The sequence below is a fragment of the Lycorma delicatula genome, chromosome 3 (assembly GCF_047948215.1).
Source record: "Lycorma delicatula isolate Av1 chromosome 3, ASM4794821v1, whole genome shotgun sequence".
In the NCBI taxonomy this organism is placed as follows: domain Eukaryota; kingdom Metazoa; phylum Arthropoda; class Insecta; order Hemiptera; family Fulgoridae; genus Lycorma; species Lycorma delicatula.
Window position 1 is genome coordinate 87,212,892 of NC_134457.1, and position 60,948 is coordinate 87,273,839.

The window sequence follows — 60,948 nt, forward strand, 5'->3', positions numbered from 1 at the left end:
AATAATAATTAATAGTGTAATGATTACATATTTTAATAAATGCAACACAAAAAAATATACTATTTTTCTTTTGCTTTTTACCACTCTTAATGGGAAATTTTCTAAATAAAATAAGTGAGAATTGATTGCTTTCTTGTGCTGTGAGTAGATGTCAAAAATGTAAAGTTGGATGGAAGCATTTTTTTTGATTGGTCAACTTTACTTTTTTGACATCCACTCACAGCACAGTCAGTCAAAAATTAACCAGTCAATTCTCACTTTTTTTTCAGAAGCTGTTAGTTTGTGGAACTCAGCCGTAACGCAAATTTTCTTAGTTAGATCTAATCTTCACATTTTCCGTCGACTGGAAATATGGTAGAAATGTAGCTGCAGGGGGTCCACCATAACCAGCAAAATTTTGAAAGTGGTCTATGAGAAAAATAAGTTTGGGAACCTCTGATATAAATATAATGTTTGATTGTCTCACCTTCCTCATTAAAATATATGTAACAGTTTGCCATAGATTGTAATCCTATATTTCTTCCATTTTTATTATGTTGACCATAAAAGTCCTGTTTTATAGTATAGGATACATCAAGACATAGATATTGACAGATAACAATATTAAACAGAAAATTCTAACAGTATTAGAAAATTATTATTATTAATATCACTATCTGAAAACAATCACTATCATTATGAAAACAATAGCATCATCAATGAAGATTGCAAAAATGGCTAAAAGTGTTATGAAAAGTTTTTAATACATTGCAGTTTATTAAATATGACTTGGTTTTAAAAACTGGCTGTCATATATTTTTCATTATTACCCATCATAGACAAAAAACAAAAATCTAAATCTACTAATTTTATTTTACTTCTTGGTATATTAATAATAGGTTAGTATTGAAGGATAAGTTAGAAAAGTATTGATATTCTTTTTAAATCGAATTTTTTTATAATTTATCTAGAAAAGATTTTCTAAAAAAAATATTATGGGACAAAGATCCACAATATTACTTTCTATAAGATTAGGGATCTTAATGCGATTAAAATATTAGTCATTTTTAAAAAAGATTAGATGTGTTGATTAAAATGATAATGAGGCCTGACTTAGCGCCCTTCCGCAAAGTTCAATACTTCTGAATGAAAAACAATACATTAGGAAATTAGCCACTTCAAGACGGGCGCCATTAGCAAAAATGCTACTTACTTTGTAACGACGTAAGAAGTCACATATAAAATCATTTCTTTATGTAGAAAATTATACTTTTATACGGCATATTTTATTTTATTTTACTGTTTTAATAGTGTGCCAGTAGACGATTTATTCATGTACGAATTATATATTTTTTATTTTTACTTACGTATAGTGGGCACAACTGTTCGTGTACCTCCCGCCATTTACCTGTTGTAGGTTAATTTCAGTTGGAAGTGAGAGGTAGATGTGTGTTGTAGAAAATTTTGGTAACGGTAAAACACCAAACATTTATTAGTTTAAGATGCCTACGCCCGCTTTAACTGAAGGGGCCATACAGGTAATTTATCTTACCACCATTATTGTTTTTTGTTTTGCAGTAGATCGGCGTAGTTGTGTCATATGAATCGTAGTATGAAATTGATTTTATATTTGTTTTACTTATATAGAATGATTTCTATAGTATAAAATAAAAACTGAAGTTATTTCTTTCTGTTTCTTGTATGGACTTTTGAATGCCATGTAAGCTTACAGCGACAGGGAATTAATTTTTATGTTGCCCAATAACCCAAGTTTTTGTGATCGGTAACCGCTATGTGTATGTTTAGTAGATCTTAAGCAAGTGATATGTGTCAAATTTAAGTGCCGTGAATACCAATCTGAACGTAAAAATTTTCCCCATGCCACTTGTTACCATGGGTTCTGATTCCGCAAAAAGGTTTGAAATCATTTGTTAAATATCAATTAAAAAAACCAATATGAGATTCTTAATTTGAAAACCATTTTTATTTTTCACCATAATTACCAGTATTGTTACTCTTAACCTCTTCACTTAATCAACAATATTCAACCCAAAAATTGCTACACAAGTAGTAATTGATATTACCCCCTACCATAAAACTACAATGATATTTTCTTTGGAGTGATACAAAATATTTACTGCTTAGATGAGTTTCAGTGGATCAAATAGGAGAGACTTTCATCAAGTACGGCTGTAAAGTTGATGTTTAAGAAATTGTCAAATTTGTCCTGGATCAATGTGTCATGAAAGTCTGACATTTTCATGATTGTGCTGTATTCATCCTCAAATTAAATCACAGTTTGATGCAACATTTACATTAGCACTTATATTCTCTGGAAATGGACTAGCAGCACTCAAAGAATCTCAAATCACTACAAACATAACCTTACCACCTAAGGGCATAATTTTAAATTTCTTGCATGAAGATGATTGTTTGCAGTACATTTGAATCGCACTGTGCTTCAGGCTGGCAGTAGGGCTACTTGTGATTCATCCTCAGTAATAATCTTGATAAGTTTGCCCTTTCCTTTAGTGTTCTAGAGATATTACAAATTTGTGATTCATTTTGTGTTTGTTGAGAAAAGTGCTTAAATAATTATCTTAGCACTTTTTCAGAATTCAGACTGTATTATGCTTTGGACTAAACCACAAGAATACCCTTGAGTTACTATATTATCATTTGACCTTTCAATTCAATTATCTCTCCTTTTACTACAACATTGTTCTGTTGCTTTGCAACATTTGAGTATCTGAAGTTATAAGAACAGTTGTGTACCACAATGCTTTGTATAATAAATGTTTTTTTTTCAGTTTAAAAATAGGAATGTATTGAATGTCCTTTACCAGAAAGCCATTTTGCATGCAGCAAATACAGTATACAACAGCACACTATACTACTTATGCAATACACAACATAGTAATTCTTCAAAAATTTATTCTTATGGCTTAGACCGAATCGTAATGCAGTTTGGATTCTGAAAATATTGCTCATGGTGGATACTCATACAACTAACATAAAATCATTGATCCCTGTTTACATCTCTCAGTACACTAATAAATGAAAGGGCAAATTGCAGTGTGTGTTTGAGATTCTTGTTGCTGCTAGTTCACTTTCAAAGAAGGAAGGTGATTAACATGCGTGCAACAACACACTCCATGAGCATAGTTGAATTTTAAATTGAACTATGCATCTCTATATTTCCCATCTATTAACTGCTAACTGAATGTTAGCAGTGGCTTGTTTGCCCACTTAATGATGTAGAAAATAATTTTCCATTATCAACATAAAATTACCACCTATTTACTGATGTGTTCCCTTTTAAGATTTAATTTTGGTAATTCTGAGCAATTATTCCCCCTACCTCAATTTTTTTCATATTGCAGTATGTTACGTTAGAGGTCAATATGAAGAGAAAAAACTTTCCAGAAAGTTTGTAGATAACATGAATGAGCATGTGGAAAATAATGAAAAGAGCAATGTCCATGTTCGGTGAGATAACGAGAGATGCTGTCATGATGGAGTCATGTTTTGATGTGAAATCTTTCTTCTTACTGGTTGTGAGAACCAGAACAAGAAAGACTATTTTCTTTGTATTGGGTTAGGTTAGGTTGCCAGCCTCCATGGCATGGGTGGTAGTGTCTCAGCCTTTCATCTAGAAATTCCAATCACGCATGGAATTTTCACACACGCTACAAATCATTCATCTCATCCTCTGAAGCAATACTTAACGGTGGTCCCAGAAGTTAAAAAAAAGAAAGAAGTTAGGTTGGGGGAATAATTGCTTAGAATTACCTTAATTTTTATTCCCAATTTAATTGCAATTAAAAAATTAAAATGCAATTGCAAAATTACTTTAAATTGTTGTTTACATTATCTGTAATCTTCTGTAGGTTTTTAGATAACCAATAATGTTTATGATAAAAATCGCAACTTATTTTCTTAATTCCGTGAAATATATTTCAAGAAGATCTTTTTAAGATATCTAGTGTCCTTCATAGTGGTGTTGTTGATACTGTTCAAAGACACAATTTTGTAAAGTTAGGATGAACAAATTATAGTTTTCCGAAGTTTCTCAGGAACCTTATTTGCAGATCTTATTTAGATTATCTGTCAACATAAAGTAATTTAGAGTTTTATATAATTAAAGTGCTGAATTAGTATATAGACTCTACCCATAAAGTATGTAGAATACTGCATTTCAAACCTGAAAAAAAATGGTGTCGTGTATGGTAGTAAAATATAAGTGCAGAATAAAGATTATATATATATTGTTTTTATTATTATTAAATAATATCTCATTGTATTTCAGACCATCATGAGTGGAGGGGAAGTTATGAGTCCTGTCCTTCAGATTTTGGTAAGTGTATTAATTTTGACATATGGATAGATTAGATTATGTTGGAAGAACAGATCTCAGCCAAGTCACTGAAGTATGTAAGGCTTTTTGTGCACCTCCTCCTTCTTTTCTTGTTTCTTCTCCTCTTTTGGGTTCTCTTTTTATCCTTTAGCTCAGATCCCAAAAGGGAGACTGCAAAAATAATTTTTTTTTATTATTGAATGCCTTCACATTGTGAGAAAAGACAGCATTATCATTAGGTAAATTGTCTATGTAATTTAAAAATTATATTCTCTCTATTATGTCTTTATTCTGTGCTATTATACAGTGTTCAGATAGAAAATTATAACTTTCTCAAGATTTGGTATATTCATTTGTATTAACAATCGGAAAGGCCTTTAAAGTTTGTAAACGAGAAACTGGATATCATCATTACAGATTGGATTTACTAAAATTATTTTGCTAATTTAGAAATTAATGTTTTGTCAAGGTTGTGCTTACTCTATAGACAGATTCAAGACAAAAAGTGAAGAATTTGCACCTTTCTTGGTTAAGGAATGACTATTATGCCTTCAATATTTGAGTGCCCTTGCATCCAGTTGATTCAGAATTATTGATGAATTGGAGATCCAACAGTACCTTTAGTCCCAATAGTCCCAGACTGATAAGAACTAAACTAGCCTGAGTTGAGTCTTAGCTACATGAATTTCAAAAATACATGTTTGTAGTTGTTTATACAACATAATTCTAAATGTATGCAGATGCACCTAAACATTGCATTTATCTGTATTGAATTATATTTTCAAAGAAAGGGAAAAATTAGTTTAATCAACCAAACAAGCTTGTAGGATACAACTTTGTAAAATATCAGACAAGTTTCAGTTAATTCCTCATTTACATCAGGTATACATTACGTAGGATGCCACCATCATCTTAGCTAAGAGGAAAAGATTGAATGGAATTTAGCTCAAGAACTTATTGAAATAAACTGCTAGTACTTTTTTAAATGCTCCAAAAACAAAACGTTCTGCTATTTATTATCTGGCAATCACCTGTTAAAGCTTTTTACTGTCAATTAATACCTTTTTTTCATTGGAAGCTTTAGAGTTTAGGATTTGCCATCAGTGCATTTACTGTCCAAAAATAACAATCCAGCCTTTTTACCTATAGGTCATTCTACATAATGTATTTATATATATTTATAAAAGAAGAACTTAAAGACCAAACATATAAGAGAAATAATAAAACTAATAGTCGACTTTCATGGTATCCCGCAACTTTAGCCAATTCACAATTCTACAATCACATCATAAAATAAAAAAGAAAAAAGAAATAAAAACTTAAAGATTTAGAAAACATAAATGCTAACAACCACAAAATTTATAACTTCACTGCCATACTGGAATGATGTAAGTAACAAAATATTTATATATTCTCACATGCACACCCAAAATTATTACATTATATTAATATTTGTTTAAAATTAATTTTTGTGCGTAATTATCATTATATTTTTTTAAGTAACTTATATAATGTATACATTTATAAATTCCATGTTGTAAGAATAATAACACGTATCTTAATCAATTAATCCTTAAAATGCAGAGCTTTCAAGCAGTGCTTCACCTCCATAATTGGCTGCTTCTTTGGTTTTGTACATTATTTTATTTCAACTGTTCACGTTTGTTTGGTCATCATTCGTCAAAATTAAAAAAGAAAAAAATATCAGTGTACTTATAAAAAAATCATGTCCATAAAATTTCATAGCAATATTTTAACTTATTTAGCTACCAACAGAATTCAGAAATATAAGATAGCAAAACATTGACTTACTCATACCTTTATTTATTGAATTATCACATATTGATTTGAATAATATTTTGTTTTATATTGTTTATGTATATTGTAATGTATTTATAAAAATTTTTTGCAAAACTGTATTTGGTAACTTTTAATTTGGTTCTAAAATTTATAAAAAGAATTTTAATGTTTTTATGTATGCTTTCTTTTCAACAAAATCTTTATCTTCCAAGAATATATATGTGTATTTATTGTTAATGGACCACTAATATAAAAACTGGATGAAAATATTGTGTTTTTGTAAGTCTTTCTGAAATATGTGTGAAATTATTCAAAAATGAATTCTAATTTTTAAAGAAGGAAACAATTTAAAAGTTTGAATATTGAAAAATTGTTATAAATTTTCACAAAATGATTGGTAAAGTAAAATAATTATAACAAAATTAGTTTTTTATCATTTTATTGTTGATAATGTTATTAATTCTTCACAGTTTTGTCATCATTGCCATCAAAACTCACATAAAGTGATAAATTAAGCTGTTTATAAAGAAAGTTGTTTTTAATTTTTAAACTATTATTTATTAAGCTAACATTGGTTGGTGCTGTATTTCTGATCCACCAGGTAGGCAGATAATTTTTAATTTAATTCTAATTCATTAGATTAAGATGTGATAAATCTTTTTTCTCCTTATATTTGTAACAATATATTTTTATAAATATGAATGTTGCTGAATGAGTTTAGAACTTTTAAAATATGATCTGGTAATTACCCGAACCCTAGGTACTTTAAGAGTTGAGATAATGTCTTATTTTACTGCTCAGTTGTTTTCTGATGCTGCAGGATGCAGGTTTAATCCATGTAAAACTGTACATTTGGATTGTCAGTATAATTTGGTAGTGAAGGTTCAGTTAATAAAGATTTAATTATTGAAGTAGAATATGTTTACTGTTGCGTACACTTCTGAAGAATATTTGTGTTAATGTACTTAATCATTCAGTCAACAGTCAAAATAAAAGTTGTTACGAAATATGTCACAACGTGAGAAATCTTTTAAGAGAACTTCTTACAGCTTTGAAACTCTGCATAACATTGCATATGAATTGAAGACAATTAAAACAGATTGATACACATCAAATATGATGAGTGAATCATCTTATATTGCTTTGTTTGCCATAATTCTCATTATCTATTAGATAATACACTTTTGATGTTATGAGAGCACTGTTCTGAAAATTAAAAATTAAAAATATATGTATAGTATATCCATTGCGAAAACACCTATTTCCTACATTTTTTTTTTTTTTTATAGTTTTAACCATAGATTTGCCTTTATAAAATGTTTCAATGAAAACCTTTCAAGGATTTAATTGATCACGTGGTTCAGAAGTTTGCAATCACCGTGGAAGACTAAACTAATGTGCTGATTAATTATTGCAAAAGTGTGAATGCTTGAAGTGAGAATATTCAAGATTGTGGTATGTGGAGACATACCACACTATTGTTTATAAAAATTAATTAGTTGATATTTAATGTTTTAAGATAATATGAATATCAATAGTACATAGGGGTAACATTGGTTTTTTTATAGGTTATGTTTAATTAAGCAATAATTTAATGTGTGATTTATCCATTTGTTCTGTACAATACACTGTTATAAATATTTTCTTGCTTTTAGGGTAATAAGAAGATCACTGGTTCCGGCCCGTCAGATAGGTACAGATTACTTATATCAGATGGTGTACATTTGAATAGTTTTGCTATGTTAGCAACACAGTTAAATGATAAAGTTGAAAGTGGAGAATTGACAGAATATTCAATTGTCCGCATCAACAGACATATTGTTAGTATGGTGAATAATCAAGGAAGAGGAGAAAAGTAAGTTTTCATTTTTAATTTGTACTTTACTACCTAAGTGTTATTAGTTTTATGTATTTTCTCTTGTTACTATTGTTTTATTAAACAATTGTTTTATATTACTATTGTTTTTGTTTTTTGAGATTATGTATCTGTCCTCAATTTAAAATCATTTTATTATTCGTTGTATTTTATATTATTAAATAAAACATGTGAGACTGAATAAAACATTAGCAGTAAAAATAAACCCATTTTTCTTATACATTTTTTGGAACATTTTTCCTGTAGGATTACATCATATATTATGATTGCAGTTGCTGACATTTTACAAAATTTTTACTGTGGAATAAACTTTACATTTAGGTTACATAAACTAATAATAATAATAGTACGTGTTTATTTATTTTTTTTAATAGGCCATAATGATCATGAAAAAAATTAAATTGCAAGCTCAACATTTAAAATTGGATTTTGCAATCATATTTGCTGTTTGTTATATTTTCCTAATTATTACAATCAGTTTCAGATAAAACACGTTGTCAAGTAAAATACTTAATATTCTTTTTCTGTATTATTTATAGGTTATCAGTCTGATAAGGTATTCAACAGTTTTTGTAAACTTAATATATGTTTCATCGTTTTCTCTTCTTTCAATATTGCAAGTTATCAGTGTTTGTTAATCTGCCCAACATCCATAATAACACTGCACAACTTCTACATTGATTACTAGAACCTTTTCTATTTGCTTAACCACAGTTATTTGACAATTGATCTTAAGCAGCCAAATTTTTTGTCATAATGTTAATGTGTTTCATATCTCTCATAGTAGTTAAAAATAATCCTATTTATAATAAACTAGCAGACCCAGCAATTCTTTGCTATTGCTAGGTGTGTGTATGTGTGTAGATTAAATGAACAGAATTGAAAGTTTGGACATTACAGAACTTCACAAAATTTAACTTTTCACTTTATGAAAGTCAGAATTTAAATAAATCCAATTGGTCAAAACAGCACTACCTATTGCATTTAATTCAAACTACTCTCTAAACACAGTAGTCAGTTCAAAAAACCCCTAACTTTCTTTCTAATGGTCAGACCATGAATTTCAATAGCTTCAAACCTCCGGACAATGCAGACCATTTTGCAAAAACCCAGACATAAATCGGTCCAGTAGTTTTTTAGTCTACAGTGGACTCACATAAGAACATTGCCTTGTGTATATATATATATATATATATATATATAGAAGAAGAAAGTCTGTTAGTATATTTGTTTCGTAAATATCTCGACACTAACACCACCTAGCAAGTCCATTTTTGCAGAGGTATTTCAATGTAAGTAACATATTCTGAATATGAGCCAAGTCAGACCATAAATATAATTTTTCAAAATATCTCGACCCCAGCACCTTCTAACGGGTCCAAACTAATTCAGAAACCTTTGCAGGTGTGCGCATAACACTCCACCAAAGTTTCATTGCAATCAGATGAATGATATAGGAATGCATATGAGACAAACATTCATTTTTATATATATATAGAAGATTGATGGATGTAGGTAAAAAACAGTCATTATTAGCAATGTACTATATATTTTGAATAAACATTGTAAATGGCTATTTATCTTCTGTAGATATTCAATAAATCTTTCAAGAATATGTTTAAGAAATTTTTTTTTATTTTACTGGAGAATCTCAAACTTCTTTCATCTAGAAAGAAATGTGTAAACCAAGCTTTTTTTTTCAAGAAAAGAAAGTTCCTCTCTTGTAGAGGAATGTTGTTGACTAATGCTCAAATGTTGAAAATATTTTAAATCAGAACACTAATAAATAATTAGTTAAAATGTTATAATTTTGAATTGAAACACTAGTAAATAAAAAACCTATTAATATCATAAATTTCCTTCAGAAATTATAGATATTTTCTAGATGTCTGTTTTAACATACTGTCTCAGCTGTATATTTAATGGTTTTCTTAAGTGTTTGTCCAATGATTTAGTTTCATTTAAATGTTCTAGGCGAGTAATGATAATTTTGGATCTGACAGTTCTTCAACGTGGAAATGAAGTAGGTTTGTCTATTGGGAATCCTGTTCCATATGATTCTTCAAATCCTACTCCTGCACCAGCAACAACAAACGTAACTGCTCCACAAGTGAGACCAAATTCCACTCCTGCAAATAGTCCAAGTAAATAAATTATTTTAATGATATTGCTAATATATATTAAGTATCATACAGTTTATTTATTTATTCTTTTTTTTTTTCAGAGAGTTAACAAATATAAATGGATGGCCATATATGTGGCTATCCATTTTTAGTGTGATGCTATTTTTATCAATTCTTCAACTTCTCTTTTCTTTGTGAAAAACTGTGAGATCATTTTTCCATACTCCCAAGTATTATTGTGATAAATTTAACCATCAAAATCAAATTTTATCTATGATATGCATAAATTATAGTTGCACTACATTATATATTATATTTTATTTAGTTTATATAAAATATTTTACTTCATTTAATCAGATTGTAAATCAGCAGTTCCAAAGAATCAAAGTAAAAGTAGCTGAGTAATGTGAAATTATTTATTAAAGAACTATAACTTTGCTTTTTTGTTATATGTTCTTGCTAATCAATTTAATAATTTTTATAAGGGTGTTTTATATACTTTTCATTTAATACAGGGGAATCACAGGAACCTGACAATTTTTAAAGCAAAATAAGTTACTACTCCTGACGTGTAAGCAGGAATTGAAATGCCTATGACCTTGTATACCAGTTGAGATTTCAGTGACCATGGAGAATGGATTGCTGTACACTGTTCAATCATAGTTTTAAGTACTTTAAAAACAGTGATTTGGTTGTGGTTACACAGCAATTACTATGTTGGTATTTCAATATTCCACAACATGGTACCATTCCTAGCAGAGTTTGATAAGTTGTGGATAACAATTTCTGAATTAGTGCTTCTGCAACAAAAATCAAGTTCTAGATTCTGTGCACTTCTTGAGAACTCCAAACATCGACAGTGTCAGGCACACAATGATGAGGAGTCCTCAGTGCTGAACCAGAAAACACACTGCTGCACCAGAAAACACACTGCTGCCCTTTGTTTATCCTACAGCAGTTTCAGAAAAATTCTACACAAGGATTTGAACTTTCATTCATATAAAATGATGGTGGTGCCAGATGTAACTAAGCGTTATAAAGCAAATCTAGCGACATTTTATACAAGTTTTATTAACTTTTATCGATGGAAGTGGTCATGCTGATGAAGCAGATTTTCATTTATTGGGCTCAGTGAACAAATAAAACTTTCATTATTGGTCTGATGTGAATCCTAAGCAGCTTCATATGTGTCCTCTTGTGTAACTTAGTTCATATTGGACTAACTCTTATAACATAGTTCATGTGTAACTTTATGGTATCCTCTGGTAAGTTTTTGAGTCATAGGCCTGTATTTCTTTTATAAGGAAGGGCATATGGTGACAATCAATTTTTATATAATGATACAAAATTTCTTCCTTGCTTTTGAAATGCTTTGACGGAATCAAGTTGAATGTGGTGTGTTTCCAACATAATGGAGCAACATCATCCCACATTGACAGAACATTTCTTGGCAGAGCACAAGAAATTGTTTTAGGCTACATGATTTGCAAAGGAGGTGTGGCATGGCCAGCATGTTCTACAGACCTCTCAGTATGTAACTATTTTCTCTTAGGATATCTATAGACTTTTCTTTTTTCTGTTTAGCCTCCAGTAATTACCATTCAGATAATGCTTCAGAGGATGAATGAGGATTATATGTATGAGTGTAAATAAAGTATAGCCTTGTTCAGTCTCAGTTCGACCACTCCTGAGATGTGAGGTTAATTGAAACCCAACCACCAAAGAACACCGGTATCCACAATTTAGTATTCAAATCTGTGTAAAAATAACTGACTTTACTGGAACTCTCGACTACCAAATCAGCTGATTTGGGAAGACGCGTTCACCACTAGATCAACCTGATGGGTTTAGGATTTCTATAATCTAGAGCAGTGATTCTCAACCTTTTTAGCTCCACAATTCCCTAAAAGTAAAAAATGTATATGAATATTTCTCTCGACAACACCAACCCAATGAAATCTGGTTAAAACTATTCAACTGCATTGGTAGCGACGGGTATGAGTATGCATGTATGAAGTGTACAAACATGAGCAATTTACAGGTTCCAACTTGTGTACCTGCTTGTAATTTGGTCTGCTTTCACAATATTCACTGAGAGAGCATCATGCTCAAATACGCTTACATTTGAACACATCGTGCTATCAGCAGTATAAAAGAGATATAAGGGATTGCAGAATGCCAATTTGTTTCAAATATGAAGCATGCGCTTGGTGCCTTTATTTAAGTTTCATTGAAAATAATAATATCTAAGGTTTCAGTTTTTTAATGTACAGTTTACTAGTTTCTTATTTCATTTAAATTCTTATGCAAAATTAATAAATTTATGAAAAACTAAGTGAATCTTCAACATCCAGTGGATCAATTGATAAAAAGACAAGACTGTTCTATGAGAGTTATTTAAATTGTAGTTTTACCTTATTGGATGGAAAGCCACAGTGCGTTGCATGTTTTCAAGTGCTCTCCAAAGGAATCATAAAGCCATTAAAATTAATTAGACACTCTGAAACTAAACATCCGTATCATAAAAGCAAACCCTTGGAATTTTTTGAAAGAAAATTACATACTTTAAGAAATCAACAAGCTTCTATTTGTAAATCCAGCCATTCTGATAAAAGTGCACTTGAAGCATTTTATCTCATAGCATTAAGAGTAGCTAAGATGTCCAAACCCCGTATAATGGCAATTTCAACTTCCCAGCTGAAATTGATATGGTCATTGTGTTTTAGTAAGCATGGAAGAAATAAATAAAAAAAAAGAAAATAAATTCTGCTTTCTAAAGACACAGTATCAAAATGAATCAATGACATGTCTGCCATTGTTCAGATAATTAGCAAGTGAATTTTTGTAGTATTCAAGTTGATGATCAACAGATGTGGCAGATATTTTTCAGTTCTTATGAGATATGAATGCAAAAAGGATAGATCAATAAAAAAAAAATGCTATTTTGCAAATCAATACATGGTCATTCAACAGGACAATGTTTTTTTATGAAACTACTAAAAACCATAACATAGATTGGACAAAACGTATTGTTGCAGTATTTAGTGATTGTGCAAAGACAATAACAGGAAAGAACATTGGATTACTGAAAAAAATGAAAAGATCATCTTTTACATCAAGGACAGAATGGATACACTGCTTCCTTCACAGACATGCCCTTGCCATAAAAAATATGCTGGAAAATCTCAAACAAATTCTATGTAAAGCTGTAAAAGTGTTTAATTTGATTAAAAGTCAATCATTACAGAATAGGCTGTTAGCTAAATTATGCGATGAAAGGGACAAAAAGAAAAATCTTTTCTTTTCTGTACAGAAGTCGGATGGTTATCGCAGGGGAAAGTGTTAACTTGATAATTGTAATTGTGAGATGAATTAACATTTTTCCAGGGTAAACAAATAACATCCTCAATGTTTTTACAGAATAAAGAGTATGTGTTGCTGTTGGCTTATTTAGCTGATGTATTTTTACATTTACAAGTTCATGCTTTCATTAAGAAGCTTGATCTTACGCAAATGCACCTTCATGCTGTTCAAACTGTAGTGAATAATAGTGTCTTCCTCATTAAAATTTTTTTCAATATCGGAAGGGTGGAAATATATCAACATATTTTCTTTGAAGGTGAAAAATCCAGTGCTGAAAATTCATTTGGGAGAGTATTTCTCGGAAGAGAAAAATGATTTCTCGAAGAGATGTTTACTGAATCCATTTAGAAAGTTTACTTTATCTTAGAAAGGGCTCTTTACACCCCTCTCGGACTTTGTTAAATTCTATTTATTATTAGTTAAATTTTTATATTCTAATTGTGATATTAGTTGTATGTTTTTTGTTTTAATTTTTTAGATTAGTTTTTTTTTTTTTTTAATAAAATATTAATTTATTCTGGCCGATCATAACGCGAAAGCGTTTTTTCACCCTCCAAAAAGAAAGTGTCAGAATGCATTATTAAACATTTTTTCTTAGCCTGTGACGACAGTTCAAGATTCTGTCACCAATCTTCATGACAAGAGTGACAGAATTCCTCATTTTGTTTTCTCCACAGAGTCTGAGGCAATTGTGGACAGCCTTTAAAATACATTATTACATGTTTTTAAGATGTATCAAAGAATACCTTTGACAGAAGAATTACATATACCTCATTTAACAGTATGGTATGCTAACAGTAGCATTGGAAATGATGGAATGTTTTCAAATAAATTACTTTCTTTAGAAGTATCTTTCTTTAACCACTAGTCAGATTTATAGACATATTTAATTACTGTAGGTAAATCCCCTTATAATTATAGAAAAAAAAAAATATTTTGAATATATAACTTACATTACAGTTGTTTTAAAGGTGACTGACTCTGTTCATCAGAATAATGGAGCTTATTTAATAAGATTAAAGATGCATATTTTAGTAAAAAATATATAATTTGAACTCGAAAATTCTACTTATTGATTAAAGGATTTTTATTTTGAAAAAAGTGACAGGCTTTAATTTGGTTTGTACATGATTTTTCACAAGTTATTTACAATATTAGTAAACATATGTTTTCTTTAAACTGTGCTTACATGTATGATTAAGTGTTAATTAAGATGGTTAATTAAGATGGTTATTAAGATGGAAGATGGTTATAAATTTGAAAGAATAATGGTTTTTGTTTGTTTTTTTTTTAATGCTATGGGATATTTTATGAAAATTACAATTTTTTTATGGTGTTGTAGCTCCTTTTGGAGGAAAACCAGGAAATAATCCAAGTGTGGGTTCATCACCTTTAAGTTCACAACGTACTCATCCGATCGCATACTTGAGTCCTTATCAGAATAAATGGGTTATTAAAGCCAGAGTAACATCAAAAACTAATATACGTACATGGAGCAATGCTCGAGGTGAAGGAAAGTTATTTAGTGTCGATTTAGTTGATGAAAGCGGAGAGATTCGTTTAACTTTCTTTCGAGATCAAGTCGACCAATTTTATGATATGATAGAGGTAGGTAAATGATTTTAAATTATCCTCTTTGCGTAATCAATTAAAAGATTACAGTGAACTGCTGAAAAATTCATGATTGTTCAAGGTAACTGGCACAAAAGTATGTTCAAGATGATCCTGTATCATCCTTCATGGATATCAAAATGACAGGAACGGTAATTGGTTTTGTGTAGTTGAAAAATTTTACCAGGATTAGATAGCCGAATAGAAATTTTGTCTAATCTGTAAATTTTCCTACCTGTAATAAAGCATCATTGATGTGATAAACTGTTGTATAGTATGCGACACTCTGAGAAAATAGTACACAACAGCTAATAATTTAAATAGAGCTTATTCGTTAGAATTACTTCAAGATATAAGGTCATAAACAAAAAAGTAAATTGAACCTAAGAATGTAGTTCATTACTAAATCCATTGTAATTTATTAGTTATTTTTGTTGTTAAATTTTTCTTTAATATGATACCAGCTGTTTTTAATCTTAACTGTTTGTTAATTGAAATTCATTTTGTTTAGGGTGAGATTTAGTATATATTGTTTTGTATTGAGGCATAAGTGAAAACCCAATTTTTTATTTTATTTTTAATACTGAGATATTTCTATGAAAAAAGATTTTTTTATGGTGTTGAAGTTACTTTTGGAGGAAAACCAGGAAATAGTCCAAGTGTGGGGTGTCTCACACTTTTAACAAGTAATTTACTGTATATGTACTGTACTGTATATTCTGTATATATGTCTTAACTAACAGACATATTTTCTGTATATGTCCTCTAACGTTAATATACAGCAAGAAATAATAACTGTATTGGAACTTTTCTCTTTTTTTTTATACAACCAAAACTCTTTCAGTAAAAAAATCTCCCCAACTTTTGAAATATAATTCAGCTGGTTGAATTATATTTCCACCACTTGAATTACTTCAATCAGCTGATTTCTGGAATGAGTTAAGAATTTATCTACAATCTTAATAAAAACATTTTGTACGCTGGAGTTGTCTGATATTATGCGAGTGGAACACCTCCAAAAAGCCGCTTACAAACATATAAAAGCAATCAAGTCATACTAATTGCTAATTTTTATCAACTTTGTTTTTGAGGATTCTGAATCTGAAGTTTATTTTCATCTGAAATTTAGGGAACATTAGCTAAAGTGGATTTTTAGTCCAAAATTTGAAATAGAAATTATAATGGTTTTTTTTTGCGTTTAACTCACATTATCTTAGCTAAATATCAAAATTTCTCTTTGAAATTTTTATGGTTAATCTTCAACCGATTCTTCAAAGATCAAGATCCGACCAAAATTTTGAAAGCATTTTATTTTCCAGCTGTTATAATTTTTTGAAGATTTTTGGTGCTTTTTCATGAGTATGCACATTCACTTGCAAAAGTTGAATGACAAAGTTTCAAATTAAAATTTTTTATCTGTAAAGTATTAAAATTTGAGATATGAAAACTTTTTCAGAATGTTTCAGCTCTTATTATGTCATAGAAGAAATTACAGAAATCTAAAAAACACTGAACATAACACAAGCAGAAACCGCTTGAACATGCATGAGCTGTTTTTTTGTGCCAGCTATTGGTACAAGTGTACTGGCTCATTAAAAAAAGTATAATACTGATTACTTTGTTTTAAGATTTTTTTAATATATTATTAATGTGTAACATGAACTGAATACTAGTCTATCATTTATAAATACTACCAGGTGATTCAAAAAGGACTTCACAAATTTAAAAGCATATAAAAATTCATTGGGATAACTTACAGATTTGATTGAGGTCTTATTTTATAGAAAAACACAAAGTGAATGTTAGGTCACCTAACATTCACTTTGGTTCAATATGGCTTTCATTTGTAATGCAACATACATCCCATGTCAATGTCATTCCAAATTAGGCATTTCCTTGGCAACTGCATTGTTAATTTGAAGTCTTATGTCAACAATATCGGCAGGTAAAGGTGGTACGTAAACCCAATCTTTAATGAAACTCCACAAGAAAAAATCTGGCAGGGTCAGATCTCAGGAGCGAGATAGTCATGTAATTGGACCTTCACAACCAATCTGCCCACCTGGGAATTGAGTATCAAGAAAATCTCGGGCTTCTAGGCAGTAGTGAGCTGGTGCCATGTCCTGATCATAATGTTGTCCATCGTCATCTAATTGAGGAATTAGAAAATTTTTAAGCATGTCCAGATAAATGATACCATTTACAGTTGCCTCCTGGAAGAAGAGGGCGTATAGTCTTTGCTTAGGACACAAAAAAACATTGACCTTAGTGCTGAATGTGCTGCAAAATGTAATGAGGATTTTCGCTACCCCATATTCGATAGTTATGGGTGTTCACCTTGCCAGTGATGTTAAACTTTGACTCATCACTAAAAATGTATGTCTGCAATTCTGTCCATCGTTTCCACACAAAACAGCAGCCAAACTTCTTTGCCACAATTTTTTATTTTTGAACCATGGTTAGTTTGTATGGCTTCAAGTCCAATCATTTAAGTAAAAACTGCCAAATAGTTGTTTATGGAATGCCAGTATCATGTAATGTACATCAAGTTGATTTCCTCAGACTACATGCAAAGCTTTCTCTAACAACAGCTTTAGGGACACTTGGGCCTTTGGTGATTTTGTATATTTAACAGAATAACCTGTCTCAACAAAGGTTTGGTGCCAAGAGTTAATTGTACGTGTACCAGGAGGCTCCCTATCAAACTCTATATGAAAATTACATTGAACTACAGCTGTTTACTGTAAATTATGAAACCAAAACACAGCAAGCACATTCCACACCAGTTTATGTATCTATTTTTAACAACACTGGTGGCTAATTTTGGTACTAATGAACTATGTGAGTCAAAACTTTATGTATTTTTCTATGAAATGAAACCTCAACCGAATCTGTAAGTTTCAGTTCAATAAATTTTTATTTGCTAAGTCCTCTTTGAATCACTGGGTATAATAGTAATGTACTAACATATATACATATTTATCATATTATATAGCTATTTTTTGCATTTAAAAAAATTATCCATTCAATTCTTCATTTATCTACTTCATTAATGCATGAATCTTGACATGTGCAAATATCATAACATTTTAGGTTTGGTTGTATGCATGGACATAGTTGTAGACACATTTTTGCCATTACAAGAACAAAAATAATTTTGTAAATATAACATTGCCAAGTCCCCATCAAAATAATCAGGTGTCAAAATTCATTTTCAATTTGCCATCCATATTCTTTGACATCTGTATAAATAACTGTTGAAAATTTCACTTGGCTCCATTCATTAATTTACCAAAGGGCCCTCAGTACATGTTTGCGAAATGCAGGCTTTGAAGGTGGTGTTCTTATCTATGCTTGAATTTTTTGTCTATTGCTAAATTGTATCCCAACGAATTTATGTCACTCCAAATGCTTTCAAACTCTTCTTTGGATGATATAAAAATCATATGAAAGTACTGGTCTTATTCAAAGCATCTTCCAAAGGTGTATTATTTAGATTGCTGAGATGAAGTCTTTGTTTGACATGTTTTTTAGTGTCGCATAAATGGAATTGTATTTACATTTTCTCATGTTGCTAAGTTATAAATATTTATTTATCGTCCGATTGCATTATTCTATTCATTTCTTTTATAAGAGTATTTAATTATATACATTGTGTTCCAAAATGAGTATTGAGGTTTTAAAGCTATGTAACGTTTCTCAAGTTTCACGTACATTGATTTATTATATGTGAAATGAAAAAGCAACTCAAAAAGTTTTAGTTGTGTACGAGCTCATGAACTGTTTTCTGTACCTTCCGCTTAAAAGTGCTATTAGCAAATATGGCGACCCCCAAAAGTTGTGTTTCACAGTTTGTAAAATATGAATCTGTAATTACCATTCAATGTGCATGAAAGAGTACAGGATGACTGAGAGTGTCTGAAGACAATGTTGAATGTGTAAGAGAGTATTTTGTACATACTCCTAGGAAATTGTTAGGAAGACTAGCTTAGAATTAGCCATTCCAGTGAAATCTGTGTGGAGGATTTTAAGGAAACGCTTACAACTGCATCAGTATCGTTTACAGCTGTTACAAGCTCTAAAGCTTACAAATTATGGTTTGCTTCGTAATTATGTTAGCTTCACAAATGAAATGAAGCACCATGATGTTGATTTCTTCATCGTGTCGTAGTCAGTGATGAATCAACATTTCATGTTAATAGAAAAGGAAACTCGCAGTGGGCATATCTGAGGATCAGAAAATCCTCACAAAATATTGCAGTTAGAACGAGACTTCCCAAAACTGAATGTTTTTTTTATACCTTTTTCACAGAAAACAAAAATAAATCTCGACATGCTACATCTATAGCTCTTTCCTCAGCTGTAATATGAACGAAAGCACTTTATTCAGCCTTCTCACTAGTATAACGCTGTATGTGATTGGTTGAATGAAATTCTTCCTAACCACTGGATTGGTCAACAGGAACCAGGTGACAGGGCTTGTTTGCAATGGCCTCCACGTTTACCTGATCTGACCCTAAGCAATTTTTTCCTTTGGGAGTTAATAAAGGATCAAGTCTATGCGCCACCATTACCAACTGACCTATTGTTCTCTTTTCACGAGCAGAGATTTGCGTTGTAGAAGGTCTTTTTCAGTGCTATTTTAAAGCTGGTGGTCATGTGTGTGTACCTATCCCAGTTTCACAATCATGCTGTCTGAGAACTGTTACAACGGTTTTACGCCCTTATTGTTAAGACAATTCATACCCCTTTTCAAGTGGATTCAGAGATTTTGGCACAGGATTTGTTGAAGCACCTGCCTCATCGAGGCAAAAAGAGTGGCAACGACTCCGGGTCGCAAGTTCCTGTTACAAGCAAAGGGGCCTTTACCCTTAATCCTGCTTGCACTCTTTTAGAGCAAGGGCCGTAATCTGTAACTGTGTGTTGATCTTTGATTTCACACATTTGATCCAGTAGTGGTGAAGAGGTGTAAAGAGTGACAGAATACAGAAGGTCTCCAGCTGCCCATGGCAGTCATCATACTTTTGGGCTTGTGCCCAATATCAGAAATAGAAAGAATATAGCGAGCATTTTGTTCATATACTATTAGGTCAGGGCACCTCCAACCATGACAGATGTTAGTGAGGTAGGTAAGAAGCCTAGCCGGAGGAGGGGGCCAGCGCTTTTTCTTTCAACTTCCTCGAACAATGGTTCTGACAACAATAGTTCAGAAGTAGATATAGGGATGACCACCCAGGAGGGATGAACCCACTTACTGAAGAGTTTTTGCACACCGGGGGCAGGCCTGGCAGTTGTGCACCATTGACCCGTGTTGTTTTGGTGGAACTGGGTGGCTTGTCCTCCTATCTAACTAACCCACAAGTGTACAAGTGCGGCTACCAAGAAGAGATTATTGCCTCGGATCGAATTCTTCCGAGTGGCTTTCACAGCTCTCTCTCTCGATAAGGTTGTGTTCCCCTCGTTAGGTGACGTAAATTGATCAACTTAATTGGCTGTAAGTCTGAATTTCTATGTTGCATTAAACATAATTTTGATGATTGGTATGAGTGTAGCACTGATTTAACTTTAAACTCGTTCATTCTCTGAGGCCTGTTTACAGTCACAAACAGTGTTGTCAAATCTTTACTAGGCACAGGGTTCGTGCTTCCACGGTTTCAGTCAGTTTGAGGGAATCATGTTAGTTTGGATGTGAAGATGCCCGTTTGAGGCCTACGTGAAGGCGAAATTTGATTTGTATTTTACTGATGCAAATGTCTACCAAGGCATTTACATCGGTGGCATCTCGACCAAGGCCTGGCTGATGACTGTGAGATGTAATCAGTTAGAGGGTCTAAAGACGACCTCTGGTAAAGCCCCTCAGGGCTTGGAACGGAGGGGGTGGTGTGGCAACCGGTAACGTCACAAGGTGGGTGTCTTCCCCCTACGGGGTTGGGATGACCTACCCAACTTGAGACACAGGATTGAAGGAGCTGTCACATCAGTTACTCCAGACTTGCTGATTAAGGTATGGGATAAATGAATATTGGCTGGATGTATGCCATGTGACAAATGGTGCTCACATTGAACACTTATAGGAAAACCAACTCAAACTTCATTTTGAGTTCTCTTTCATTTCATGTATAATTTATCAAGATTTCGAAAATCTTGCCTCAAAGTCTAAAGAAAAAACCGTAGCTCAGAAACTGGCCCCAGCCCTGATGCAACCGCATAGATATGCTGAAGTGGTCAGGGGCAGATATGAAACCAGCCAGTCCTCTAAGAAACCTGAGGTTGCATTTGTTAATAGGGCAGAGGGCTCAGCTGTGTCCAGCAGTCAGCTGAAAAAAGGCCTCCAGGAACATTGAAGAGACCAGCAAGGGATTAGTTGTGGTAATGGATGACACAGAGACCATTCAAGCAATTAGAGATTCCATGGCGGTTAAGCAATTGAATGTGAAAATAGACCCGAAGAGAGTGCATAGGCCTCGTATTATAGTTATGATATTGACCGTAACCTTACCAACGAAGATGTCTTGTCCCTCAAGAGGGAGGAGAACACTGACTTAAATGAAACCGCCTTCTGGCAAGACTGCAAGTTGGTCTTTAAAACAGGTAGGCGTGATATCCAGTAATACGGAGTCTTTGAAGTGGGTTCTGGTCTCTTTCAAAAATTTACGTCTGCAGGCAGACTATTTATTGATATAAGGTCCCAACTGAAAGAGTATATGGATATCCAAAGATGTTTCAAGTGCTGTAGATATGGTCACAGAGCAAAATTTTGTAAGTTTGCCTTGGTGTATGCCCATTGTGGCGAGGAGGACCACAACTGTGACGATTGTTCACATAGGTCTGAGGCTCCGGCCTGTGGTAATTGTAAGAGGTTGCACAAGAATCATGAGCACCCAGTTGTTAGTAAGGAGTGTAGCTGTACTTTAATTTCTTAGATGGTTAGGTTAGGTCAACTAAATGCCCAGGGTGCTTAGTTAGTCCAGGTTGAGTTAGGTGAGATTGTAAAGAGACAGAGCCTCAATGTTGTCCTTCTGCAGCACCCATGTTTAATTAGGGGTGATCTGCCAGGCTTTCACAGCTAGAAAAGGTTTTGTGTTTATATGGCAGGTTTCTTACGCACATCATGTTGTGGTCAGACTTGCCATTCGCGGACAGAACCTTACAGTTGTTAGTTCATATTTCCAATACAGGGATCTTACTGAGGAACACCTAGTGAGATCGGTTAGGATCCTTCATATTGTGGGTAATGGTTCAATCTTAATTGGTGCCAATGTTAATGTGAAGTCACTTATCTGGCACAGTGGGATCACTGATCATGGCAGTGGTCTAATTGACAGTTTCATCACACTGCACAATTTTGAGGTTTTTAATGTTGTCAATTGGCCACAAATATTGGTACATTTAATGGACAGAGGGCCTTTTCAGGTACAAATATTGACATCACCATTGGTAGGGACATCCCTGGCAGGGCCTTGACTGGTCTGTGGTCGACGACTGTTCTAGCGAACATCAGTTGATACTTTTAGAAATAACGGATGAGCTGTGCGATGGCCATTAGGGACACACTTCTGTTTACCGGGAGCGCTTTTGCATAGGAAGGCAGATGGGCTGAAATTCTCCTCACTGTTAGAGTCCAGACTGGAGATTTTTTCTCGAGACCTTGACGGCCTGCCATTTGATGTCCTGCCAGAAAATTTCACTTATGCAGTGGTGGCAGCAGCTGAAGTCGCCATTCCTAGAGGCACTGAACGGAAATGTATATCTGGTTGGTGGTCTCAGAATCTAACAGCAATAAAGCAGTCTGTGAACTGACTCAGAAGGGGTGCACAACAAGAGGGTGATCCCGATCAGTGTACAGCCCTAACTGCAGATTACTGCAGAGCGAGGGCTAGGTACTTCCATAGCACTAGGTCCTCCAAGTGTAATTCCTGGCGCTCTTTCGTTCAGGAGCAAGGGAGTAGAGACCCTTGGGGCGTTGTGTTTAGAGCCCTCGGATATAAGCGCAGGAAAGATGTCCTCCTGTCAGCTTTGTCAACCCATGAGGGTGTGGTAATTGATAAGAACCGTGTCCTTAATATTTTTCTGAATGATTTGCTCCCGGATGTCACTATATGGTGGGTGAGGTTTCATACTACCGGCGTCAGGCAGGAAGTTGTGATTTTTAAGACCAACATACAATCTTCTGAGATCACTGAGGTGTAAGTGCGCCATGTGATCTGTAGCATGGCATGGCACAAGGCCCCCCCAGATATGATTGTGTCACAGTGGAGATCCTTGTCCGAGTGCTTCCAATAGTCCTTTGTTCTCTAACTAGAATATATAATAGGTTGCTCTTTGCCAGCCACTTTCTGGTGTGGTAGAAGCATGGAGACTAGGTGTTGTTCAAAGGTGGTGACAAAGATCCTACTGTTAGTTCCTCTTACCATCCATTAACGCTCTTGCCTGTGATTGACATGGTTTTTGAGAAGGTCCTATGTTTGCGTTTTAATGTTAGATTGGCTATTGATCATTTTCTAATGGACAATCGGTATGGTTTCCGACCGGGCAAGAGCACTGAGGATGCCATACTAAAGGTGATGGATATAGCTTCCTATAGTCCGTGTAAATATGTATTAGGGATCTTTCTGAACATCCGAGGCATTTAACAACTTATGGTGGCCCTCTGCTCTGTTTCAGATGCAGAAGCGTAAGTGTACATGAAATGAACTAGATGTGCTCTCAAGTTATTTCAGCCATCGGACCGTTTCCCTGTGTGATGGCGGCTCAGAAGTTTATAAGACCTTAACTAAAGGATGCCCTCAGGGCAGTGTTCTGAGTCCCCTTCTTTGGATCATAGAATTCAATTTGATGTTGCATTTAAGGTTGCCATGTGGTTGTCATGTTATCTTATGCTGACGACGCGCTGCTACTGATTGAAGGGGATTTGCGTACGTAGGTAGAATTCCGAGCTGCTCATGCTTGTGAGACACTCCGACTCTGGAGTCTCCAGCATAAGATGATTTTCAGCCCAGAGAAAATCACAATGATGTTGCTTAAGGGCCGATTGGCTGCTTCCCGACGAATCCGGGTTCAGATGGCTGGTCTCCCCATTCGGTAAATTACAACTCAAAAATACCTGGGTGTTATCCTTGATAAGAATTTTCAATTCAAGGAACATCTACAGTATGTAGCAAAAAAGGCCACTGATGCTTTTTATGGAATCTGTAGTCATTCATTCTGATTAGGGGTTGAATTTTCGGTTCAAGGAACATCTGGAATAAGTAGAAAAAAAGGCTGCTGATGCTTTTTATGGAATCCATAGAGTCATTCCTCCCAATTGGTTGAATTACCTTACCATGCATATCCTTTACAAAGGTGTCAGCGAAGCTATTATGCTGTATGCTGTGCCTGTCTGGGCTCACCACATGGCTTTTAGATATTGTGCGGACATTTTGCTGCGGGCCTAGCGACTCCTCTTGCTGTTTGTTATAGGTGGTTACAGAACAGTCTTACAAGAGGCAGTCTGTGTTTATAGCCAGAGTTAGACCAATAGATACCTTGGCTAATGAGCATAAGGAATGCTACATTTCCGAGGTAAATAACCTATTGATGTCAGTATGAAAGCAGGAGATTGAAGACTGGGGCCTTGCATCTTGGCAAGTCAGGTGGGATGAATCCCCCACAGGTTGCTAAGCGCATGGTATATTTCCTATAGTGTCTTAATTTAGGTGCGATTAGATGGGTCTCCTCCTATAGGTATATCACACAATTTCTCTCCGGGTATGGTGCCTCTCGGATGAGTTTAGCTAGGTTTCGTTTGGTGGATTCGAGTCAGTGTCCGGATTGCGGGACTGATGATACAGTGGACCACATCCTCTACATCTGTCCCTGATACGAAGTCGAATGTTCACAAGCTGTTAGGGAACTTGAGAGAATACATTCCTTTCTGGATCTCTGTATCAACTGGATGATCCGCAAGTAATGGTCTATAGTGGCTGGTTTTCTTCGCACCATTGCAGTGTGTAGGTCTGTAGAGGGAGTTTAATCTTGATCATGGTAGGGTTCCGGCATTTGATTGGTTGGAGGTAGGTGCATTGGCATCGTGCCAAGGTTATATTGATATTGTTTGTGATTCTATGTGGGGCTCCTGCTGGTGGGGGTGGCTGCGCTGCCAGGGTATGGTACTCATGCAATTGGGGGTGTGGTTTCCCTCTGGTGGTGGTGGTCCTGGTCGTGATTTGGTAATGCCACACGAGACACCAAGATGGGACTGGGTGGAGGTGCAGGGTTTGTCCCCAGCTCCCGTGCAGATTGGAATGAGGTTGTGTTCCCCTCGTTAGGTGACGTAAATTGATCAACTTAATTGGCTGTAAGTCTGAATTTCTATGTTGCATTAAACATAATTTTGATGATTGGTATGAGTGTAGCACTGATTTAACTTTAAACTCGTTCATTCTCTGAGGCCTGTTTACAGTCACAAACAGTGTTGTCAAATCTTTACTAGGCGCAGGGTTCGTGCTTCCACGGTTTCAGTCAGTTTGAGGGAATCATGTTAGTTTGGATGTGAAGATGCCCGTTTGAGGCCTACGTGAAGGCGAAATTTGATTTGTATTTTACTGATGCAAATGTCTACCAAGGCATTTACATCGGTGGCATCTCGACCAAGGCCTGGCTGATGACTGTGAGATGTAATCAGTTAGAGGGTCTAAAGACGACCTCTGGTAAAGCCCCTCAGGGCTTGGAACGGAGGGGGTGGTGTGGCAACCGGTAACGTCACAAGGTGGGTGTCTTCCCCCTACGGGGTTGGGATGACCTACCCAACTTGAGACACAGGATTGAAGGAGCTGTCACATCAGTTACTCCAGACTTGCTGATTAAGGTATGGGATAAATGAATATTGGCTGGATGTATGCCATGTGACAAATGGTGCTCACATTGAACACTTATAGGAAAACCAACTCAAACTTCATTTTGAGTTCTCTTTCATTTCATGTATAATTTATCAATGTAAGTAAAGCTTAATAAGTATTATTTTACTTTAAAACCTTGATATTCATTTTGAAACACACAGTGTTAGAGTACTTCATTAGTCTCTATCAAAGAGCTGTCACATCAGTTACTCCAGACTTGCTGATTAAGGTATGGGATAAATGAATATTGGCTGGATGTATGCCAATTGTTTTCTTTATTATATTGTTTCACTTCATAGACAGTAGAAAAATAAAAAAAAATTTCACCAAACTCTTCCAGTACAGTACTCTTCCAGTATTATGAGTTAAATGAACATGGCAGATTCTTTAAGTTTAAAAAATTAGATACTTGGTTTGAATAAATGATTTATAAAAGAAAGTCAAAACAGATTTTCAAGTAATTTATTGATATCAAATTATGAATATCACCTAAAAAACTAAATATATCACAAAATAGCTCCTTCAATTTATAATTATATTTTAGTGTATCTTTACATTTAGATATGATAATCTACATATTGGAATGAAGTATTTTATTAAACATTAAAAATATATAAAAACAAATCTTAAACACAAAGTAATCATTATGGTATTTTTTAATGATCCGGCACACATGAGCGACTGCTGCTCACATTACATTATGGTGTCCATCTTGGTTATAATTTTCTAAGTGAGGGATACAAAATTTTGAAGTATGTCCAGATAAACGATACCATTTACGGTTGTCTCCTGAAAAAAGAATGAGCCATACAATATTTGCTTGCTTAGGACATAAAACAAATGACCTTAGGGCTATCACGAATATGCTGCAAAGTTTCATGAGGGTTTTCACTATACCATATTCAGCAGTTACAGGTGTTCACCTTGCCACTGATGTGAAAGTTCACTCATCACTAAATATTACATTGTCTAAAAATGTATCATCTGCAGTTCTATCCATCACTTCCACACAAAACTACAGCCAAGCAACTTTGTTGCCATCTGTAATGTGTTGGACCATGGTTAGTTTATATGGCTTAAAGTGCAATCGATTACATATGTGCCAAACTGTTGTTTGTGGAATGCCATCCACAAGACGCATGTTTAGTAGATTTTTTCAAACTATGGTAAAGCTTTCTCTGAATTGTTCCACAGCAGCTTAAGGGATGCGTGGGGGCATCTTGATGATTTTGTATGTTTAACAGAACAACCTTTCTCAACAAAGATTTGGTGACAAGAGAAAATTGTATGTCTACTTGGCAGCTCCCTATTATGAAAATTATGTTGAACTGCAGTTGCTGACTGCATATCATGAAACCAAAACACACAGTGAGCACGCTCTGCACCAATAAATTTATCCATTTTTAACAACACTGGTAATAGCGATGGTGGCCAAATTCAGTACTAATGAACTAAATGTTTTCTATGAAATGAGACATCAGCAAAATTTGTAAATTATTTCAGTAAATTCTTATGCGATTCTAATGTTGTGAAGTCCCTTTTGAATCGCTTGGTAGTATTTATTAATGATAGATTAGTATTCAGTACCCTGTTATATATTAAAAATATATCAAAACAAATTATACAACAAAGTAGTCAGTATTATAGTATTTTTAATGAGCCAGAACACTTGTACCAATAGCTGGCACGAAAAACACCTCACGCGTGCCTGATCAGCTGCCAATCATGTTACATTTGATATTCTTTAAATTTCTGTGATTTTTTGTTTATGGCATATGAAGAGCTGAAACTCTGAAAAAACTTTTTCATATTTTGAAACTTAATACTTCACAGATAAAATATTTTAATTTGAAACTTTGTCGCTTAACTTTTTCAATTGAATGTAAAACTCATGAAAACACACCATAAAATTTTAAAAGGTTACTACTCAACCTGAAAATGCTTTGGAAGTTTTGGTCGGGTCTTGATTTTTGAAGAATTGCTTAATGATTATATAACAAAAATTTCAAGTACAAATATTGATATTTGGCAGATATTTGTTGGTTTAACTCACCAAATTGATATTTGGTGACTTAAACACAAAAATACAATAAAATTTCTATTTTGCATATTCCCCCAAATTTTAGATTAAAATTAACGATTAGAACAATTTTGATTGCTGCATGTCATTTTAGTTGTTGTTTCCACTCATTTATAAGTATTAGTAATATCACAGTTGCGTCTATTATAGCATGATTGGTGTAATTTGTGGCATTGACTTTAATCTTAATCATCAGTATTGCCTTTATTCATTATAAATATTCAATTATGATCCAATAAAATTTTGATGTTCATTAACATTTTAATTTTTTTTTTTTTTTTTGAAAATACAGGCTGGCTTCTTTGATGTATGAAAAACATGATATTTTGTTATAAATAACATAATTATTCATTTTTAAAAGTAATTTTCTTTTTTGTAGTACTCGTATTGATAGATTATACAAGCTGGTGTGTAATATTTATGAAAAAGGGGAAGTTCCGTCAGACTTCAAAAAAAGTGTTATAGTCATGATACCAAAGAAAGCAGATAAAGAAAGCAAAGGGGCAGATAAATGTGAAGAATACAGAACAATTAGTTTAACTAGTCATGCATCAAAAATCTTAACTAGAATTCTATACAGAAGAATTGAGAGAAGAGTGGAAGAAGTGTTAGGAGAAGACCAATTTAGTTTCACGAAAAGTATAGGGACAAGGGAAGCAATTTTAGGCCTCAGATTAATAGTAGAAGAAAGATTAAAGAAAAACAAACCAACATACTTGGCGTTTATAGACCTAGAAAAGGCATTCGATAACGTAGACTGGAATAAAATGTTCAGCATTTTTAAAAAATTAGGGTTCAAATACAGAGATAGAAGAACAATTGCTAACATGTACAAGAACCAAACAGCAACAGTAATAATCGAAGAACATAAGAAAGAAGCCGCAATAAGAAAGGGAGTCCGACAAGGATGTTCCCTATCCCCGTTACTTTTTAATCTTTACATGGAACTAGCAGTTAATGATGTTAAAGAACAATTTAGATTCGGAGTAACAGTACAAGGTGAAAAGATAAAGATGCTACGATTTGCTGATGATATAGTAATTCTAGCCGAGAGTAAAAAGGATTTGGAAGAAATAATGAATGGCATAGATGAAGTGCTACGCAAGAACTATCGCATGAAAATAAACAAATACAAAACAAAAGTAATGAAATGTATTAGAAATAACAAAGATGGACCAATGAATGTGAAAATAGGAGGAGAAAAGATTATGGAGGTAGAAGAATTTTGTTATTTGGGAAGTAGAATTACTAAAGATGGACGAAGCAGGAGCGATATAAAATGCCGAATAGCACAAGCGAAACGAGTCTTCTGTCAGAAATATAATTTGTTAACATCAAAAATTAATTTAAATGTCAGGAAAAAAATTTTGAAAGTGTATGTTTGGAGTGTCGCTTTATATGGAAGTGAAGCTTGGACAATCGGAGTATCTGAGAAGAAAACATTAGAAGCTTTTGAAATGTGGTGGGTGCTATAGGAGAATGTTAAAAATCAGATGGGTGGATAAAGTGACAAATGAAGAGGTATTGCGGCAAATAGACGAAGAAAGAAGCATTTGGAAAAATATAGTTAAAAGAAGAGACAGACTTATAGGTCACATACTAAGGCATCCTGGAATAGTCGCTTTAATATTGGAAGGACAGGTAGAAGGAAAAAATTCTGTGGGCAGGCCACGTTTGGAATATGTAAAACAAATTGTTAGGGATGTAGGGGGTATACTGAAATGAAACGACTAGCACTAGATAGGGAATCTTGGAGAGCTGCATCAAACCAGTCAAATGACTGAAGACAAAAAAAAAAGTACTCGTACATTTCTGAATTGATACTTTGATCTAGGGTATATTTAGGGTATGATCTAGGGTATATTATTTTTATACCTGAAGAATATTTTGTAAAAATAATCTACTATTAAAAAAATATCTTATGTGGACACCACATGACATCCTTGTTTATTAAATTACATATACACATTTTTTCCTGCACTTCATTTAAACTTATTTCATTTGAAAGTGAGGTACAATCCTGCAATTCTTTAATAAGAATTGCATCGTGGTGGACACCACATTGCTCACATTTTTTTGTAATGCCCATATCAGCATTATATATTAGTTTATATATTAATCTTGTTTCTCATCACTCTAGTAAATATGTGGTGTAAGTGAGAATTTGTTGGATCCGTAACCATGCACACATTGGTTCAAATCCGACTTCATACACATATTTTTTTTTTTTAACTTTGTAATTATTATTAACGTCTGAATGTAAAAATTTTTGAATTAAAATGAAAAGTACATAAAATTTTATTTCAGTAATAACTTCTGGTTTTTTTATTTTTATTTTTTTATTATTGAATTATTATTTATCGTTTAAAAGGTTTTTACAATTAGAGGTTAATAATTATTAATAAATCAATATATAAGTACCACTTATGATATATCATTGAAAAGCTCTCAATGAGGGCTTATTACTGCAGTTAAGAAAAAGTCCAAAATCCAAATTTACTAGAGATCTGACTGAATATATGTATTTGGCCCAGTCGATTGCAATCAAAAGGGGAGGTGCACCACTAGATGTTACAACAATCCTACATATAAGATTTCAACATTATACAGCTAATTGTTTTTGAGTTATGCAAGATACATATGTACGTACGTACAGATGTCATGTTGAAACTAATCAAAATGGCTATTTCCGTTGAAATCTGAAAACCAAATTTTTTTACAATTACAATACTTCCTTTTCTTCGTACAAGGAAGTAAAAAATGTTACTATTAAAGTAAAATGTTGTAAATCACTACTGCTTACCTTTACTTACCACACTTTATCATAAAACTCTTTTGTAAAGCGGAAATTTACAAATTAAAAAGTAAAACAATTTTTATCCTAGATAAAAGAGTAATAAAACTGTAATATAATTATTAGCTTTACTCTAGAAATGATAAACTAGAAAAACAACCTCTTAATAATTACTAGAATAATAAAAGAGGCCATTCAGTAAATTGTTTATATATTTTTAACACTATTAAAATTCTTCAAATGAGTCTGTCATAGGAAATATTGAACATTCTTTGAGCAGATTTTTAAATGTTTTTGCTTTTTTACTAACAGGGATTTCAAAATGACTAATATCAAATAAAATTTGTGACATTTTAACCCTTTTTTACTTTCAAGTTTTGTATGTAATAAAAATAGCAAATGCTACAACAGGTAAACAGTATTATTAAAGAAATGATGAATAAGTATTACATGAATTAGAACATATTCGCTTCTTTTTGGTCAGAATGTAGATCACACAAATAAAACTGAGATAATATTGTCCATATATTTCATACGTTAAAAATAAATTATTATATGAGGATAGTTCAGAAAGTAACCTCCATTTGGCTATAAGTAAAAAACCTGCATATAACTTAAAACTACAGTTTTTAACTATTTTTCAACATAGTTGCCATTTAAATTCAACTATTTGTCCTAGTGTTTCATTAATTTACAAATAACTTCATAAAATTCAGCTGCCTGGGTACCTAGCCAACCTTTCACGTCATTTTAAGTTCATCGTCATCATCAGTGTGCTGTGACACAAGCCATTTCTTCGTGTGAGTGAAGAGATGAAAATCACTCAGCGCCAGGTCCAGGATGTAAGGGAGATGATCAAAAACATCCCATTCAGAAGTTCTTGAGTTGTTTGAGCACTGTGGGACGAGTGTTGTCATGCAAAAAAAAACACCAGATGTCAACATGCCGCAACATTTGTTCTGAATGGCTTTCATCACAGCACTTTGATGACGACAACAAACTTCAAAATACTGTGAAAGGTTGACTAGGTACCAGGCAGCTGAATTTTATGAGGAAGATATTTGTAAGTTAGTGAAATACTTGAATTTAAATGGTGGCTATGTTGGAAAATAGTTAAAAGCTGTAGTTTTAAGTTGTGCATAATAAAATGTTTATATCTATGCAGGTTTTTTATTTATAATCAAATGGAACTTACTTTCCAACACTAAAATACAAAAAAAATTACATAATTGTTTGTATGTGTATGTATGTTTTTTTTTACTTGCTTTCTTAACTAGTAAGGAACTAGCTTAGCAAAGTTTCCTAAGTAAGAAAGCTTAGACCTTCCATTAGCAGAGAGGAACTGATAATGGAGTACCTTAAATTCAGATTTTTTATTTATTTAAAAAAACCATACTGTGGATTAATATTTTAAGAATAAAACAAAATCTTTCCAGTATCAATGAAAACAGAAAATTTCTAAGCAGCAGTAACTGCAATTTTATGGTTACTCAAAATATTTTTTTTTTTTTTTTTATGCAAGTAGATATAGTTATGGATCATTTATATGGAAGTGATTTATATTTTCATATATCATTTTTACATCACTTGTTTTATTTTTATTTACAGCAAAATAAAGTGTATTATTTTAGTAGATGCCAATTAAAACAAGCAAATAAGAAATTCAGCAGCTTAAATAATGATTATGAAATGACGGCCAATTCAGATACCAAAATTGAACCGTGCAATGAAGATAGCAATGGCATTCCAACTTTAAAATTCAATTTTACTACATTGAGTTCAATTCAAGATTTACCAGCTGATTCAATAATTGGTATGACTTTTTTATAATTCTCTTAGAACCATTAGTAATAAAACGTTATATCATGTAGTAAAACTGTCATCTGCATCTCTAGTTAAATAATGGTTCTTCAATATCAGGAATTTCTCCTGGAATAGGATCGTACATACTGAATGGTGTGAAGTAAGGATAAAAAGTCGGTGTTTGAAGCCACATTAAATAAATTAGTACCTTTCATTTCACCAAAATTAATTAGTTTAGGTGCAAGAATAATCCAATCTTCAAAGGTCACAATAATTTCAAACAAGCTAACATAGAGGTCATGTTTTTTGTGAAGATCAACACAAAAAACCAGTTTTCATGATTATCAATGCAGTAAAATATGTATATTACTACATATTTATATGCAGTATAATATTAAGATTAAAAATGTGTAAAATATTTCCTTTTTTAAATATCAAAAAATAAAATAAATGATTAAAATTAAGATTATGAGACAAAAAATGAGATATTATAGAATAATAACACTGTTTTATGTAAACATAATAGTTTTTGAATAAAATAGAATTAAATGTATGACATTTTCATACCTAATGAGTTAAACTAGAAATGAGAAAATTCTTATGAGACCTTTTGTATCTTAATGCAGCATAAATTAATGAAGAGCAGCAAATCACTCTTGTAAAGAACTTGAGTGTAAAAATTTTCCATTCTTTCTAAGTACTTGTTTAACATGAGAAATTATTTTTTTTTTAAAGTACCAGCTTTAGTGAATTTTCTGTTATTAAACAAAAACTGAATTTCTCTTTAATTCTTATACAGTGTTTGTAAAATACATTTTTAACTTTTTATGCAACTTCCTCCTCTCCCCACCTTCATTTGATAATTATTACATTTTTACAAGACCTTCAAAACTATTTTATAACCTCAACTAAAGTTGAACTTTTTAAAAAAGACTATTTTATTTTATTTTTTTTGAAATCAGAACTTATTTATATTATTAATAATATCTACATTTATATTTAGCAATCATTAGAGCTGGAAGATTTTTTTTTATTTCAGGCATTCCATGTAAGTTTTATTTATAGAAAAGTGTAAGGTGCTCATGGGCTAAGCAAAATATTATTTACAACTTTTTTTTTAATTGAAAAATAATATATAAGTAAAAATGAAATTTTCACTGAAAACTCTTCCTTTTTAAAATAGTGTTTCTTTTATTTCTGTCAACCAATGTTTAATTAAGAAGTGCTATATTAAATTACAAATAAATCTGAAAAATAAAAATTGCAAATGAATCTTCAATCGATGGATGAAGTTGTTACACGATGAAAATCCATCAACAAAAGAAAATAATTATGTTTCAGTACACAGTACCTTCCTCAGTTATTACAAACAGAAACACCTGTTTCTGTTTGTAGTAATTTGTATTGTGTACCAAAACAGCTGTTCCGATTTTTTAAATAATTTTTTGAAAATAACATATTTGTTCATTTTCTTTTCTGAATTTGTTAGGATCTGAATTATCTAGTTTTTACCCCTCCTTTCTTCCTTCCTTCTCTCTTGAGCAGGTCTCTTTAATTGTTCATAGCTTGTACAATTCATATCATCCATGATCTTTCTGTCTACTCCAGCCTACTCTTTCCTCTGGGTTTTTTTTCTTAAATCATCCCCTCAATAATCATCTTCAGTACTCCTTCATGTCTCAGTGTATGTTAAATTTGTAGCCCTTCTTTTTGTTGTCTTCCAGAGGGTTCTGTTCTGATTTATTTTTTTTCGAGTACCTCTTCATTAGTGATTTTGTCTGTCCCTCCTATTTTTAACATTCACCTGTAGCACCCCACATCAGATGCTTTTAAATTCTTTTTCTCTGGAATTCCTGCAGTCCAACTCTTGCTCCCATACAGTACCACCTCCAGACATATATTTTAAGCAGCTGTTTCTGTTTTTGTGAAATAATTTTTTTTGGTACTTAGTAAATTCTTTTTGTGAAAGGCTATCTTTGCTAGACCAATATTTGTTTTTATATCTTTTTTTCCACCAAAAAAAGATCTGTAAGTTTTAAATTCCTTGATTTACTTTTAAGTTTCAATTTTTAAATGAATTTATACCTTTCACTATTCACAAACCATTACTGTTGTTTTAACTTCATTGATTTTAAAGTTGTAGTTATTGGTAAAATCTCATTCTTTTGTAAATAATATAATTGTATCATATTCACTTTCTGTCATGGCTACTATGTAAAGGCATTTTTATCCCCTGGATTTTGATTCCTATGCTAATTTCTTCTCTTATTTCATATATTGCTTCTTGGAAATAGAGTTAAAGAGGAATTGTCTCTGTTACTATATGGAATGGATGATATTGTTTCATAAGGAATTTCTTTAGAACATATTGTTCCCAATGTTGAAAGTACATATGCTGGAATAGTTGAAATTGCTAATAAGTAGAATTTAAATTAGGAATAAGTTTCACTCCTTTGTGAAAAGTAATAATGTAATAAACACATATTTATTTAGGTTCTTTTGAATGAGCAGTCATTGTGCTAGAATAGAATGGCTTCCCTTGAGCCTCTCCTTCTTCTGCAGCCAAATTGATCCCCACTTTCTGTCAACTCTAGATTCCTCTCAATCCTGTTTGGTATTATTGCAATTAAATAAATGTATGGAAAACCAACCTTACTGTACAAAACTCTTCACATTTGTTGCATTTGTTTTCTGTGGATTAGGAACTAATAAATATTTCTGCAAATCTGCAGCCATCTTCTCAGCATCTGTATTAATGATATTTTACAGTAAAATTGTTTAACTCCTCTCCTGCTTCTTGATAAGTTCTGTGGGTATTTCATCAAATTCAGGAGCTTCTCTAGTGCTTATGATTGAAACTACTGTGTTAAATTCACATTTTAAGATGGGTTTTCTCCTAACATGCTTCCTCTTCTTGCTGTAAAATTTCTTGTTTCAGCCCCTTCCATTTGTACGACCAGCTAATGTATTCTTTCAGTCTCTTCAAGACTTTTTCTGGATCAATCAATAATTCTCATTTGCTTCTGCTTACCATTCACCAAAAGGTTGGCATATAAATCTGGACTAGAATTGTATCATCTAGTTTACTATCAACTTTCACTAATGCCAGTCTTTCTATTGCACGTACCCCTTCACAATCAGTCTTAGCTTTTTATTCCTATTCCTTCTTGGCAATTAATGCTTCAATTATTACAGGTGAGTAAGCCTGTGCTCAGAAATCAGTGGGATTTGGCCATTCATCTCTGCTATACCAGAGATGCTTTGTTTTTCAATCTCTCTATTTCTAGTATCACATTTCTGAGTCTCTGCTTGTAGTAGTTTTCTTCCATTTCATGTTGTTACCTTTGTCTCTTTTTCCCTACTCTTTCTATGTTGGTCTTTAGCCATTCCCATCTAGAGATCCAATAGGGAGATTATTTGGCTCCGGAAAATTTCTGAAGAAGACTTGATCATACTAATATGTAAAATATTCTAAGATCTTTAATATGTTGGTTTCCCATTACCTTCCCTATTGTATGGCATTAGCTGTTAAGCTCATCTGCCTTAGGAAATATTTCTGACTTGAGGGGCAAGAGAGAGCTCCAATTTTCACCTGCTCATCCAGCTCTGAGACTGTTGGCACTTGATAAAAAGAATTCCTTTATTCCAAGAGATACTCAGTTCCTCCATTCATTAGTCATTGTATGTACTAATTGGTAGCCCATCCAACCATTGTACGGTTTCCCCTTCCTTGAATTTAGGATGATAATCGTATTTCCTGGGTTCTATGGTACTTTCAGAGACATTTTCTCTTCATGCATTCTTTATCAAAATGCCTCGCATATAGTATCATTTTACTTAGTGAGAGATTACTTAGATTATTTACAAAAACAATAAAGAATGTATTTTGCATAAAATTTTCTGCTATTGTGTAATGATCTCAATTTTTATATATTTATTTTACATTAGAGATATTAAAAAAATAAATAAATAAAAAGTAAACTCTGCCACCAATTTTTTTTTTAGCACAAAATTAAAAAATAATATAATTTATTCTTAATTATATTTTTATAATTTTTTAAAAGTGCAATTTGTCAGCAAATAATGATACAAACAAAAAATAATTATAAGAAATAAATTGATTATATAACTAGAAATTCCTCATTAACATATCTTGTTGGACTTTACATTGCCCAACAAAAATCCAATTTTTTTCAGGAGCATGAAACACTATTTTCACAAATTAATAATTTAAAGAATTGTTCAATCTTGTTAAAGTAATATTTTTAGAGCTTTAAATTTCCATTGATAAATTTCAAAGTTCTTTATCAATAGTTTCATTGTTATTAAAAAGAATTATTTTATTTTGCTTTTGTCTTTTTCTTAGTTTTGCCTTTCTCCAAAATATAATAAAATAATTATAGGGAAAAAAAGGTTATATTTGTCGTAAGTTGCACAAGGTTATGAACATAAACCATGGTTTTTATGTATTCTAAAGTTCAAATTATTTATTACTATGTTTTAAATCTTTATGTTAGTATTGTCTACAATAAGAGTGACATATGCATCTAATCTTTTACACAATCGAGCTATCGGATGAATGTATCTTTTTGTAAGTGAATTTTTTAATTTACTTAATGTTTCAGAATAAGTAAGTTAAGATTGATTATGATAAAAAAATTGTTTAAATTATATAGTGAACATGGAAATTCGTTTATTTCTGATTGGCAACAAGCAGTGAAAATTACATAAAACTATTATTTTTTAATGACAAACTTAAATTTATTTAGTGTGATGCTTTAAAATTACCTGATGTTCGCAAATGATTTAAGGAAAATATTAAACATATGCTTAAAACATAATTGTTTGTATTTCATAATTTATATTTTAACAGTAAACATTTATAATTTACACAAAAATTACTTTCAACTTTGAAAAGCCACACTGGATACAAATGCTGATGTTCAAGATGACATATGATAGGAAATAAAACCCCATAACATTACTTTAGTTAGAGAAGCGTAACATATGAATTTAAAAGGAAACTGCTTCAGAATATTTTGTCATAGAACAAACATAGATACAGCTTCAAATAGAGATATTGTGAACTCCTAAAAAAGCAATCAATAGCAACACTGAGTCAGTGTTTGCCGACTGTCTCATGAATGCCCATTACAAACCATTCACCACTATTGGTATCCATGATATTTTATTCATACACGAATAAGAACAATATTACCTCTTGAATATTATGAAGCATATAAACATTCAAAGCAGTATTTATATAATGACATGATTCAAATCCAACCACTTTTCAACCGCATTCAAAATATTCTTGTGTTCTAAATTCAAGGAGACTGCCTGTAATAACATAAATTAATGCTGTACTATGAAACAACAGCACCACCAGTTAGTAAAAATGGCCATAAAATCTGCTGAAAGCATTATTATACAAGTTTTTAAATATATTAAATAAATTTGATTCGGTTTATAATTCAAAATGATTTATATAATTTTTATATTCCTTAATATCATTTCTATGACTAATTTTTATATTTACAAGAATGGTATTTAGCTGTTCAAAAACATATTTGTGGCATTCAGCTATGAGTACAATTCCACTGTGAAAAATATTCTAGAAGAAAACTATAAGCCCTGTAATAGTCTGGATGATGCATTGTTTTTGTACATGTTGGCATGATGTCTTATGAACCATGAAGTTACTATATAATAAACCTGTGATACCAGATTGTAATACTGTATGTGTAAGCTTGAATTATATAGAAAAATCTGAAAGGTTAGGATTTTAACCCTATGTACAATTTCATAGTGTAAATTATTATAATGTACTTTGTATTTGAAAACAAATAAACAAATCTTGTTTATAAAGCTGTTGGTGTACAAGATGAAACTACAACTTTTCAGAAAGTAACATCCTGAAATTAAGATGTGAAAAAAGGTAGAATATTTAGACCAAAGACATGATTAGTAAATAAATTTCTGTAGATTACTGAAATTAAATAAAACTATTTAACTGAGACAAATGGTAGTCTGATTGTGTAAGATCAGAACTATATGATGGATGCAACAAAACTTTCTGGTCAATATACAACAGACGAACAATAATGTGTGGAGTCTGTGTTAACATGATGGAAGACAACACCTTTCTTGTGTGATCAATTCTGATCACTTTCCAATTGTTGACAGTAAAGGTAAGAATTAATATTTTGACCGGGCGACATCAATTCATTGTGAACAATTGCTTTCCAATCCCACCACGTACACATCATCAATCCTTGATTTTCGAGCGTTTATGGAACTTCACCTGGCTTTCACCATGATCTTTTCCAGACATTATTATTGTATGTGATCCATTTTTCATCACACAATGAGCCGTTTCAAAAATGGTTCCATTCCTTTATAGCTTGATTCACAGATAGAAATTTGATCTATTAAATTTTTCATTGTTAAATCATGTGGTACCCAGGTACCCAATTATAGAGTTTTTTTATCATCCTTTTTCAAATGGTTTAAAACTATTTTATGATCAACGTTTAGTTCATTCCTGATATCATGTCTGAAGATGTGCTCCAGTCTTACTCAATTTCTTCGAGATTGAAAATCCTTGAACCTACTTTCTGCCACACATTATGTTTGTTAAACATCAGACATTTTTTTGCAGCATGATATGAGTCACATTCTTCACTTTTTGTAATAAAATTTCATAAATTGTATCAATTTTCTTTTTTAAATCATTTTAAAGACTCAATAATTTTTAAATAAATTAATATAATAATAACCTTTATATAAAAATAGTCGTTGATATGTCCTCAACTTTCAAAAGCATGCAGTTGTTGCAAGATTTAATTTAACAGTTTTTCATTTTAAATTAAAATACTTACATTTTTGTTTCTTTTGTTTGATGAATTAATTCACCACAGAATCTTATAGAGAAGCTTGTATTGCGAAAATGGAAATGAAATTTTATAGCATATGAAAAATGCCATGCCTGACTGGGATTTGAATCCAGGATCCAGATGAAAGGCAGAGATGATGCTACCACTCCACTAAGCAGATCAGCGATAATATTATAACGAATATAAGTTATATTCATTAATGTTTGTAAAAAAAATGCCTAACCTACAGTGAAGGGAATATTTATTTACTCTTTGTTTTTATCTCGTGTGAAACAGTGATATATCATTGTACAAGATCATAAATTCTTAGTACATAAATAATTTTTATATTTTTCACATAAAAAGAATCATACAATGGAATAAAACCCAATGAAAGCTTATTGCATATGCTGCTTTAAGAATTGCAATATTGTAATCTATATTAACTTAACTTTAAAATTAATATTAACGTTTTTAACAAATAATAATTGTTATTTTGTCATAGCCTAACTCACTAGATAACCTTGTATCTTATGGGCTGTACATTACAAGCCATGTTTTGACACCTTACACTGATTTTTTATCTTTTCAAAACATTTTAATTTGTTTGAGATCATTTTTTTCTTAGTACGGTAACCAGTGTTTATAAACTGTTTAAAGGATTTGGATTATCCTTTATTACAAAATTGTATGATTCACTAACAGATTGTCTACCTCTTTTTTTATACGTAAGGTTCCATTGTGTCTACTTAAATTGTTTTGTGAATTTTGATAATGTTTATCATGATAAATTATATAATTTGTTTGTTTTAAAGTTATTATTTCAATCTTAATAAAGTTGACTAACCTCAAAGATATTTTTTGATAATTATTACAATTAAGAAATTCTCATACATCACTAAATATCAAAATGAAATAAATCTTGACATAAAATGCATCTTAAAATAGAATTTGAACGACACTTATATGTTAATAAAAAATTCAATTGACTTAATAATCTACTGATCCGCTAATATAGTTTATATTCAAACCTTCACCATCAAGCTCCAACTTAGTTAAAACACTGTTAGTTAATACATCACTGTCCAGCACAGGCTATAGTAGCGCTCCAACTTATTACTGCGAATAGCCCATGTACGTGAGTGTCCAAATCTTAATAGGTGCGGTTGTTTTCAGTGCCTCCAAATCATTTGATTAGTGGGATTTGTATACTATTCTGCAAAGAATCATAGATTATTAATAACCCGACCATAAAGTGCATTTATTTAGTTAATTTTTTTTTAATGCTAAAAACATTCTCTCTACTGAAATCCACAGTCAACATGTGTAAGTCATGAATCTTGTTATTATTAAAGTGTGCAGAAACATATTTTGCAAACCAACTAGGCTAATCTACCCAAAACCATCAGGAGGGTTTTTGCTTATTCTTTACTTCATATCTGTGAATGATCACTCACTACAAAACAAACTCCAATATTGTTAGGAAAACTTGATTATCAATGCTACAGTCCTAATCTTGACACTCTAGACTCATTTTTGTAGGATTGAGAAATTTTTAATAAAGGGAAATCCAAGTATGGATTTGTAGAATGGACAAGGGGTAGTACTATGATAAAGAGATCACTGAGCATGTGCTGTACTCCAGCGGATTCTTGAACCTTTATGGAGCTATAGAGGAATAAATGTTTACTAGATTAATATTTTTCTTTTTTTTAATAAGATATTGATTTTCCTTTAAAAATAGGTTATAATTCTTTTTTTATAGACATTATTGGGGTATGTAAAAGTGCTGGTGATTTAGTTAATCTTGTCGGAAAAACTTCCAATAGAGAACTGAAGAAAAGAGATCTAGTTCTTGTGGATCATTCATTGACCTCAGTAAGTTTTTACTAATATTAATAATATTTCTAAAGACTTTTTTCTGTTGAACTAGTATTAAAAAATATTTAATAAACTATTGAAACATGTATTATTTAAAGGACTTATTTTTTTATGTGAACAGTTTAAACAATTTGAAAGCGAGTATATCTGAAAAAAAAATAAACATATAAATTGTATCATTAATCATTCTCTTTTAATTTTATTTGTATTTAGATATTTTTAACATTAAATTGCTCAATATTGTTCAGTTTATTGAGTATAGTTTTGAGTTAATAGAAAAGGATTTCATAATCAGAAAAACATATTTCTAGTGTGAATTTAAAGATTAGCAATAATGAGGATGCTTAAAATAGTAATTCTGTACAGAAGAAATTGAATAAATTAAGGAAAATTTAAAAATAATTATTAATTTTTAAGGAGCAGATTATAGATAAACAAGTGCCTTGTCTGTACATTAATATAAGTTTTTTCTCTTATTAATGATTGAAAAATTAATTGCAATTTTATTTAATAAACATTATACAAATGTTGGAATAATAATGATAGTGACTCGCAAATAAAAATATAAGAAAAAATTCTTATTAGAGTTTCTACCCAAAATGTTGTATTTTAAGTCATAGTGATGAGCAAAATGATCCTTAGCTAATATACCAAAATAAATTATTTCATGACTGTTATAAAAATTGTTTTGTAAATACATTAGGAGTTCTAAATAATTTTGCCTTAACTATGTCATTAGATAAGATATTTCAAATTTCTATAATTTTAAAGATCTTTCTATTCATAGTAAATTATTTATATAATAGTTTCCACTTACCAACAGTATTTAATAGTAATGTTCAAGCACTTTTGAATTATCAATCCATCCTCAGGAACAATAATGTGTTTTACTTATAATTATTTACTTCACTTATCATTAATTATACAAATTGAATTAATTTAATTTAAATAATTTTTTTTTAAATTGAATTTTAAAAAATATATAAATATAACAATTGATCTATAAAAAGAGTGACGGGAGGGGCGTGGCAGACATGGTTGATGGAGAGGTGTGAAAAAGATATTCAGAAATTGGAGAGGATAGGGAATTTTGAAGAGATGTATAGAGTAGTTATGGAACTGGTATTTAAAAAGAGAAAAAGTAAAACTAGAATGGAAGTAGCGACAGAAGATGAGGAGGTGGTTCTAGGTAAATGGAAACGATATGTGGAAGGACTTTATGAATTAGATAAAAGACCAGAAATCCTAGGAATTGAAGATGAATCAAAAGTGTGTGAAGAGGAGAAAGGTTGTTACATTATGGAGGAGAGGTAGAAAAAGCCTTAAAGGAAGTAAAGAACAGGAAAGCATGTGGAGTCGATGAAGTACCGGCTGAGCTATGGAAAGGTTTAGGGGAAAGGGGAATTAGAGATATCACAAGCCTATGTAATTTATTTTTTTTTTATATATATATATATATATATATGAGAGTGGTGATTGGCCAGAAGGTTTCATGACTACTAATATGGTCCCAATCGAAAAGAAGAAGAATACATTGAAATGTGAGGAATAAAGGACCATTAGCCTCATATTGCATGTAGCTAAGATATTACTAGAGTGTTGAATGGGAGAATTTATAGAAGACTGGAATAATAATAATGGAATATTGGAATAATAATGAAAGTGACTCACAAATAAAAATATAAGAAAAAATTCTTATTAGAGTTTCTACCCAAAATGTTGTATTTTAAGTCATAGTGATGAGCAAAATGATCCTTAGCTAATATACCAAAATAAATTATTTCATGACTGTTATAAAAATTGTTTTGTAAATACATTAGGAGTTCTAAATAATTTTGCCTTAACTATGTCATTAGATAAGATATTTCAAATTTCTATAATTTTAAAGATCTTTCTATTCATAGTAAATTATTTATATAATAGTTTCCACTTACCAACTTTCCTAGAGGAAAGCAGACTTCTGAGTGGGGTGCGGCAGGGATGTTGCACGTCATTGACTCTGTTCAACTGTTACCTGGAAGTGATAATTGAAAAGAGTAACTGGCAATAAGGGTGTAAACATTGGAGGAAGGAGGATAGAGTGCCTTAGGTTTGCTGATGACATATTAGTGTTGGCAGAGAGTGAGTACATGATGAATGAAAGGTCGAGAAGAATATATCAAACCTGCGAGGAGTATGGGATGAAGATAATTAGCAAATTAATCAAAAAGGCATCAGTTAGTATTGGGGGAAATAAAGTTGAGCAAGTGGCATCCTTCAAGTACCTATGGTGCATTAATAAAGAAGATATAAAGTGTGATCAGGAAGTTAAAGTACGAATTGCTAGGGCAAAGGAAGCATTCAGCAAAATGAGGAGAATGCTTTGTAGCAAACTAGATCTGCGACTAAGGAAAAAACTTGCAAATTGTTTTGTGTGGCCGTTCTTGGAATAGAGACATGGACTATTAAGAAGGGAGAGGAGAGAAGATTGGAGGCCTTTGAAATGTGGATTTGGAGGAGGATGGAAAAGATTAGCTGGATGGAGAGAGTTCAGAATGAGGAGATGCTTCGTTGAGTGGGAGAAGAGAAGGCAATTATTGAAATGATAAAAAGAAGAAAATGCAGTTGGTTGGGACATTGGCTGAGATGTGACTGCCTGATGGTAACAGCATTGGAAGGATTTGTAACTGGGACGAAAGCAAAGGGTCTGAGACGAATGAAAATGGCAGATAATATAAAAAGGGAAGGAAGTTACTATAAAATGAAACGGATGGTGCAGAATGGAGAGCAGCCATGTGAAAACCTGCCTTTGGGCAGAACATTTATTATCTTATTATTATATTGATCGTCAAAAGGTAAAAAAAGTTAACGTTATCCGTCATGTTATTATGAAGGTCTCAATTGTTATATTTATTAGTATGAAGCAGTATTACCAAACTAAGAATCAAAATGATTGTTTAATATTTGTTTGAATAATACATGATTTTCAAATTTTGTTTGTTCATTTATCAAGCTTTTATTATTTAAGTATATATAATATTTTTGTATAATATTTGTTTTATGAAGGTTATTGGGATATTCAAGAATATTAATAAAATTATCTGGGTTATAATTATGATTATTTTCTAAGGTATGTGTAACAAAATTGGATCATTCTTTATTTATAAAATTAATGTGTTCATTAATTCTAATTGAAAAAGATTGGTTAGTCATCCCGATATATTCCAGATCACAATTTGCACATTTTAAACTATATACTCCCTTTACCTAAATTAAATTTATTGTTGTTTTATTATTGTAGTGGGATTTGTTATTTATGTAGTTAATTATTTTGTTATTTGTTGTATATGCAGTTTTTAATTGCGAGCTTATTTCCAAATTAAAAAAAAAGAAAATTTAATTTGAAAAGCTCATTGTAGAATCAATATAAAATAAAAGCTCAATCACAAAACAATTCAAATCAAGGGAGGAACAACGAAAAAATGTACTAGGGCTATGTAGTCTGATCACATGTATATTATTAAAATTAAAAAAATAATTAACATTAACAATACGAAAAATAATTTTTTTAACATAAATTCAACATATTAAGCATATCAAAATTATTTGGAATCATATTTTGAATCATATATATGAAGTTATAGAAAACACATTTCCACACTACTCGTCTGTCATATTTAAAAAAAAATATAAATTAAAGTAATTAACATTAACAATACAAGAAAATAATTTTTTAACATTAATTAAACATATTATTTATGTCAGAATTATATGGAATCATAGAAAACACATTTCCACACTACTCGTCTGTCATATTTTAAAAAATATATAAAATAAAGTAATTAACATTAACAATACAAGAAAATAATTTTTTTTAACATTAGTTAAACATATTATTTATATCAGAATTATTTTTTTTTTTTTTTTTTTGTCTTCAGTCATTTGACTGGTTTGATGCAGCTCTCCAAGATTCCCTATCTAGTGCTAGTCGTTTCATTTCAGTATACCCTCTACATCCTACATCCCCAACAATTTGTTTTACATACTCCAAACGTGGCCTGCCTACACAATTTTTCCCTTCTACCTGTCCTTCCAATATTAAAGCGACTATTCCAGGATGCCTTAGTATGTGGCCTATAAGTCTGTCTCTTCTTTTAACTATATTCTTCCAAATGCTTCTTTCTTCATCTATTTGCCGCAATACCTCTTCATTTGTCACTTTATCCACCCATCTGATTTTTAACATTCTCCTATAGCACCACATTTCAAAAGCTTCTAATCTTTTCTTCTCAGATACTCCGATTGTCCAAGTTTCACTTCCATATAAAGCGACACTCCAAACATACACTTTCAAAAATCTTTTCCTGAGATTTAAATTAATCAGAATTATATGGAATCATATATTTTGAATCATATCATTAATTTTTCTCTTCATATACATAAGGATACTTTCCTGCACATATAAAAATAATGATGACCTCGCATCGAATACACCTATTTACCCAGTCTCACTACCCTGTCTCATCAAACCAAGAACACATCACCACTTCCGTGCGAGCCAACTCAAAACACATCTCCACTCTATGACTGCTAAATTCACACTAGCCTCGAAAACAAAGAATGTCAGTCTGGCTTCCCCCGCCAGACGCCCGTTCGTATTTATGCACGTACACACTTTTTTCTGAGAATGTATATGCTCTCACCAGCCCATGATGACATCACCATCTGGCTATTCAGACCATGTCAGACATCAAAAAACAAAGTTATGTAATACAATTTCTTATCAAACCAATTACGTTTTAAAATATATAAAATAATTTAACTATTAAAATAATATAATACTATTGCCTGTTTTCTGTTTATAATATCAGCTAAGCCAAATGAATATTAACTACTTTTGAAAATATTGAAACTTTTTTCTTTATGACATAATATATATATCGTTCGTAACCAACAAAATTTAGAATGGTTACATAATTCAAGAGATTTAAATAATTTATTGAATTTTTTATAATTTATATATTGTATTAATTTTTAGCATTTTTGTATTTGTTATTATTTGTTAGTTTTATATTATGTTTTATTAAAATTTTGTTTTAAGTATATAATTTATTTATTAGGTTTTCATTATATCTATTAGTTATAGTTAAAGTCATAATAGATTGTAGGAATGCATCCCCCAGGAATTGGAAAGAATTACTATTTTAGTTTTAAAATCTTCTTTCTGTAAACTTATAGTATTAATTTTTTTTTCTAAGATTATAATCCTCATAAACTGAAGGTGCGTCTTTAAAGTTTCTGTTGTATTCCCTAACGAATTGTAGAACAGATTTCATCTTTTGTATGAAAATATTTTTTTTCCAAAAAATATGAACTAACTTATTGGTAAAAATTCTAAAGAACTGTTTTGTGCTTAAAGCATCTGTGTTACAAAGCTTTATTGATAGGAACCCAAAATTGTAGCCACAAAATATTTACCGTACTCTGAATAGAATTCAATTTTATCACATAATACTGGTGGAAATGTCTTTGATGATTACAACAGTTAGATATATTAATCTGAAAATGTTAACATATCAAGCTCTTTATTTTTATTGTTGCTAAACTTATATATAATTAAGCTTGCTTTTCTGTATTCACTGCCATCATAGAGCCATTTGTCATCATGATCAATGAGGTTCAAATATCCTATTTCTAATTTTTTATCGGTCTATTTAACTGGTTAAACAGACCAATTACTCTTTCAAAAGTTGTAGAAAGGTGTATCTACCAAAATTTCATTCTGTGATGTCATCATTTCTATTTTAAAATTTAACTCATAAATAAACATGAAATGTAGGAATGATTGATCACGAGAGAAATTTTCCAACTGTTATTAAAGATAATCTCAACTAAATTTCTAGTATATTATAATTTTTGTTAAACAATATAAAAAAGTATATACATCATTCACATTTGTAGTTATGTTAATGTACATGCCTCCTGCATTTAAAGTGAGTTAATATTTTCAAGATTTTAGAAAATTAATTTCTCTTTTTTTATAAAAAATCTAAACATGAAAAAATTAACATTTTAACATATTTAAAAGTTTTAATTGATCAGTTTTGTAATAACCTGTTTTAGTTTTTAATTTTCTTATTTTATTGCATTTGATTTAAGTATTAATAAAAAGTATAAGTTTACTTCTTTTTGTATGGTTTTGTAAATTAAAAATTCATATATATTTGGCTGGTGCTTTCAGAAGAATATTGTGTAATCCTCCAGACATGCCATTTGACAAGCATTGAGAATCCTTCTGTTGCTCGTAAAATGTTTTTGGGCTTTTCATGCTTTTTTATGCAGTTTTGGTGTACTTGGCAGTTGTTTGAAGCAAAAATGTTTGTCATTTTGAACTGAAAATATTCCATTTATAATACACAAACATAAGGGGAAATAAGATGTTACCACCTGGCATATTGTGACATCATGAATGTTGCCACCTTATGAAGCAAATTTTGTTACAATTATGTCAAATGGAACGTGCCAATTTATTCTTCAAAGCCTCCATGTTTTAATCTGTATATTAGTTTTGTTTATAAACTTCTTATGATCAGAAAAAATGTATTCTTGATCAATCTCTTTTTCGTTTTTGGTAAGACTGTCCTAAGACAAATATCACCTGGGTTTGCACCTATCTCTGTCCTGTATATCCTTTAGTTAATCACAACTCCCCTTCCTCTTATGTCTGACAACATAATAGGTTTTTTCTTCCCTTTTCCCTTTCTCAGTATGTGCGTAACCATGATTTTTTTTTCATTTTTAATATCTTTCATCAGTCAACCTCATCCTCCTCCATTCTTCTTAGTATTTCTTCTTTCTTACATTTTCTTCATACGTTTACTATAACCGCTTTTCAAAATTTCTTTTGTTGGTCCATGTTTTCCCTTCATACAGTATCACACTCCAAACAAAACTGTCAAAATCTTTTTTCTTAATTCAAATTGTACTTTTCTTGCTATCCTTGAACCCTTCCAAATGTTTTCCATTGTAAATTCTGCTTGTTATCTCCTTAGTAGAGCTTCCATTTCAGGTAATTACATTTCCTAATTCTTTAAATGAGCATACTCACTCTCCCTCCAACTAATTGTTCATATCTCTGCCATTTTTATTGATATGCATAAGTTTTGTTTTTCAAAAATTATTTAATGTTATTAATTTCTATCATGTACATAAATTATCTAAGATAATCCAATCTTATTTAAAAATCTTTTTTTTTTAATATTGCTTTCAAATTCTAATTGCTCATCATCAGTTAATAAGATATCTGAATGCAAGTATAATTTTGTTACCTATAAGGTTGATGTGTCACTAGTGAAATAATATTAGTTGTTCAGTAACTAATCGATTATATACAGTTATACTATTAAAAATTTTACTACTTTAAAAAATATTTGCTATTTTAAAAAACTCATCTTGTTTATATGAACTTGGCTGAATGATTAGATTTATAAAAAGGATGTATCTTTAGGTAACTTTAACGATGTGGGGTGTGGATGCTGAAAATTTTGATGGAGTTGCTCAACCTGTTATTGCATTAAAACAAGGTAGAATTTCTGAATTTGGCGGTGGAAAAACAGTGAATCTGATGAGCAGTTCAGTTCTTCAGATCAATCCTGATATACCTGAAGCTCATAAATTGCGTGGGTGGTTCGATGGCCTTTCTCTAGATGCTCAATTTAACAGTCTTTCAGCCAGAGGTGGAGCATCAGAAGGTAGGCAACTGCTTCCATTTGTTTATAATCTTTAATTCATATATTTATAGAGTATTGTCTACAATATTATATTCTACCAACCTCCTGCAGTGTCATGTTAAAGTCTGGAATTATTCAAGAACATAAATAAATATAAGTATCACTTATTCTGAATTATTGTTTTATTTATTTTTTAATAATATATCTATGAGAATGACTATAAAAACGTATAAATAACTGAATTATGGAAATTTTACTGTATAAAATAAAATTCAGTTTTTAATATTATATAAAGATTAAAGGATTTTAACTTACCATTACTATCATCATTAACACCATGTAACTTGAATCATTGGTTGTGTGTTAAAAAATTATCCTGGAAGCTTTGTGTAAATTTAGTTATTACAAAACTAATAAGAGTGTACTCATTTTAATTTTTTGACTGAAAGCTTACCCCACCACTCACCTAACAAGGCTTGATTAATGTTTGTGGCAGCAAATGTATAACAGACATTACTTTTTTACATCCTGTGATATCCACAGTTGTAACGGATCACTCTTCATACAGACTTGTGCTTTTTAGTTTTTTGAATGATACTCATTTATCATTCATAAAATTTGCATGAATTCCATTCAGTTTAGGTCTGTTTAGTTCAGTGTAACATTTTATAAATATATTTAATTCTGTTTCAGGTGTTGGTTCCAAATTTGTTACCATTAAAGAATCAAAATTATCACCTCCAGCCACAGAAAAACCGGAATATTTCAGTATTTGTGCATATGTCATGCATATTAGAAATGATAATTATTGTTATAAGGCTTGTCCACAACCAGAATGCAATAAAAAGGTATTTTATTTAAATATAATTATACCTTTACTAAAATTATAGTTGTGTACTTATAAAATAGTACAAAAATTATTATTTATCTATTAATTTTGATGTTATTGAAGTATCCACAAGGATCATCCAGGAACATACTATGTAATTTTTAAAAAATAATCACTAAAGCTTCTGTCTGTAGTTTTATCAACCACTTATTCAGTGACAGCTTTTTTCTGTTATTATTACTTTCAGAATTAGTACTGCCTAAGATTTAATTTAGAAAAATGAAATTACGAATTACTAGTTCATTGCTATTTGTTCTGCTAAATGTTTGAAAAAGCATTTCAATTGTTGCAGCTAAGTACACATGAATGTAAGTATGATACAAAATTATGGCATTTGACTGTAGGTAACATTATTTGTTTTGAATTGTGCAATGTTGCCATTTAAACGTTTCATGGTTGTTAACCTATAAGTCACATTGCTGTTCGGCATAAAATCTACAATAAGAAACCCCTTTCTGGTCCCAGAAAATAATCGCTATTACTTTACTATGCTTAATTTACTTCAGTTTTTTAATGATACACTTCATCAGTTGGCATTTACTTTTAATAGTTTTATTGCAGATCCATGTTTCATCACTAAAAACATGTTTAAAAAATACACTGTTTTCTTGTGTATATCAATCAAGATATGTCAAGGTTCTTTCCATTCATTTTTGTTCTGGACATAAGCTAGCTCAAATTTTTTGCCATTATTTAAGAGAGGCTGAAATCTGGGACCTAATGTATTGATTGTTAATAATCTGTCCTAATTAATCTCATTTTTAATTTTTTACTTCAGGTTTTTTTTATGGAAGAACTGGTATCAACAGCTATAATCATCAGCCTGGTGAAAATTGGTAGCTTAAGAAAAGATGCCATACCTGACCAGGATTCAAACCCAAAACCGCTGCATGAAAATGCCAAGATGCCTACTTATACACAGAAGTCGGCACTTCCAACTCTTATCGCAAGAGATAGAATCATCCTTAAACAGTCTTTTGTCATGAACTAGTAGATGTTATTCGAACATTTTACTTCATCTTCTTACCTCTTTATTCTTTCCTAACTTCACTGAACACTTCCTGGAAATTATAACTGGCTGAAGTTTTCTTGTGTTTAAAAATGAATTGGACTTTAGCAGAGTTTACCATTATTTTCTATGCTTTAAATACAGGTTATTCAACTTAAAAGTAGCACTATCACTCACTCAGCAGTTTGTACTAAATGCATATATTGTTGTGAGATGACTAAAATAATGTGGAAGTTGTTGATACAACTGGAGCTGGAGTGGGGGACAACTGTTTATTGCTTGCCTATTAGAGCATTGGCTTTGGGACTAGTTTGCTTAATCGTGTGTAATTCTTTGTAAAAATGTGATAACTGTTAAAGAATATGTATTTATGATGATAGCTTATTTAGAAATGAAATCTCATGTGTGTCAGTGAAAGTTCAGGGAGAAATTTGAAAAGGAAGCACCAATGAAAAGTATTCGGAAGTTAGTTAAGAAATTTTACAAAACAGGTTCAGTGTTAGACCAGAAACATTTCTGATAAAGTCAGTTTTAATGACGCAGATCATATAGGACATTATAGTGACAGTTACAAGATCTCATAAATCTTTGTGGAGACTAAGCTGGGAAAAGAATATTCTACTAGGTTCAGCCCACACTGCAGGGAGGTGCTGAAATATCCGTATAGAATGCAGGTTTTCCACGAGCTAACTTATGCTTATTCTACTAAAAGGGTTCCTACTGTCAAAGATTTAAGATCTTCATTAGAGGCAACATTGGCACTTTAGATCAAGTGTTTTTCACAGATGAAGCATGGTTTCACCTTAGTGGGTACGTTAATAGTCAGAATTACAAAACCTGGTGTACTGAAAACCCACACTTTTTCTTTGAATCTCCCTTACACCCATGAAAAATAGGCATATGGTGTGCGGCTTCAAGGTGACAAATAATAGGATCCTTGTTTTTTAAAACCTGGGGCTGCTATCTTAACAAGAAATTATCCAACAGTTTATAGCAAGAGGATGAGCATGACTGCTGGTTGCAACAGGGTAACACCACTTGCCATACACCCCTCACTCTATTATGGAGATGTTACAGAATTTTTTCGGTGGAAGGATTGTGGGCACCTTGGTCCCCTGATCTGACTAGTTGAGACTTCTCTCTGTGGGATTATTTAAAATAAATTGTTTATAAGAGCAGTCTGCACACCCTCAGGAATTAAAGACAAACATTACTAATCCCATTCAAGAAATAGACAGGGTATAGCTAACAAGAGTAGCCAGGAACATGGTCAAACATGTTGACAAGAGCATAGAAGTGGATGGACATCATTTTCAATGCCTTCTTTTAATAATTATTTTAATGTTTGCCAGCAACTATCATTTGTAGACTAAACTAAGTGATGGGGCCTTTCTTAAGTTGAACACTCTGTAGTAATAACATTTTTACAGTATAAAACTTGGCTCCGCTTTAAAAACAAAGTATTTTATATCAAATAATGTGAAATTGTATATATTGTTTCTTTAGTGTAGTTGTTGGAATATTGTAGTGACTACCTACCCTTTAATTATTGAAGGTGGTTTGAGGTATAGCTGTATCAAATTTTAACAGTATCAATTTCTTTTGGTCTTTTTACCAGCCAAAATCTTTTAATTGTGTGAAACATCCTTGTTTTATAAATTTAGTATATTATAAAGCTACATGTTCATTGTAACTTCTTATAGAAGAATTAAATAAAGGTGTACTAGATATCCTAAATACTGTTAGAACATTCATTTCTAACACTGCATGAACATTCCTCATATTTTATCTGAAACATTATATTAAATGAAAATATTACCATATGTTTTGGAGTTTTACACTCCAAAATATTGAATGAAAATTACCAAAACTATATTCAAGAAATTAGTTACTTCATGCATCTGAAAATTGTTAAGTTTTATTGGAAAGCTTGAATTGCTTTCCAGAATTTGTTTATTTCTGTTGGCAAACAGTAGTATGTGTTTGATTGTGTTCATATGTATCTTGCAAATCTTTTTTATTCTTTTTTTTTTCAGGTTATTGATCAGAATACAATGATGTACCGATGTGAAAAATGTAACAGAGAATATGACAGCTTTAAATATCGCTTAATTCTTTCAGTATGTATTATTACATTTTTCAGTTTATTCATAATGTTTTGTCAACTACATAAAATTGATTAGTTCTGAGAGATCTATTTCCTTTTTCTTACTTGTTATAAATATAATAACATTAAACATGTTGTTATTTTTAATCATTGTCATTTGGTCATTAATAATGAGTTATTGACTGTTCCTCATAAATGTCAGCTTCAGACTGGGCAAGACCAGCCACTGAGCTTAAGCTTACAGTGTAACCTCAGTAACAAAATTCATTATTTTAAACTATCAATTTAAAAATTTGTGTGTGCACACATTGATTTTTTTACAAATAATAGTTAAATTCTTTAAAGAAAAGGATTATCTATAGTTATTTACTGAAGAAACCTGAAAAGAACTATGAAAAAATTAATGACATTTAATTTTTTACGTACAATATTTATTTTCTAAATTATTTTTCTTCCAATTATTTGAATTTATTATTTCTTTTCAGTCTTTTTATTGGATTTAATTTTTATATTTACTTATTGTTAGTGTAGTTTTATTACTCTGTATAATCTGGAGAAGAACTTCACTAGTGATTTGAGATAGATGATATTACCTAGTCAGAACTTTATGATACTACATTGTATAATATAAATATATTTAGTTATTCATGGTATTATTTGCTTACATGTATATCATAATCAAATAAAAATATTATTATTATTATTATAACAAGTAAATGAGCAAAAAATTAGTTATTTGTGAGATGTATTTTTAAAATAGTTTCTGCAAAAATCCTTGAAGTTAATTTATTGATTTGAAATAATCTTTACTGATTCAATTACTTTATTTAGTTGCAGCTTGCCGATATGTCAGATTCACAATGGGTAACCGCTTTTCAAGATTCAGCAGAAATTCTGCTCGGTGGAACAGCTGATGAAATAGGTTCACTAACTGATGCTGCTGCTATTGAAGAGTTGTTTCAGGCACCATTATTTAAACCATATAACTTGCGTCTTCGGTCTAAAATGGAAACATTCAATGTTAGTGTGAATTTTATGGTTATTTTTAACTTTGTTGTTAAAACAATTTTTGTTCATTAATTTCTGTATTGGAATGGCTGAGCCCAGATGTAAAAAAAAATTTGTTGAGTGGATCTGATTGATTTTTCACTCATTGACCATTTTCCAAATTACAGTAGGTATTTAAGTCAAGAATGAATGAAACAAAACCAGCCACAATTGTCTATAGTTATGAAGTGAATTATTACATTTTAAACTCACAAACAAAGGTGTAGTCTCGCATTAAAATGCTAGTGATTAGGACAAAAGAGAATGGAAAGCAAGGTGAATTGTGCTTAAACTTTCTGTATTTAAAAAACTCATCTCCTTATTCAGTTTCTGTGGTTCAGTAATGTTCTGTTTTCAGTTTCCAATATTATTTTGCTCGAGAACAATTAAAAAATTGACTGCTGATAACTTGATATTAAACTCTACCAAGGGATTGAGAATGCATTTGGACTAATTTATGTTGTGCTATCACTCAGAAAGGTTTTGTCAGTGCTTTTGTTTAAATAGTCCTTGGTTATCGTACCCGGCAATTTTTTACTTAAAGTACTCATCCTTGCAGTTTCCATATTTCTTATGATAATTTAAATGTTATCTTTGTTTCTTTTATTTAAAAAAATATTAAAATAATATAAATATAAAATGTTATTTCAACTGTGCTAATCAGATGAAGGCTTACTGTTCAATCAAAAGAAAAACCTTAAAATATTATATGAAAAAATCTGGTGATCCATATTTTCCACTCGACTTTCAATACCTTCTTTCTATAAAAAAAAAAAGTTTCCCATCTCTCATAAGTCTTGACGTGAATTTTTGTATATCTGAAATAACATCCCAGGTTCCCCTGCCGATCTTCAATTACTAGAATTCCCCATTCTTCTACCACTCAACAGCAGACCATATCATACACCTGTCCTACATCCACTACATAATGCAACATCTGAAAAACAAATCAAAATAAGTAAATACTGCAAGTGAGTTACGACAAAAAAAAAGAAAAAACATTACCTATTATGTAATATGTCCATATAAACCATTTTGTTACAAAGTGCTTTGCTTGAATACCACAATAAACTCAACACGCAATCTGAATTGTACCTCATAAGACATTAGTTTTTTTTTACCTTTTTACAAATTTTGAATGTTATTGTAACTGTTGTTATTTATTTAATTCTTTGGTTTAATCATCAATTTATTCATAGTTATATAAATAAAACAATGAACCATACAATGTTAAAACTGAAATAGCGTTTTACATATAAATACAGGAATAGATGCTGCACTGGCATAATTTACTTATTTTATAAGTTTTAAAAAAATATATCATTCTTTTAAAACGCATTTATATTTGTTTTGTTTTTTTTCTTTATGTATTTATTTTATAGGTCTAAAAAAGTAAGTAAGTAAGGTAAGTGATCATAACGTATGTGTATTGTGTTGTCTCCACATATGCGCATGAATGTTAGTATATATATTTAGAATATTACATTATAGCTTTAGAAAATGATATCTAACAATCAATAATTAGATTTTATTTCATTTTTTATTTTTATTTTTGAATTTGTAAATTAAGTTTTTATTTAGCATTATTCCTTAGTAAGTTGATAAATAAGTGAAGAAAAGTCTGGTATTAATAATTTTTTTTTCTTAATAAAAGTTTTTTTTTAAAAAACATAAAATTGCAAATATATTAATAAGTTATTTGTCTTCCTAAGGACAGATGACTTGTCAACAAGTCATGTTAGTTTTTTTTATGGACAGATGGTTCAGGCTTTGCAAATATATATGTTTTTCCATGCTGTGCTGAATGTGTTAAGAAGTAATGTAAATAAAAAGTTGAACCTTTGCAAACTATGCCTACAGCCAAGTATTCCATACAATAGATTTTAACATAATTGTAATTTACACTTTTCCTTAAAGTTTGTTTTAACGAGGGCAAAATTTTATCATTGAGCTACTTAATTATGTCATTGCAGATAAGTTTATCATTATATAGACTGTCACTATATTAGGGGATATTGAATTGATAAGATATTTGATAGGAACTGGAACAAATATTGCTTTGAAGGAGTTTATTATAGTATGTGTTCATTAATGTGGGATTCTCTGTACTTATGTATAATTTTTATTTGAATATAACAAAATTGATAATTACCTTTGGTCATAAGTGAAACATGATTATGGATAATTCTTTCCATTCATGTTGGTTTGTTAAATTTTTCATGTAATGTTTAGTAACGTTACAGTTAGATATGAATTTTATCATATATTTATATGTATATACACGCACACAAGGGTGTTCCAACTTAATTTACTCTATAAATAATACTTTATTGGCAAACATATAATAATTTACAGAAGATGTCAAAAATGATGACCATCCACTTGTCAACATGTTTGTCTATGTTCCTGATTACTCTTGTTAGCTGCACCCTATTTTCTGGATAGTATTAGTAATATTTGTCTTCAATTTCTGCAGCGTATGTGGATCCTATAAAAAATTTCTTTTAATAACGTCACATAAAGAAGTCTGAACTTGTCAGATCAGGGAATCTTGTGGCCACAATTCTTTAGAAATGACTTCCAATGAAAAAATCCAGTAGCATCTCCAGAGTAGAGAAAGCTGTATGGCAAGTACTACTATTATTGTCCTGTTGCAATCAGAAGTCGTGTTCATTCAGTGGCAGTAATATGAACTGATCAATAATTTTTTGGTAGATAGCAGCATCCACTTTTTTCAATAACAAGGGTCCTGTTATTCATCACCTTGAAACTGCACACCATAAGCCTATTTTTTGTGTGTGTAGAGGAGATTCAAAGAAAATGTTCAGGTTTATAGTACTGCAGCTCTAGTATGAGGCATTTAAGCAATTAAAATCAATATTGTAATAGAACTCAAAAATAGCATCTTTTTCATTTTCACCATGGTAAAAAATGTAAAAAAATTATTTAAAATTACAAAATTAATGTCGGCAAACATAGCACAAGATAATTTAAAGGATGAAACAAATTATTTAGATTTTGCTTTTTTTATATTCTCGAACTTGAGTGCATATATGAGGCATTCATAAAGTAGGGCCGTTTGGTCATTAAAAAAAAATTAACTTGTGAGAAAAGGTTTTACTTACAGTTTTAGTTTACTACATATCTTTTTCACTTTTGCACGTAATCGCCATTCAGTTCTAAGCACTTTGTGTAAAACTGCACCAGTTTCTTTAACCCCCATGCATAAAAGTTTGTCACCTGGGAATTGAGCCAGTCTTGAATTCCTTGTCATTTTCAAACCGTTGTCCACCAAGCCACTTTTTCAAATGCAAGAAGAGGAAGTAGTCACTAGGTGCAAGGTCAGAACTATAATAGAAGGTGGTCAAAAAGTTCCACTGAAAATCTTGAATCTTCTTAGTTAAGGCAGCGGTATGAGGATATGCATTGTTGTAAAGAAAGATTACACTGCACGATAGTTTCCCACATCATCAATTTTGGAACACACGTCTCAGTTTGGTGAGCATTTTGCAATGCACATCAGCTGTAATTGTTGATCAACATTCCATGAAATCAACCAAAATGATGCCCTTTTCATCCCAAAAAATGATAGCCAATATTTTTCAACTCTGGTACAGAGATTGCTTAAACTTTTTCGGTTTTGGGGAACTTGAATGGCGCCAGTGCACTGATTGTCGTTTTGATTCTGCGTTGGTGTAGGATATCCATGTCTTGGTCGCCCATAACAATGTGGAAAACAAATCATCTCCATCTTATTAATAGCGGTCCAAAAACGGACATCCTCTGCATGTTCTTTGCTCTTTATGTTGGTCAGTGAGCATTTTCAGTACCCACCTTGCATACAATTTGTGATATCCGAGCTTTTCTGTGACAGTCATGTAGATAGAGGTGTGTCCAACATGTGGAAATTCAAAGCACTAATCTTCAATCACTGATCACATTGCAGTTTTCAGTTCACTTGTTCAACAATTTCATTGGTCTGAATACTGAGCCTGCCACTCTGCTCTTTGTCATGTACATAAACTCTTAAACTATATATGTGCTTAAAGTCTTGACACCATTGTCTAACTTTTCCTTCACTTATTACTGTAGGTCTGTACACTGGGTACAATTCCCGATGAATTTCAGCAGCTGAAGATCCTTTTGCACACAAAAGTCAAATCACAGTGTGCACTTCACAACTAGCAGCAGAAATGATTGTCGTGGACATTGCAATCTGCATTCACCAGCAGGCAAACATCAACTCAATCAAAACAACGACTGCAGTAGCTTCATAAATAGACGATAAATGGCCCTGCATGTGTGAAACTCTGTTCAGATCCGCTAATATTTAAATATAAGCCAACAGCCCTTTATGTATATGCCTTGTAGTTCTGACTATTATCATACCCACCAATGTGAAACCACACATCTGTGAAAAACACTATCTAAAATGCTACTGTTGCTTTTAATGAAGTTCTTGAACCGTTGACAGTAGTGAACCCTTTATTGTAATCAGCATTAGCATATAAATAATTATATACTATAGTATATAAATTTATAATTTATTGCAATTATTTGAAAAACAAAGTATACAGTTAACAGTGAGTACTATTTTGACATGCTAGAAATAAAATGAAAGCTTCAATAAGGAGGAAATCTAATTTTGACATATTCTTCTGCATGATAACACCTCACTCCCATTCTGCTCAAAAAACACTAAAAGCTATTCAAAAGTTGCATCAGGATGGTGTCACCACATCCACTGTACAGTCCTGATCTCACACCATCAGATTTTTTTTTTTTGTTTCATCCTCATAGCTTTTATGGGTCACCAAGTTTTGTAAAAATGACAAAGATATCTGAGTAAACAGTTGTTACTACTAGAAAAAGAAGCTTACAGAAAGGTGGGAACAATTGCCTAAATGTAGCCAGGGATTATGTATTGTTAGTTTCATTCTCATTAGATAAATAATCATTTTTTTAATTACCGAACAGTCTTCATAATATGTTACATGGAACAGTTACTAAAAACAGTAAATAACAGGAGTGGGAAATTTTATTATAATAGTATGTTAAAACAAAATTTCCAATTTATGATATTTTTTTCTTGTAGAATGTTTATTTTCACTATACAAATGATACTTATTGAAAGTGTGTACACATTTGTTATTTGTAAATGTATTGGGGAAAACCTTTTGATCATATAAAAAAAAAAACTCAAAATAGTTTTCACTCTGCAATACTTGTCACAGATAGGTAGAAAAAAAAAATATATGTATATTATATATTTTTAATCACTATCCACATTTTTTTAAATCTTATGAAAATGTTTAATTTAACATAATTTGAAATCTTACATTTGTAATGAAAGTAATACACTTTTCAGGATGAATTAAGGCGAAAGGTACATATTGTTTCTTTAAAGCCAATGGATTATAAAGAATATGGGAATCGTCTCATATCAGAAATAAAACAATTGGCTGGAGTATCAATGAAGACTGAAGTGTAGTTTACTGTGAACTTTCTTTATTATTATAATTTCCTTACATAAAAAATACTCTCATGGTATTTGTTTAATTTTTTTTTTGCATGCATTTGTATTATTTCTTTTATGGGTTACAATATTTTAATTTGAAATTGTTAATCATAGAATGGTTTTAAAAGTTTTATATTTTATTATAGTAAAAAATTAACTTATTCGAATATTTGATTGTTTTTTATTTTTTTAATAAGTATGGACCATTCAAAAAGTTTCTTTCTTAAAGTTTGAAAATTACCTAAGCTGATTTTTAAGATATTTTGAATAGTTTGGGTGTAAAACCTTTTCACTGATAAAAGATTCATATTCATAGCTGAAAACATTTGGTCCAATTTTCCTTATAATCATTCTCTGTTATGTAAATTAATATCTTATTTTATAAAAGTTTATTGAAAGTATAAGCATTTGCTACTATTTATTTTATTTATAAATTTGATTATAAAATTTAAGTACAGTTAAAATATTATTTTTACCAATTATTATAATACACTAGTTTATAAGAATGTGCAGTTGTAAAATAAGAACTTAGTTCTGAATACTTTCTTCCAGTACAAAATAAACTTCAAAGTTTAATCCATGATTTCATTTTTGGTAATTCTTTTGTCTGTGAATATTACTGTTAATAAATATATGAATGTTTGTATTATTTGTTCATTTTGTTATAAACTTCCCCATCACATCAGTTAGCCATATTTATTGAATAACCATCTGTATAACGTATTATTGAGTATATCTGTATAATGTAGAACATGCTCAGTGCAAAATGATGTGGATTGGCTTAATTTTTTAAAAGACTGTTGATTTCATCGTTAAGACAACAGTCTATACACACATACATTTTATTTTATGTTTTACCCCAGAAATAATATTTATTTTATCTAATTTATCAGCACTATCAGAATTATTAACTTCTACAGTTTCCATTTTCTATAAATGCCAAATCATAATTATGTTCTCATTGACTGTCACTGTCTCATTTTGATATGCAGTGAAACATTCAGAAGTGTAGGTTTCATGAGAGAATGAGAACAACTGATTTTACTGACTGCAATCTGTAATTAATACATAGTATACCAACAAAATATCTTGTGTCATTTGTAGCACATCAAACTGGTGCTATTATTACCTTATAATTAATCTTAATGATCAGCAAAATTTATATTATTTAATTGATCAGTATTTCTTACATTTATGTTTTGATTTAATCAAAAAATTATTTTTAGTATTAGTTAACAAGATAAAAGTAA

The 60,948-nt window shown here is 31.3% G+C and overlaps 1 protein-coding gene across 1 annotated transcript; it reads left to right on the plus strand.

Moving 5' to 3' along the window:
• The first annotated feature begins 1,357 nt into the window (after window positions 1–1,357).
• Window positions 1,358–60,344, plus strand: RPA1 (replication protein A 70). Its single transcript, XM_075360147.1, has 12 exons — window positions 1,358–1,517; window positions 4,289–4,336; window positions 7,792–7,991; window positions 9,987–10,156; window positions 14,841–15,106; window positions 32,469–32,673; window positions 41,304–41,416; window positions 48,906–49,149; window positions 49,822–49,976; window positions 53,063–53,146; window positions 53,965–54,153; window positions 59,549–60,344. The coding sequence occupies exons 1-12, from the start codon at window positions 1,482–1,484 to the stop codon at window positions 59,669–59,671; spliced, it is 1,833 nt and encodes a 610-aa protein (XP_075216262.1). The 5' UTR covers window positions 1,358–1,481; the 3' UTR covers window positions 59,672–60,344.
• The last annotated feature ends 604 nt before the right edge of the window (window positions 60,345–60,948 follow it).

Bases quoted from the DNA above. Each gene is read 5' to 3' on its own strand.
- RPA1 (XM_075360147.1), top strand. From the start codon at position 1,482: ATGCCTACGCCCGCTTTAACTGAAGGGGCCATACAG. The intron at 4,337-7,791 runs GTAAGTGTATTA...TCTTGCTTTTAG, and splicing joins GTCCTGTCCTTCAGATTTTG to GGTAATAAGAAGATCACTGG. The intron at 53,147-53,964 runs GTATGTATTATT...TACTTTATTTAG, and splicing joins AATATCGCTTAATTCTTTCA to TTGCAGCTTGCCGATATGTC.